This window comes from Apus apus, chromosome 3 (assembly GCF_020740795.1).
Source record: "Apus apus isolate bApuApu2 chromosome 3, bApuApu2.pri.cur, whole genome shotgun sequence".
In the NCBI taxonomy this organism is placed as follows: domain Eukaryota; kingdom Metazoa; phylum Chordata; class Aves; order Apodiformes; family Apodidae; genus Apus; species Apus apus.
The window spans coordinates 62,191,993-62,256,232 of record NC_067284.1 but is presented as its reverse complement, the minus strand read 5'-3'; the positions used below and the strand labels follow the sequence as shown (position 1 = coordinate 62,256,232).

General features: G+C 44.9%; 1 protein-coding gene across 2 annotated transcripts; it reads right to left on the bottom strand.

Annotated features, from left to right (window-relative positions):
- Positions 1-4,538: 4,538 nt before the first annotated feature.
- PARP1 (poly(ADP-ribose) polymerase 1) lies at positions 4,539-55,789 on the bottom strand. Of its 2 annotated transcripts, none has more exons than XM_051614252.1 (23): positions 55,635-55,789; positions 51,833-51,995; positions 49,896-50,014; positions 48,412-48,626; positions 31,629-31,725; positions 29,978-30,094; positions 28,906-29,082; positions 28,316-28,457; positions 26,594-26,734; positions 25,611-25,853; positions 24,559-24,627; positions 23,667-23,799; positions 22,006-22,201; positions 21,683-21,811; positions 12,767-12,850; positions 11,824-11,946; positions 11,280-11,408; positions 10,433-10,531; positions 9,781-9,933; positions 9,356-9,483; positions 8,004-8,065; positions 6,801-6,915; positions 4,539-5,346 (listed from the first exon to the last, which is right to left on the bottom strand). In XM_051614252.1, the coding sequence occupies exons 1-23, from the start codon at positions 55,752-55,754 to the stop codon at positions 5,265-5,267; spliced, it is 3,036 nt and encodes a 1,011-aa protein (XP_051470212.1). In that variant the 5' UTR covers positions 55,755-55,789; the 3' UTR covers positions 4,539-5,264. The 2 variants fall into 2 exon arrangements, with proteins under 2 accessions (XP_051470212.1, XP_051470213.1); XM_051614253.1 differs by lacking the exon at positions 55,635-55,789 and adding an exon at positions 55,378-55,518.
- Positions 55,790-64,240: the final 8,451 nt, after the last annotated feature.

The window sequence follows — 64,240 nt, the reverse complement described above, 5'->3', positions numbered from 1 at the left end:
TGAAAATATAAATTGAAGTTCAAAATAAGTTAACAGTACAGTCAAGGCTAAGTCAGTGTCCTATCTTCAACGCATTGTCAACAGCACCACGATGTTATGCAAAATGGATGCTACGCCCATTTGCATCTCTTCAAAAGCATCTAGGTGAAGCCAAGGATTCTCCAGCAGGCTGAAAGGGGCAGGATATAGGTCATGTTATTAAACATTTAAAAAAATCGGTGCTGCCCTTGTGCTTAAGAGGAAAAAAAGTTTTTAAGAGAATAAATAAATTGTATAAAATACTTCAGAAATTCCCCCAGGGCTTCTATGTTCACCGTACCACAGTTAAAAAAGAAAAAAAGTAAAAAGGCAATGTCTAGTATCCATTTCCACCCCTTTTTTCAGGTAATTTTGAAAGGCTGTTAGAACAGCCTTCCTTCCACTTAGCCCCCGGAGGGCCTAAGACACTTCAGCGAGTTTCCCTACGGCACCACATAAAACAAAGCAACTACAGTAGATAGATGCAAAGCAGTATAGATATAACACTAAATAAACTAATAACAAAAAGCAGCAAAATAGTAATCTGTGCTATTTCAAAGACAAAAAAACCACATATTAAACCCTGTACAGTGTTCTCCTTTAATAAAACACCTCTGCCACTCAAAAGGCCTGACATATACCAGACCCTTCCAGGCTTGGGTAAACAATAATGCATTAATGACACTAACGCTTTTGTTGTATTTCAGCTAGGCTCCCCTTGTTCCAAGGGTTGTATGCTAATGCCCAGCTAAGAGTAGTAACACTAAGACTTCCACAGCTGACAGAAGACACTGATCACCATCGAGATTTTTATTGCTGTGCCTTGTAAACCTTGCCATCAGGTCTGGCTGTACTGAAAGGAGAGGTTGCCCAGTACCACCCTGATGCTAGAGCATTCACCCAGGCAAGGGATATTCAGGGGAAAGAAAGGAAAGTTTTCAACAACACAATCACATTTTGCGAACAGTCCTCAGGAGCCTCAATTTTTAGAAGGGAAAGGGGAGAACAAAAAGGAAAACAAAAATCCCAATGCCTTTCAGGGTTTCTTTCTACACTGTGATAAAACTAGAAAACATGAAAAAGCCAAGAGTGATTTCACCCTGCTCCCAAATCCTCCTGCAGATCATCTTAAAAATTACTACTAGGTCAGAAGGTAGAATTCAGTGCCCAACAGCATGACCCTGGGGTATTTCTTAATTTCCTTCCAGCAACTGCATTTGGAAAACATTTAGCAGAAGCTATTGCCATTCACTGTGCTGAAAGGGTAATCAACACTGTATTGTAAGGATTCCTGTTATAAGAGACCTACATCTTGGCCTTTTATGAATGCTGCAGTGTATCTGTATTCTGTTCTTTTATTTCTCCCATGCATGCTGTTTCCAAGTCACACAAATGCCAGCCCGTTTGACAAAGCCACAGCCACTGCCATCTGACAGTATGCAACAAACACACGTTTTCAGTGTGTCTTTTCACCTTTCTGGCAAATTTGCAGTTTGCAGTTGGGTGACATGGAAATGACACCACTATTCTGACAGACAGGCACGGTGACCGAGAACATCCACACTCATCGCTAAGAACCTGCTATTAGGTTCTGCTGACTCACCTGCCTTGCACAGAGGGAGGGAGATCTTTAAACTGGCATCACTCATGCCAGTCACTTCCCCAGAGGGTCATGTTAGGCAACTGCTCCTGGAGGTGGTGCACTGGAATGCTGCACTTCTGCACTCCCATTTCTCCTTAATTACTGCAGACGATATTACGACATGGATTACACCACCTACTAATTAATGCATTCAGAGTCTTGTCAGCACAGTGCAGGGACAGCCCCAGGGATAGGAGACAGCTAGGGTGTCATTTTCTCACCTCCTTTAGGCAGACACTGGTAGTAGGAAGAAAGCACAGACAGCTGGCAGAAGAATGTGCTCTTCAGTCACTGAAGCATGTTCTTGTGAAGTCTGAGTCCTGCTGCATTAATCATGTTATTAAATTAGAATGCGTAACAAGGGGGCAGATGAAGCAGTAGTTTCCTCTTTCAGTTCCTGGGATGCCACACTGACTTCTTGCCTTCAGACTGTACTTGTGTATCTCACTTTCTGTGCCCATACACTACCTTCACACTGGGAAGAATGAAAACCAGCAAGTCACCTTGGCTGGGATCTACATCTGCATTTCTTCTCATAGGTGCCACCGTATCCCCAAAATTATAATTTCTGGAGGAGCAGCCTTGCATTTATTTGAAAGTAAAAGGACATACAAGCTCTTTGTCAAATGCACAGTCTACAACAGTGGAAACTTAATTTTCTATGGGCATAAAAGAAGGAGTGAGAGTATAATGGACTAAGTTACGGGCCTCACCACACATATAAAAGCAATTGAAGCAAAATACTAAGTGGGATATAAATTAGCCACAAAAACACTTCAGCAGAAAATTACATCCCCAGAACTCACAGAGTGAGGTCTGGAACAGTCTTCCAGAGAGAAAGCTGAAGCAAAGACCTCAGTAGTTAAAAACAATGCATGACTCACTTAAGTAAACTAGTAGAACTTTACGGTATTGAGAAAACTTGATGTGGCCAGAGGTCTTTTAATCTATATTTAGTTGTGCATTTGTTTTGGTTGTTGTTGTTTTATTGGTTGTTGTGGGGTTTGTTGTTGTTTTTTTTGTTTGGTTGGTTGGTTTTGATTTTTTTTAATGTTTTGTGTTTTTTTTTCCCTTTCCTGTGACTAGAAACAGAAGGGAGGAAGCATTTCATTAAAGGCTGTACCTTTACGAATTTAAAGATTGGTTTATGGCTACAGTACCAGGTTAGGTGGCCTGTGCTGTTTTTTTTCCCTCAGCTAATTCTTTCCTGCGTGAACTCGGGCAAGTCACAAGCAATTTACACTGACTGCCAGTCATTGTAAATCTAGCCAACCTAGGCAGGCTTCCTTCAGTTCACCCAGCTCATATAAACTGCATGGACTATCTTAACATTTGCAAGCCATTGTATAACACAGCCTCCAGCCACACAAAATAAACTGATTAAATATTTATAAATTGATGCTTTTGGTAGTTTAACACTTAGATCAGAAGTCATTCCTCAACATTCCTCCTCTGAAAAAAGCAGAGGATGTCATGGGACTTAATGTCTTGACAGCTCGCTCCTTTCAAGTAGTTTTGACAGAAATGGGACTACCTATTCATCCAGCTCTGCTTTGTGCACATGCTCCAAAAGTAATTATTTCAGTGGTTGTCACCATGCTGCTCTTCTCAGCCTGGCCCAGGGAGAGCTGGGTCACAACAGCACCAGTGCTTGCTTTCAGGAGAAATAGGTCCACTTTGTGGTTGGACAAGCAGGCAGCAGAAGCAGCGCCCATATTCACATGAGATTTCATGGCAGGACAGTCACACCAGGATGCTCCTACAGTCCCCAAAGGTCATCTGCTAACTCTTCAGAAAGTCCTGTCCCAACAAGTATTTTACCACTGTCACTTGTGAGGTTAAAGACAGTTTGGGATATACTTGCTTGTGCTGCAATTGTAACTGAGCACTTGATACACATCATAAAGGACTCCTTGCACTGTTGGTTTGGAGCAACAGAGAACTTTGGAGCCACAACTGACACAGGTGACGGAGGGAACATGAAAAGCACCTACCTTTAATTAAAGGTCTAACACTCAACTGTAAGCTGTTTTGTTTGGGTTTTTTTTTGGGGGGAGGGAGGGGATCTACCTCTCAACTAAACTGAACCAGTTTTTGTGTTCATTTTCAGAGAATGACAAGATTGTATTTCAGCAACTAACCACAAGTTTCTGTTGGAAGCAAAACAACGATTAAACTGGTTAAGCTACTGAAGAACTTGAAGGACAAGGGCCACTTTATTCACTTCCTCTCAAAATCCATTAGCACCAAAAATTGTCTTGTGTGGAATTGTCCTCGAGCCATACGACTTACCCAGTCCTTCTTTTCCCAACAGGAACCTAGTTTTCCATGAGTCATTCCTCATCCTCCTCTTCTTCAGGGGTCCTGGAAACAGCTGCACTGTAAGCAATTGCTTTGGCTTCAAATGCATTTTTCAAAAGGGACTGGGACACGACGTTTTAGGAGACAGACCTGCTGTTTCCATGCAGCTTACTGAAGACTGAAGCTGCAACTGTCAGAATGAGACTGAACTGTCCCTTCTTGGGAAGGGAACTGTCATAGCGAAGAATATACTGAATGCACTGCCAATGCAGAGCTGTCCCTGGGGATTAGCCAACTTGCCCCAATAGCTCAGGGAAATCACTAATTTTTGAAGAAAAAGTACCAGTGTTGCTCTATAGTCAAGTACTCCCATATTGCTCAATGACTTACTGACAGTAAACATTACTAAACATTGAAATTATTAGTTTATATTGATGTTTCAAGACAGAGAATTCAAAACTACTCACAGAGTAGCAACAGATCTCACTCCAGGTCATGATGGGTGAAGCTTGAGCCAAAACTCAACAGCTTTGTTAGGACTTAAGTCTACAACAACCAACTTACATCACACTGAAGGTAGATATTTAAAGGAGGTTTATTTGGGCTAATACTAAATTCAAACAGCCACAAGTTCATTTTCTATGTTTACCACAACAGCTGTTGACAGATGAAGTCCCAGTGAAAAGTCCAAATTTTAATTTCACCATGACTTACTGAAAAGTGACTACAGATTTCAATATCTGGCATTTGATCTTCAGAGAGAGATATCATGTATAAGAACATTCTACCAAATACATTTAAAATCATGACTCGAAACCAAACAACTTGGAAGTTTTGAAACATAAAGCTGTATGAAACTAGCTTTTATTTTTTACCTCAAAATAAATGCACATTTATCATTTATTCAAATGAAAACTGAAAAAGGGAATCTTAACATCCTCAAAACATCCTCAAGTTCTTTCTCCTGCTACTCCTCAACTCTGTTTAGCTAAAAACACAAGCTTGATTTTTTTTCTCCTTTGTTTGTTTGACAGTTTGGTCAATTAAAAGAAACATTTTTAAGCCCCAAAATTAGAAGTGGTATAAAACAAACCCAGGTACTCATTCTCATCAGAATTATGTTCATGTGCTGCCACACATTTATATAACGCTTTCACTAAGTGTCATGCTAAATAGGATTTAGTAACCTCTTCTGCAGTTCAGTTCTTGATATCTTGGTAAGAGAAGTCAATGTGTAAGTATGTCAGAAGTCAACGCTATAGTGTAACTAAGGTATAACTCTAATAGGGCTTCTAATTACTATTCACCAGAGTGATGTCTTATAGTTGAATTTCAGTTTCAGCAGGTACTTCAGATTTACCTGAGCAACATCATACACAATATACCTGAGGAGCACATTAAGGAATAATTACAGTTGTTGATATTAATAACACAGAGAAAACAAACCACAGTCAAACTTCACCTTTGAACTTCAGTTACCATACAGATGCAACTAAGCAGTTCTAACAGCTCAAACTACAAATTTGACTTTTCTTTGAATCTGTTTTATACAATAGTTAGAAACAAGCAACTAACAGTCATATGGAGAATTAGTGATGCTGCAGCAGGAATCCTGAGTGACAGGCAGGTGAACTGACTTAGGTAGGGAGCTATAGCTCTTGAAGATTAATTTTTGTCAGCCAGAGTCATAACACACAACATCTCTCTCGCTATCTGCACTGGGGAGTGACAGAGCCTAGATGAGATCTGCAGTAACAGACCTGGCATCTACAATTGTAACTGTAGCTCTACTGCTATGTTCTAGCACAAAGTCATTAATGTCCTCTTAATTTCCCACTAAAAAACCCCAAACTGAATTGCAGAGAAGACCTCTACAATGGTTGGCAGTGCTTGCACATTCTATGACTGCACTGCATCATTTTTTCATAAGACAGTCCCAGCTCACCTATTTGTTTCTCAATGCTTTAGTCCTCAAACTTACCTTAATTTTAGGTGAAAAGCATCCCCATTAAACACAGTATAAAACAAAATGAATGCACATCATGTTACCTCAATTAGCTGTTATTAACTGTATTATATTTTATCATCTAACCGAGACAGATGCTATACTTAAGAAAACTCAAGATACAAATAGTGTTAGCATGAATTCTGTTGCCAACACTGCTTGTAAGAGGAAAACAGCTTATCAAGACAAAAGAGTTTCTGTACAGCCCACAGTCTGTATTAATGGATTGCTTGCTTCACCAGCAGTGAAGAGATTGATCTGGGACCTTAGACATCACTTATTCTTATGACCTCTTGCCAATGTTGAATATACATTCATTTGGGGCACTTCTGCCTAAAAAGAGGCTTAACAGCTCTATCACTGATAGGCATCTGAGGTTTACCTCAATACTTGCAAAGGGTCTGGGGAACAAAAAGGAAGCTCTGTGAGGAGAGACTCCAAGCCACAGTCCTGGCCCACCATGGTACTATGAGGAAGAAACCAGACTGGAGTGATGTGAAACCACAAGCTGCATTCCCCTCCCCCTCTCCTGGCACATCTCTGGGCAAGACACTGCTGGGCAGTGTCCCCTGGCCACTCTAATGCCTTTAGGTATTGAATCCTGTTGGGGCAACAGCTATTTGCTATATGTATTGCTTCCCTTTTGCAGAATGACAATTTAAGTGTGAGAACTGTAAAATCTTGGAGGAGAGACTCCAAATTGTGAGTACTCCAAAGCAGATCTAAAAGAAACAAAACACAGTGTTCCAAATATCCTGCCTGATGTTAGCAAGGTCCTGCTTAACTCAGCAACATTCAAGCACAGCATGCAGCCAACATCACAGCAAAGGATACTCATTATACAGAAGACAGGTATCACTAATTCCTGTTGAGATCCCATTTCCTAAAGGAACCTCTACACCACCAAGGGTGGTAGTAGCAGTGGGATCAGGTGCAGTCTTGCCCAAGCCTAGAAAGAGAAAAAAAATTAACTACAAATCTATAAGGCAAACACAGACTTTGCAAATAAAGAAAATTACTCAGTGAGCCAAATATTACTTCACATCTATTTTCAAATGCTGAAGAAGTGCAAAAGTATCTTTAGATGAACAAACAGGATTTACTCCATTTATTCAATTCAGCATCACCATGCCTATGGTACTTGTACTCTGCTACATTACAAGAATTTTAGACTTGTGTCTGTTAATTGTCTAATCTGTATGATACCAGTGAAACCAGACCAGACTTCTAGCTCTCACATGCTAGGTTCACTGATGAAAACATGCACATTGCAGCATTTTCAAAGAAGTATAACAAGCCAATTCTTATTCTCTTTAAACTGTTCAATGCAAACCTGATTTAACATCCATAATAGTGGGAGTAGTATGTATTGAAAAAGATGCGAAATCACATTTAATTCTATTTTATGCAACTGATATTTATTTTAAGGCTCTCAAAATGATCAGTTTAAGAAAAGGCACTTGTTACTGAATGCTACTGTTCTCCACTCTCCCATCCTGCTAAAGGAGACAGTCATGATTACTATTTCTTTTGCTTAAATTAGAGAGGTAAGTCTTTTCTCTCATCTTATTCAGTGCAATACTACTGATACTTTTTACAGATAGAAGTGTAATGAGAGTTCTACCTGAACTTTTATTCTCCAGTTTTCCCTTCTCTCCAACATCTAAAGCACTTTGAAAGCTGAATCATTATTCTTCTGATTTAGCATCCTCTCATCTACTAAAATATATAGCATTGTTATGATGAAATGGTGTAAGAAGTTGGAGAATACATCTTATATTTTCTCTTGTGTACTATCAATGACAGTTTCCTCCTGAACTTCAGGCAACACGTTAACTTCAGTCTCACCATTCCAAGTGTACTAATTCTCACCTTAAAACACTATATACACATATACAAATGTAACGATAGGGCAACATTAAGCAACCTCTTAAAGAAAATACAACAGGGAAACTCTAAGTTCTCTTTGCTAAGCAGAGTTCATAGAGTGTGTGTGCCATTGATAACAGATTACCAATGACAACTAATAATGCTTACCTTTCACACTGTGTTTTCCCTTGGGCAATTTTGTTATGTGAGAAGCATTCTTTAGCTCATACCTGGACAGCACAAAGAACACACAATAGCATTTTACATTCATCTTAATCTATCTCAGTGATTTTTTTTTCTCCAGGCTTCACTTTATGGTGAGTTAATTTAGAGTCTACTCTTCTGGAACTCAACAGCCTTCCTTCTTTGTCTCAGTTACTAATTTTAAGGAATATTGTGTCCAGTTCTGGAGGAGACTGAGGGGCAACCTCATTAATGTTTACAAATATGTAAAGGGTGACTGTCAGGAGGATGGAGCCAGGCTCTTCTCAGTGATGTCCAATGATAGGACAAGGGGCGATGGGTGCAAGCCAGAGCACAGGAGGTTCCACATAAGCATGAGGAAAGCTTTTTTCACTGTGAGGGTGACAGAACACTGGAACAGGCTGCCCAGAGACGCTGTTGGGTATCCCTTCTCTGGAGACATTCAAAACCTGCCTGGACACATTCCTGTGTAACCTGCTCTAGGGGATCCTGCTCTGGCAGGGGGGTTGGACTAGATGATATTTCAGATACCTTCCAACCCCTAACTTTCAGTGATTCTATTATCGTGCCTCTGTACTCGGCATTGGTGAGGCCACACCTCAAATACTGTGACCAGTTTTGGGCACCTCATTACAAGAAAGACATGGTGGTGCTGGAGCATGTCCAAAGAAGGGCAACAAAGCTGGTGAAGGGCCTTGAGAACAAATCTTATGAAGAGTGGCTTAGGGAACAGGGGATGTTTAGTCTGAAGAAAAGGAGGCTGAGAGGAGACCTCACTTCTCTCTACAACTACCTGAAAGGATGTTGTAAAGAGGTAGGCCCTGGTCTCTCCTCACAAGTAACTGGTGATAGAACAAGAGGAAATGGTGTCAAGCTGCACCAGGGGACGTTTAGACTAGGCATTAGGAAGTACTTTTTCACTGAAAGGGTTGTCAGACATTGAAACATGCTGCCCAGGGAGATGGTTGAGTCACTGTCCCTGGATGTGTTTAAAAGTCATCTAGATGTGGTGCTTGGGAGTACGGCTTAGTGCTGGGCTTGGTAGGGTTAATGGTTGGACTTGATGATCTTGAAGGTCTTTTCCAACCTAAGTGATTCTATGATATTGGCATTTAGTACAAGATTCTAGACCTGCAACACCAATTTTTTTTTTTTTTCCAACACTAAGTAGATGACATTTTAAGAAAAGATAAATATTGTTTCTAAAGAAATACAAAGTGCTCTTTCTTCACACTGAAAGGGCTTACAATTTTAACATCACCTTCCACCATGATATATTAAGCACATTCGGGAAATAGTCTTTGTAAATTACTTACATATTTCCAAGGGCAACTTCTCCCAGTAGTATTAAGCCTATGGGATCGGCTTGAGATGTGTGACAGTAGTTGGCACTCTTGGATACCATGTCTGCAAAATAGATGCCTTTCCCAAACATGTAGCCTGTCTGCAAGCAGGGAAAAAAATAAATAAAAAAAGAAAATTAAAAATAATAATAATAATTTTGAAAGACTGGGACAATAACACAAAGGCAGCACTTAATCTACCTGGCCAGGCTCTCCAGAGAGCAAAGCTCTTGTGGACACCAGTCAGTAAACCCCTCTGGACACACAAATTGCCTGCATGCTGAGAGATAATGCTGAGCCCTCCCCACATGTGAATTCTCCTACTTAGGTTGTCTCTGACTGTGGCCATCTCTGGGTACAGGGATGGAGACAGCTGGAGGAGCATGTGTTTAACATACCACAGGAGCTTCGGGGGGAGCTATCCGGAGACCCTGCGAGAGGATCCCAGCGAAGTTGGTGGTGCGGGAACCGTGCCACAGCAGCTGGCGGTTGTGAAGCTGCTTAAAGGGCTTGTAACGCTGGCTTTCTCCTTCACGCTCAATCCTGAAGATCTTTAATTCGAAAAGGGATAGGAGAAAAAAGAACAACCAAGAAAATAATTACCTTTATAGGGAAATAAAAATAATCCGGTCTGGAATGTACACTAATCTGCCAGAAAACTGATCTAGTATTTGCAGTGTGCTATGTCACGCTAGCAAATAAGAGGCAGCACTGATCACACAATACTTGTGTATACCTCTCCACCTTCCCTTTTCCATTTTCATGAGACGCCAGTTTTCTGAAAAATCATTCAATAAACTCAGGTTTAGTTTTAGAAGATGATTACACCTCCACATCCTTTTTGAGATCAGTTAAATTAAAATAGAAACATAGCCGAAAGACATCTCAGTAAGCTTAAACTCATCTCTGCTTAGGCTTTTGCTATACTACTAAAGCAATTGGTCTATCAAACCCTCCCTCCAACAAAGGAAAATAGGTAAGCTACTCAAAAATAAAAGGAAACTGTGAATGAGTAAATTGACTTAGAAGCCCCAGTATTGCCCAGCTTACATCCACAACTTTGAGATCATATGCATTGTGAGTAGCAGCATGAGTATTTTTCACATATTGTTTAATAATCTTGGCTTCTTCTGAATCTTTGTCAACAACCTGCAAAGAAGTGAACAAGAGGTTTTGTCAGCATACCAATAGCAGGCTTCTTCTAACATGGTGACATCTACCACATGCTTGCAACGCTCCAGTTAAAGCCTCCTTTGTCATTCATGTGGAAACTTAATCCCAGCTAAAGATGATGTACAAGTATATAGACAGCGCTCAGTCACAGAATATCTGAGAGGGGAAGGCACCTCTGGAAACTGAGATTTCTAACTCCCCTGCTCAAAGCACAGTCAGCTGGAAGAGGATGACAAGGGCTAAGTCCAGTTAGGCTTTCAACACCTCCAAGGCTGGAGCCTTCACAGCCTCTCTGGGCAATGTTTTCCAGTGTTTGACCACCCTCACAAACAAAAATCCTAACCCAAACACAATCAATCATATAAACTTAATTTTCTTTAAATACTATTTCCTGTATTTCAATTTGTGGTGCTCATTGCCTCTAGTCACTGGATGCTAACAAAAAGAGTCTGTCTCTGTCTTATCTACTCCCTTCCTTCATCAAGTATTCATAAACATTGATAAGATATCCCTTAAGCTCCCTTTACTCCAGGGTAAAAAGCCCCATTTCTTCCAGCATCTCCTCATACAACACATGCTCCAGTCCCTTAACTATCTCAGTGGTCCTTCATTGAACTCATGCCAAAACATGTGTCCACCTACAGTTTAAGTGATTTGTTATACTCCAAATGAACAGGACATCAATTTGTATTCACAGTCACTAATTTCCTTTTATTTCCTTTACCTTAATATCAGTTCGAAGTTTTTCATAGTTTATGTCAATTGGGTCTTTATCTCCATCCTCATTTCCACCTCTGAGAAGGCTGTAAGCAACCTCAATATCAAGCAAGTTGTCCAACATCTGCACTTTAGCCTGAAGAATTTAAACAGGTCATTTTACTTGTGCCTTTGACATGTTCAGAATAACTCTGAAATACTCCAAATTATAAAAGTGTATGTGAATCACTGGCCATACACTGCCATCTAACAGCACTGTCTTTTTTTTTTTTTAATTTATACTTAAATTTACTAAAATACACACACATACATATATATAAATAGACCATAATATATAACATCTATACCTTCTAACACCTTTTGTATGTATATATACGTGTGTATATATATATGCACATAAACAAACAAAACTATATTCTGAAGAAAAAACAGTTTAACCTCATGAAAGCATAAGGTTAAATGAAGTCATAAAACCTCATATATATTCTTTGTGTTAGAAGTCTGGTATCAGACCTGTTGCCTGCAAGCAAGATACTGCTTCCAGTCAATACCTGAATGTATTCCAAATTGTTTAGAAGAGGTGGTTTCTTCATCCCAAAGTCATGAGGAATCAGAGTATAAAACCGGTTGGAGAGGTCCAAGATCTGCGATTCTGAACCACTGTCTGAAACTGCCTAAACAGACAACAAGCACCAGAGAAAATTGCTGAGAAAGATTAAGCAACAGACACACACATCTCATGTGTACAATAGCACACAAGATACTGGAGGACTAATACATAGGAGCACCAATAAAAATAGTGTTCATGCTGAAATTCACAGAACTAAAAAGGGCAATTCTATTAAATTGTTTTGCATGTAGTAAGTCACAATATTTGCACAGAAATACACAGTTTTTGTATGAGAAAAATCTAATGGGGATTACGTTTCTGGAAGGCAAAATAAAAGCTTCTGGACGTAGAAGGGGTGCATGCTCTTGGAAAAGTTCTGGTCTGCTCTAACAATTGCAGTAACAGTTCCCATATTTATGCTTTGCCAGGGAGCTCATGACAAAAAATGGGGTATGCTGGTACACTTTTGCAAGCTGTTCAGGCAATACCACAAAGTGATTCTTGGAATGGTCCAGGTCATTCTGTGTAAATACAGTAATGTTATCAAGTCAGACACTTTCCTGTGACAATTTAACCTTTATTCTCATCCTCAAACAAACTTATCTGGGGTGGAGACAACAGCTCACTACTAGATCAAGACACTGGCATAATTTGCTCGGCTGCCATTTATGTCAGGCTCAGCCTGACATTAGTGCTACAAAAGTGTGAAAGTAGTGCCCAAACTGGTACAACAGTGAAGGGAAGTAACTAGCTACCCATGGAAGCCACATCCTTTCCTCCATCGTGAGAGAGCACAGATCTTTACACACATGGCTCTCCACTACACCCCACCCCAGAACAACTTCTGAATTCCCCTCTTGCTCCAACATCCCTTTCATGCTCACCTGCTGAACCTCACTAAGGATTGAGTATGCGCTCTGGATTTGTCGCTTGCTCAGTTTTCCCAATGGCATCTTCTGTAGGTCAATCTGATAAAGATTTAAAAAAATGGAAACAGGATTTCACTGCATTGAAACCACTCCAATATTCCTTATAAAGGTTCTAGGGAACAAATCTCTCTATTCTGGTAGGACTGACCACTTGAAGAATGGAAACATTTCAGACTTGGTATTAATCTCTGTGGATCAAAGAATGATGTCAGAAGGACAGTACATACTACTGAGAAAACATTATATATAAACAAAGGAGTAATGCAACAGAAAGTTAAGCATGCACGCTAAGGCAACACAAAAATAGGGTACTAAGTATTTGGCTAGAAGTTTAATATTGACCTGGTGTAAGATGCATTCTTCAATCACTTCAGTACCCATACATTTCAGGCTGGCAAAGAACCAAACTGAATAAAATTACTAATACATCATAAAATTATCTGTGTCTCTTAGGTGCAACCTAGTCACCTTCATCCAACTTTGCCCTATAACTATCAAGAGTCAAAACCAAAGAGATTTTAAGATGCTTTGTATTTGTCAACAAAAAATGAAATAAAAAAGCAACTAAGTTAAAAGCAATGTTGTCCTGGTTTGAGCCAGGATGAAGCCAATTTTCTTTTCAGTTATTTTTTTATTCATTCAGTGAGCTCTTTTTTAACCAGCAGCAAGTTTTCCAGCTAGTGGACTGATAACACTGGAATGCTTATTTTACTGCTGAGACGCCAAGGTCACTTTGCTCTGTGGCCTCAGATGCTAGAGGAGGAACCATCCCATAGGGAGGAGTGGACTAGATGGAAAGCAAAATTGATCCAAGTATTCCATTTCCTATATCTATGTAAACTCAGTGTAAGGTCAGGGACCATGCAAGTCAAGCCCCTTCCTGCTTCTTCTTCCCTTGTCTTCCATCCATGGCCAGCATCTGGGGAGGACTCCATCTATCCATGACCGTTGATCCTTAGGCCCATGCATTCCTGACCCTCACAACTCTCCCCTCAGCTCCTGCCTGCTCTGCCGCTCTCTCCAGCAGCTCCGGGACATTTCAGGACCTCTCACAGCTCAGGAGATGCCACAGGAGTTGCTGGGGGTAGGAGGAGGCCATAGGCTTTTGCACATTCCTGAACATACTTGTATATAATTGTACATATTTTCTTTTATCATTAGGATTTAATTAAAGCTGTCCAGTTTAGTTTTCAATCCGGAAAGTTTCTCTCTCCTTTATTCTCTCTCTCCTTCCCTACCTGGGTGGGAGAGGGAAAGGATCAAGAGCATTGCTGTCGCTGGATCAACTGCAGATCCTGAGTGAAACTGTGACAATAACTTATTGGCGCATAATGTGGGGCTTGATCTTAAGCCCAGGCTATAAATTCTCACTAATTGGTGAATGTTTAAAATTCCATCTCTGATGGGAGGAATCCCTCAGATAGCCAAGGACAATGCTTCTGCTGAATATGTTGATGGGTTGGAAACACAACGGACACTTTCTACAATGCTTCTGCTGGACTGTTTTCCCAGTATGCTGTCATACATGCGGCGTGCAGCCAGGATAATACTGCTCTGTGTAGCTGTTCTTGTTATTGTTTTTTGGTTTATTGACAGGACTATAGCCATAATCAACCATGTAATAACCTATCTAGTGATTACAGGGGTTTCGATACTGATCTGTATGGTGACACTGTATGTGTACAGTACAAATCCTCATGTGAACAGAAAGGTCTATGTTGGTAATGGCAGTAGCAGGTTCAGTTTTACCTCTCCATTTTCTCTCAGGCTGAATCTCCCAGCTCTTGATCTAAATAACATTGTTTCAGTAGGGATGCTTCTGCTGAATGTTTGTAATGTACTGTGGACTCGTAGAGCAAGATGTTGTTCCACTCACTGCACAAGTGGAGGCAAGGCTGCTGCCACCACTGCTACTGCTGCAAAGACCAAGTTAATCCTGTGACCAAGAGCAAAGCAAAGAAACAGCCACCTGAAAGCACACGTTAAATAGTAGAGGACTCCTTTTTAAAAGCGATGTTAAAAGAACTAACTGAAGGAGCAGACTCTTCTAAAACCGATAACAGAGCAGGCCCTTCTCAAGCAGACAGAAAAGCAGGCCACTCTCAAGCAGATGACAATGACGATCTTGTCCAACCTTTCTCTCTCAAGGAACTGCACCTCATCAGAAGGGACATTACCTGCAATGAAGGTGTGAGCTGCTGCTTTGTTGGCTGCACTGATGCTTTGATAGTGGGGCTGATACCTATGATGTGGACGAAAGAGAAGCCAAGCAATTGGGATCCCTGGCCAGAGATGCTGGCATTGATAGAGCAATTGGTAGTAAGACAGGAAATACCACCCCATAGAATTGACTTCTCTCAGCTGTAAGAGATACGGCCATAAGGGTGACAGTGACTGGCACTGAAGCAGAACACCCACTCTTGAGAGAGCCATCATGTACTTGAGAGAATAATTAGCTGTGTGAGAGGTGATCTGTGACAACCATAGGATTACAAATCCTGATGATGTTCTGTGCAACACATTCATGTTCTGGAGGTTTGCGCAGGCTGTACCACCAGCACATGTCCATATATTCTCCTTCATGGGGTGCACCGACTACAAAAGACCAACTGTGCATGAAATGGCTTTGAAAGCACAACAGTATGGAGACATGATCTCTGATCCCCACCAGTTCCACACCTCAGCCATTGAAAAGAATGACTGACAGAAGGAGTAAGATGCTGAACAGATGGGAAGGTAAATCTCAGTATCTCCCTAGAGACAACTGGTCTCGTGTTGCAGCCATTAAGAGAAGATGTCCTGCTCCGAGACAGCAGCAAGAGACAGGACCCACTTTGACACAACGTGTGGTAGTGGTTGTGTAATTACTTTAAAGAGGACACAAGAACCTGGAGCAATAAACCCACTGCTGTTCTCCACATACGTGTACAAGAGCTGCTAAAGAGAACAAATGCAGGAGATGGTTCTTCCAGTGACTGGTCCTTCAACCATGATGGTGCTTCAACCTCAAATGTTCAACGTTAGAGGTGTCCTGCCTCCAGCCAGGGGGAGGAGAGGGACAATTGAGTTTACTGGACTGTGTGGATTCGGTGGCCTGGCACATTAGGACCGCAAAAGTATAAAGCCTTGGTGGACACTGGTGCACAGTGCACTCTAATGCCATCCAGTCATAAAGGTACAGACTCTGTCACTATTTCTGGAGTGACAGGAGGATCTGAAGAACTGACTGTTGTGGAGGCTGATGTGAGCCTCACTGGTAAAGAGTGGCAAATGCACCCTGTAGTGACTGGCCCAGTCACTGCATCCTTGGCATAGACTATCTCAAAAAAGGATATTTCCATGACCTGAAAGGGTAGTGGTGGGCCTTTGGTATAGCAGCTTTAGAGACTGAGGACACTGAACAGCTGCATACTTTGCCTGGCCTTTCAGATGACCCATCTTTAGTGCGGTTGCTGAAGGTCAAAGATCAGCAGGTGCCAACTGCCATTTCAATGGTGCATAGATGACAGTATCACAACAACAGAGACTCTGTGATCCCTATTCATAAGCTGATCTGGCAGCTGGAGAGCCAAAGAGTGATGAGCAGGACTCACTCAACAGTCCTATTTAGCCAGTGCGAAAGCCTGGTGGTGAGTGGAGGCTGACAGTGGACTATGGTGGCATGAGTGAGATTACATCACCACTCAGCGCTGCTGTGCCGGACACGCTAGAACTTCCCTACAAGCTGGAGTCAAAAGCAGCCAGGTGGTATGCCACTATTGACATTGCTCATGCATTTTTCTCTATTCCTCTAGCATCAGAGTGCAGGCCACAGTTTGCTTTCACTTGGAGGGGTCCAGGTAAGTCCAGTACACCTGAAATCTACTGGCCCGGGGGTGGAAACACAGCTCAACCATTTGCCATGGACTGATCCATGCTGCACTGGGGAAGGGTGGAGCTCCAGAACACCTGCAGTATATCAACAACATCATTATGTGGGGAGACACACCAGAAGTCTTTAAGAAAGCTAAAAATATAATCCAAATTTTTCTGGATGCTGGCTTTGCTGTGAAAAGAAGCGAGGTCAAGGGACCTACACGAGAGATCCAGTTCCTGGGAATTAGATGGCAAGATGGACGTTGCCAGATTCAAACAAACATGATTAACAAAATAACAGCTATGGCCCCACCAACTAACAAAAAGGACACTCAAACCTTTTTAGGAACTGTTGGTGTCTGGAGAATGCATATTCCTGGTTACAGTCATATTGTGAAACCTCTCTATGAGGTGACTCGAAAGAAGAGTGATTTTAAATGGGGTCCTGACCAACAGAAAGCTTTTGAGGAGATTAAAAAGGAGATTGTTCAGGCAAAGGCCCTTGGACCAGTTCGAACAGGGCTAGACATCAAAAATATGCTCTACACCACAGCCACGTACAACAGTCCTACCTGGAGCCCCTGGCAGAAAGCACCAGATCAAGATCACACTCAAGATCAACTTTTGGGATTCTGGAACTGGAGGTTTCAAGGTCAACTATACATCAACTGAAAAGGAGATAGATACTGGCAGCATATAAAGGAGTTAGAGCCTCTTTGGAAGTGATCAGCACTGAAGCCCAGCTCCTCCTGATGCCTAGATTACCAGTACTGAGCTTCATGTTCCAGAGTTAATACTTCTCCTATCCATCATGCCACTGATGTGACTTGGAGTAAATGGACTGCTTTAATTATCCGGCAAGCTCAAATAGGAAGCCTGAATTGTCCAGGAAATCATAGAAGCAATTAGAAACTGGCCAGAAGGCACACACTTTGGAATGCCACCCCAAGAAGTGGTGAGACAGGCTCAAGAAGCTCCACCATATGATCATCTACCAGAGACTGAGAAACAATTTGCTCTTTTCACTGATGGCTCCAGTCATCTTGTAGGGAACTGCAGGAAGTGGAAAGCTGCCATGAGGAGTCCTACAAGACTAGCTGCACAAGCAGCTGAAGGAGGTGAATCGAGTCAATCTGCACAGGTAAAAGCCATCCAGCTGGCTTTAGACATCACCAAGTGAGAGGGGTGGCTGAGACTCTATCTCTACACTGACTCATAGATGGCAGCAAATGCCTTGTGGGGTTGGCTAAAGCAGTGGCAGCAGAACAACTGGCAGCAAAAAGGTATACCTATTTGGGTTGCCGAGCTGTGGAAAGACTTTGCAGCTCAGACAGAGAAACTGGTTGTGAAAGTGTGTCATGTAGATGCACACGTGCCTCTGAGTCAAGGCACTGAGGAACATCGACACAACCAGGTGTTCCAAATAGACTCGGACTGGGAACATAAGGGTGAGCATTTTTTAGATGATGGGCCCATGACACTTCAGGTCATCAGGGCAGAGATGCAATATACAGATGGGTTCATGACTGAGCGGTGGACTTAACCACGGATGCTATTGCACAGGTTATCCATGACTGCAATTAAGCAGGCTAAACTGTTGAAACCTTTGCAGTTTGAGGGGGGTGGTCAAAGTACAGGTATGGAGAGGCCTGGCAAATTGACTGTATCACACTGCCTCAGACCCACCAGGGTAAGCGCTATGTGCTTACAATAGTGGAAACAAGTACAGGATGGTTGGAAACATCCTGTGCCTCATGCCACAGCCCGGAATACTATCCTGGGCCATGAGAAGCAAATCTTGTGGAAACATGCTACTCCAGAAGGAATTGAAAAATGTCTTGGTTATCTGCATTTACCCACTGATATTAAGTTATATGTTGCTTTTTTTTTGTGTATTGATGGATCTTGGGAGAGTTTTGGATATACATTAAATCTTTGCATAGTTAAGGACCATCTGAACACAAAAAAGTTCAACAAAATTCAAAATTCAACTCTGGACTCTTGACAGTACTCACTGTACACGCTGCAGGTCAAACTAACTTGTACTTAACTTGATGGGTTTAAGATCCAGTTCAAGGACTGAAGATCCTATAAAGGATGTATGGATACGTTCCACATTATTTATTCACCATGGATCTAGTAGACCCAACTTTATATAAATCTTCTCTGCAAGCTGAACTCTGAAGGCTCTTCAAAGCTACAGACTGGTGTGAAAGCCCTGAAGTGATTTTGTATGGAGATATCTATTCTATACTGGGCTTACAAGTACTTTCACCTTTAGCTGCAGCTACATCTATACAAGGCCAGATACTAAGGAAATTCAAGGTGGGCTGCAAGAGAGAAGACAGACTTCAAAGCTGATCATGTCTTTGGGATGTGAGAGTCACAAAGCCAAGATTAATAACCTAGTGAAAAACAACTTGTAATGGATTTGTAGCTCCCAAACTTTTGGGGCCAAAACTTTCTTTTTGAGTACCACCCATTACCTAATTATTAACAGAAAAATCATGAAGGGCGTGTACAAGTAAAATGGGCCATTTAACTTGGATGTGCAGAATAGCTGTGCACACCTATACCAACTGTACAACACTATACTTCCAATACCTGAAAGAGGCCTGCAGGAAGTCTGGAGTGGGACTTTTTACAAGGGCATGGAGTGATGACGAGGGGGAAGGGTTTCAAACTGGAAAAGGGTAGACTGAGATTAGATATTAGGAAGACATATTTCCTGTGGTGGGGTGAGACACTGGAAAAGGTTGCCCAGGGAAGTTGTGGATGCTCCATCCCTGGAAGTGATCAAGGCCAGGCTGGATGGAGCTTCGAGCAACCTGGTCTAGTGGGAGGTGACCTTGCCCATGCAGGGGGGTTGGAACTAGATGATCCTTAAGGTCCCTTCCAACCCAAACCATTCTATGATACTAACTGCAAGTTACATAAACCTATAAACTAGCACATATAAGCACTAACACATAAACACTAACACCTATAAACTAACACATCCTCAACAATGTGACTGAATAATGTATTTCTTACAGAGCCCACAAACAGCCAAAAGGGCTAGATTTTGTGTCTCCTGTGAGTCATGGGAGCTGAGCAGAGCCCTGCAGAGCTAATATAAAGCTAAACTGCATCCAAAGCTTTATCACTGGAGGCATCAAAAAAGCACAGCAGCCAAAGGGCTGGGTCTAAAACAACAGCACTGCAATTACTGCCAGATGCACTGACATGAACACTTAGCTCCACATCACACATGTGTGCACCAACATCATCATGAAGGCAGGGGAGATGTTTGCTTTCCACCCAGGCAAGGGAGGATCTAGCATTAGAGTAGACTTGGCCCTCTAACTAGCCTTTCATGTAAGGCAATGACATAGATAATTGTAATAAACCCCTATATGCTTTGTGAGCTAAATCTCTTGAAAGCTAAGTTAGAAGCAGGAAGAGAAATACTCAGGTAAATCTGTGTCATGTAATGGAAAGACTAAGAATTTGCTACAGCTGTGGCTGAGCAAGACTGCCTGGATGGTATGAAGTACTTGAGATCAGATTGATTATAGGAACCAAGCAGCCATTTTCAGAGGAAGCACAGAAACCACTAACTAGGAAAAACATTATTTCCTCTAATGGAAAACAGCTGTTCAGCTGCAACAATATAAGAAGATAAATCTACTAGGAAGACAAGGCCCATCTGGACTCCCAGGTCTCCTACAGCTCTTGCAGCTGGTGTGAATTAACAGTTTCAGCAGAGTTCTGCTAAGCCAGAAGACACTAGATGATGATCAATTCAGAGTCTTTAGCCAGTTAAAGACCTACTGATATTTTAGAAGACTTTGATGTAAAGAACCAGTGAAGATATGGGATAACACAATTACCCCAAGGTACTAAAAAATGTTGGGCAAGCCACCTGAAAGCTTTTAGATAAGCTGCATGAAATGGTGCAAAGCATGTTCTGAAAAGTAGATGCAAAAATACGGATACACAGTGCAAACAACAGCCGCTTAAATGTGAAGACTTAGAGCAGGATAACTAAGCTGGCTGAAGAAAATAAAAACTTATTATTTTGAATTAACCTAGTTGAATAGCTGCAGTAAAACAAACTGCAGGATCTCTGAACACTAGTAAAAATGTTTCTAGGCAAGAAGAGGGAGATGATACCACCAGACCACTCTCTGAAGGCTTGTTGGAAGAATGGATTAATAAATATGGAGGAAAGAAGAATGGTTGAAAGTATGGCATCATTAGAACAAATGAGAAATTATAGAATCATAGAATTGTTTTGGTTGGAAATGACCTTTAGGATCATCAAGTCCAACCATTAACCCAGCACACTGCCAAGTCCACCACTAAACTCCATCCTAAAGCACCACATCTACACATCTTGTAAATACCTCCAGGGATGGTGACTCCAACTCTTCACTGGGCTGCCTATTCCAGTGCCTGACAACCCCTTTGGTGAAGAAATAAAACAAAACAAAAATCTCAAGTTTGGCCCCGTTCAGAAGAGGACCTGGACTTTGTCAAGGCACGTAATTAGGGCATGTACCAACTGGCAGCATTTCTCAAGTCTGAGAAATGCCTAAATTAATGGTAGTGCTGCCCCCTTTCCACACCACTCACAAAAACAAAGTACCTACAATTAACACATTGGCTGTGCTAGTACTTTAAGAACATTCAGCAAACAGTGGCCACGACACATGTATCACTAGGAGAAAAAAACCAAACTGATTACTGATCCCAGGACGAGTGGATGACTTTCTCATAGGCTTAAGTTGAAGATGCAGATACAGACATTCCTCACCAAACAAAGAATGCACCTGTGCTTTAAAAACTGCATGCATCACAACTAAGTTACTACTTCCAGTGCTTGGCAAATTCTTGTCAGACTCCTGCCCTTATTTTAAGGCCGATCTAAAGTCCACAGTGACTTCTGGGAAATGCATCGTAAGTAGCTGTGTAAGTACGATGTAAGGAGAGAAAGGAGGGTTAGAAGCGAGAAACGTGAATATATGCTGTCACCTCAAATTCCACCATCGCCTTCTTCATGCTCTCCACATCAAAGATCATCTTAATAAGGTCTTGAATTGGCTTAGCAAGTTTTGACTTGGTCCCAGCACCCACTGTCAGTTTTCTGACAGCTTCTTCATCCTGGGAGGCATAAAACAGTACCAGAATTAGCAAAATCACAAAAGCTAAAAGTAATGGGCTGGCTGCCACAGTAACAACTCTGCAGCTCTCTTTCTGTAGCACAGAGAAGATGGAGCAGCTGCACCTGCACTTCAGAACAGCCAGAGAAAGGCAGCTGAGCAATGCTCCACCTGGTACAGGGATATTTCAGTTACCTGTCCATAATCTATTTCCAACGGGTAGAATTTTTTTGGGTATTTAGTGAAGTTCTTTGAATGCCAAGAATTGCCAGTTTTCTCTTCATACAAATTCAGGAAGTGTTCAACCGCATCTTCTTTTGATGGCATCTGCTCCAGCTTGTTACTCCCAATTACAGTGCCCACACGACCCCAAGATCTGAACACCCAGTATCTAAGAGAAGTGAAACATGAGAAAAGAACAGACAAAAGATAGTCTGGCTCTAGATCTCAATCCCAATAAAACTGAAACTGCAGCAACCATGCAACTGCATGCAAATCAGCCATTTGCACACCATTAATTTCACAGAAGACATTCCCTATCAGTCACCGCAGGAGAGCAACAGAAGATCCACCACAGAGAGCACATATCCCAGAACTGGCATGAAAAAATGCCGAGTTAACCCAGCAGACCTACAGCCCTGAGGATAAATGTGTGAACAGCAGGAAAAGGAAGGCTAATACAAATCTTGAGACTATTGGGATCATATATTTGGAAAATAAACATAATGCATCTTTAAGCCTCAAGTCCTAGTTCAGATTTTTAGAGAAACCAGAAGTAACTCAGGTATTTGTCTGTATTACTGACACCACCTTAGGTGAGCTTTTGTAGTATTTACGGGAATAAATCAATGAAACTTTCCAACATGTCAGCCACAAAATGTGGGCACTGAGATCTCTCCGTGTACTGAATCACAGATCCAGATACAAACCCCACATTAAAGCTTATTCTGAACATAGTGAAGTGTGATAAATCCAGAGCTGGACCAGGGTCATTGCTGAAAGCCATCGGCTCCCTTGGATTTCTGTGCTTCCCTTATGTGCTTGTAGGGGGGCAGCTTAATTTTAATGCAGCCTCTGAATTTCTTCATCTATTCACTAATGCAACCACTGGACAGCTCTGTCGTGCCTCCCATGAGACTGGAAAGCTAAACATGTGATTTTTCCCCTGATCACTTCAGTGCATTTTTTCAAGCCACAGGGCACACAATTCAGAACTACACTGTTGTAGAATAGCCAGAATCTGGCTTTGTTTTCCAATGTCACCGCTCAGCAATTAGAAGACAAGAATAAGCTGGAGAATATGGGAAAAATTTCCAGCATCGCTGACTGTATGTGTAAGGTCTTGATGTTAGAACAGAAGAACCTTCACCAAATTCTGCTTCTGTATTTTCAAGGACAGCCATCAGTCACAGTCCACTGTGGCCCTCCTGTTAGCCAATAAACCCAGTCCTAAAGACACCAACTGTATATACCTCACTCATCCCAGGATACAGGCATGAACACTAACAGCTGCAATTCCACAAACTTAACTCCCAACTTAGGTTTCGTAAACATCACAAAGAAATGCCTTCATGCAGAGCAGAGATCTCACCATGGGTGGTTTGTGGTGTGGTTGTTTTGTAGTTTTTGAGGTTTTGGGGATTTTTTGGGGGGGATTGCTTTGGTTTTGTTTCATTTTTTAAAATTTGTTTTTGTTTTTAAATATACATATCTATCCATATATAAGGATAGGAGATACCTATCCGTATCTCCTCAAAAAGACATTTTACTCATACTTAGCTATTACAGATGGCAAAAATCCAGTATTTATCGGGAAAAAAGTGAATAAAAGTATGTCTAGGGAAAATTAAACTCACCTGTTCTCTCTGTCACCTTCTAGCAGCTGCAGCTTATAATAGGAATTTGTTCCTTTCACAATATCTACTAGGCCCAGGGTTGCACTGAAAATTTTCCCACCTTTTTCAAAGACATGAGCAGAATCCTCCAAACCTAGGGAGAAGAAACAAATTAGATGAGAGAGAAGGTTAGCATTTTAGTTCTCCTTCCTGCATTTCCATTCACCCAAATGTTTAATGAAGTAGTGAGACTCTTAACACAAGCATCACAAAAACCAGTGACCACATGCTCATTCAGTACTACTTGTTGCATGTTTTCTTTTTAACAAATTGTAAGCACGCACCTTTAGATACACTGGAGTGAACATCAATTCTAACTAGAGAAAAAAAATGTCACTTTTGGTAAAGAACCATCTCAAATCTGTTATTTAACACTGTGTGACTGAGTAAATGAATTCTCAAGGGAGATACAGCTCTACAGATGACATGATAGCAAATGGACTGATGAACCAAAGGCTGGCCTTGGATGTGGTATGAATTCTCCTAACTACATTCATGCACCATAGGTTTGGAATGTAGCAGCAGATGTCCTCTGAAGAGTCCGGTGGCAGATGCTCATGCCTAACCTGTGGTTTCTGCTAACTGGGCCTTTATCCACCTCACTGACAGATGCTCCTGAAGCTGAACAAGCTGCACACCTTAGTTGAAGTGGTCCTTCTGAAAGTTACACTCGAAAACCCTGGAATATCCAGCTTTTAATGTCAATCAATATCCTTCCCTTGACAGTAAGAAAAAAGTGATCTAAAAATTTATTTTCCTTTTATGGAATCCTTGTATTTCCTCAGAAAAACATTTTGCTAAAAATCACATCCTGAAGACTGTGTGTGCAGATGCAGCCATTGTTATCACTCACCAGAATCAGGATCAACTGCTGCTCCACCCTTAACTGTTAGCTTCATTTTCTTTTCAGATTTGCTAGGTCCTGCAGCGAAAGAGAGTTCATTTTTTTTCCTAGGCAAGCAACACAGTCCGACTTGAATTAACATTTGACTTCTCAATTTGCATAACCCAAGGAGACTTCAAATCAGATTCCCAGTATATGAACACAATGACTTTAATGGCTTTTTCTACCTGGCTTTAGCTGCCAATTCACAGCCCCCACCTGCCAGATTAAATAAGAAAAAAAATATACCTCCCCAGATTCTATTTATCTCCTTCCTTCTGGTCCCAAAGCATGGGACATATTATTTTTTCACTTGTACAGCAGATAAAATTCACATTTGTGGTTAAGTGGGATTTAAAAAACTCACAAGGCATAGGCAGTGTTCAGGTCCCCTGGCGCCCCTAGTTCTGTGAGAGTTTGGCAATAACATACACAACTGTATGGCAGAAACCTACACTTGGAAGACATGCAGAAGAATGAGTTCTGAAGATAGGTGAGCAGATCTGATGGCTTTGTTCACTGTCCAGTATTAATAATGAAAGCTCTCTATGGCACTGGTGAGGAATGCCAGTGCTCTTGGACATTTTTCCTCCTCAATTACAAAAGTGTTATGCTCTAAACCAAGTAGAACAAAGACCCATTGCTGTGGACTCCAGTACTTTCCCATTTGCTAACATCCCTTGGAGTGTCTGTCATATGCACCTCCTTGAAGATGTAATACTGACACAAACTGGCAAAGAAGCTGAGGTGTTATAAGAGTCTGGAATGATGTTAGGGAGCTGGGGCACATGCAGCACAGAGGACCTCTGAAACATTACTGAACTAGGGGAAGTGAAAGCCAGCTCAAGAGGCAAATTCACGTTTGCTTAAGGTTAATCTTACCCTCCTGTCTCATTATTTAAATTTATCACGAGAAAAGGGCATATTGTGAGGAAAGGGCAAGGACAGACTATAGCCAGGTTTGCTTTGTGTTTGCACAGCACTGAACAGGCCTGCAGAGAAACAACTGCTTTCTTCTTCACCTTGTTCTTCTTTGATCTTCCCAGCACTCTTCATACTTGACGGCTTGCTGCACTTTCCATCCACGGCCATTTCTTCATGCTCCATTTTAACCTTTGCACCCCAAGGTGAAAGCACATGTAGAGAGACAAGCTCCTCAAAGTCCTTGCTGGAGGACTTCACATCCTGAAGAAACTCCTCTGAGACCACACGGACTTTGGCTTCCTTCACTTCTTCCATCTTCTTGTTCATTTTCTCCACATCCTCTACAGAAGCAGGGTGGGAAACAAAGAAAAAGCATCAGTGAGATTTCAGACTTTAGTCCCTCCCTCTGGTCATGATTCAGGACTCTGTAACACTCTGTGGAAACACAATTCCACATTTTGGATTCACCTTGCTCTTTGGAGAGCAAAATCCTGAACAGCTCAAAGCTGCAGTTGGACTAGAGCAGGACCACTCATGTTTCATCTGGCTAGTCCAGCTCTCCCCTTCCTGGAGCTGGGCTGGGCCTGCACAGTCCCTCTTGGACCTCCTGGCACGTGGGAGCAGATCTCCCCACCTGAGCAGCCAGTTTGCACCTTGACTCCAAAACAGAACAAGAGCAGACCCCAAGCTGCCAGCTGAGAAAACAATTGCCCACAGGCACCTAAAGTCAGTTCTGTGGCTCCTCCAAGGCAAAGATGGACACAGCACCCAGCAGCTTTCATCCCAAGAGGTGTGGCTCATGCACCACCATGGTCTGCACTGTGACCCGAGCTCCAGCTGCTGCAGAACTGGCAGAGCCTTACAGCACAACCTACAGGGTTAATGGTTAACTTGCTAGGTAAGTAAAACTTAAACAGTATCCATCTGTCTTTACTTTTCCAAGCACATTAAGGCCATGTGCACACACAAAACACTCCCCCTAATCCAAACACTGATCCCCAGAGAGCCCCGAGGACAGGTGCAGTCTGTAATCTGCTCAACTGTTACCAGTGCTGCCAGTAACCAAGGCATGGCTGCTCACTCTGTGTGCTGATGCACAGGGTGGCCTTGTTAGCTGTTGTTGTTGTCTTGCCTCCCAGCTCCTCCACAAAGCTCTTCACCTCCTCCTTGTTCTTTGACAGTTTTCCAAGAATGAGGATCTTCATGTTGGTCAGTGGTTTTTCTAAGGGTTTGGAAATAACACAGCATTTTAGCAGCAGGCACAGAGCCCCCTGGCAAATAATAAGCCACAAAGGAAAAGCATCCCCCACACTCAGGACAATCAGCCCAGTTGACAGGGAGAAAAGGGTCCAAGCAGGTCTGACCTGCACCAAGCCAAGTGGGAGGAAGCTCCCCTTCACCTATGAAAGGCAACAAAGCTCAGCACCTACCAACAAATAAAAGGGACAGAAGACAGGGAAGATGGAGATGTAGGTTTATTACTTGCCTGCTCACCCCCCCCTTTTTTTTTTTTAAATGAAAAATCAGTCTGCTTCAGCACTACAAGAGACTGTACTCTGCTTCCCTCTTCTTCTGATGCCTGGACATCATGGGAAAAACTCAGTGTAATATGAAACCTGCCTCTTCAACTGAAAATCTGTTTTTGAGGGGCTGGAGAAAGAACATGGTCTCTCAAACAACTCTGGTTCCTACACTACAGTACCTTGGATCCTATACTGTACACAGTTGTACCATGCAAACCCCATAACAAGTCAGGAACAAATGGGTAACCATCAGAGGCTCCATCACATTGTGTCAACACTGCAATGGAGGTGGATTCAGGAGATGGCCAGTGTCTTAAGAGCATATTTACACTCCTAAAAATAAATGCTATTAACTTTATTGAGCAGTTGAGAGGTTTGTTTCGTCTTCTCTCACAACTCAGGTAAGTTTGGTTGCTAGCAAACAAAATAACTTGGCTTTAATTTTGGTCAGTGCTTTGAGTTTCCTTTCAGGGCACAATGAAGCTGGAATCAACTTGCCAGTCAGAACCAAGACATCAGTTGCTTTGTCTTCATTGGTGAAATCACATGATCTAGCTAAAACTAGCTGTGCAGAATTACTCCCACCCTTTTCACCAAGTAACAATAAATCCCTGCTCCCAAAACTATGGCCAGGGTTAAAAGGTTGAATGAGAAAGAAGTGAGCAAAGCTTATTGGATAGGCTGATAAGCAAAGCATACGACTAATTCCAACAGCCTAAAGGGAATTTCTGGACTCCAACCTTTTGCCATTTGGGCTGAAGACAGCATATCTATTTTGCATAAGGGGAGTCAGTGATTGGTAAAGCCAAATCCCAATGGAAGATCTCAAAACCAAACCAAGTAACTCTTGCCCTTAAAACCTAACACAAGGTGGAATACCTGGTATTATGGAGGTCCTTGAATGTTCCCACGAAACCAAGCAAGAAGGCATTTCACATCAGATCTCCCCTGGGACGCGCTGTGCAACACCTTCCTTAAAGTTTCTGATTCATTGCAAACACATAATTTCCTCACCATCAACAAATACCTAAAACTATTTTTTACAGAACAACCAGGACCTCAAGTCCATGTCCCCAGGCAACTTACCATATCAGGGTCTACCTGTGCCAAGAAAGATTAAGCATATGAGACTCTCCTATGCTATTTTTTTAACAGGAGAGCTCTGCCTGCTTGGAGGCAGAAGAACAGCATGCCTGCTCGGAGTGGCATATTTGTCTGGCTGGGAATGGCATCACACACCATCCTGAACTCCGTCAATCCATGTCCAGCCAGCCGCTCACCTCTGGGTGTGGACACAGTCTCTGCCAAAGGAGTGGATGCGGAGGGAGGAGGCACAGTGTTTGCAGTTGCAGCATCTGGAGGGAATACCCTGTCCTGCTTCTTGCACTTAAATTTCTTCAGGTAAGGAAATTCCCGAAACTCCTGTGAGATAGAAGCATAAGTAGAGCTTAAAAACAACCAATACTATTATAAGATTTAAAGGCTAAATTCAGCACTGGCCAGATGCCAGCATTTAGCCCAGGTCTTGGAAAGGATTTCCGAGACATTAGTACTAAGGTAGGCAAATGCCCACTTTACTGACTGGGAAGACAGCTAGAAGTGGGTAAATGATAGGTTTCAAATGAAATCAGCAACATCTCTTTCAATGTAGTGTTACTGGGAAAAAATACAATTTAGTTATGCAGTAGCTGCCTACCCCTGTAGGGATACAATTGTGACAAGACCTCCCTACTGCCACAACCACTCAGCACTGTGACGCACACTGCTCTCTGGCATCCACCACTGGCTGCTGCTTATTCAAGTTCCTTACAAGAGGTAACGTAGCATAAGAAATGTGCTTCAGATAAGAAAATTTGCAGTTAACACCCACCTTTGGGATGATCCAGTCTTTCCTGTTGGGAGTCTGTGTTTTAGCAACACACTTAGTCCAGGCAGTGATATCCCCTGAACAGTAATATGCATCACTCTTGAACACAAACTGCCCCTTACACTCCTCGCAGGGAAGCAGAGCTCCAAAGGCCATTCCATCTGCTACTCGGTCCAAAATCTAAAGCAACAAAGAATACAACACAGGTCACAGCAGAAGGAGGCTGGAAGCCCATGAACTACATTAACTGTTAGGCTGCTGGCATGCAGATGTAGATGTTTCCAGCACTTGCCATGCATACATTGAAAATAAACAAAGACTCTTACCAGCCCTGATTGGTTTATGAGGCCTTAAAGACATGACACAAAGTTTTCCCAGCCACACCCCATCTGCTCACAGATTCTCCTACCCGGATTCAGCATTCAGCAGAGCACCAGACTGGGCAGCCGTGCCAGAACAGACACAGAAGAGACAAGCTATTGCATCTCAGCATGTTAATCGGAAGGTGGGAGTATCAGCTCAGACAAATCCCAGTTTTCCTGCCTAGAGAGTGGTTCTTGATGTTTTTTTTCCAGACACTTCCCATATTCCATCCCACACTCCTTAATGTCTTAAAAAAGACAAATACTTAGTGATGTGTGGCTCTGAAAGACAGAGGACTTTCACAAGCTACACAGAAGTATTTTTAGAAAGTATACTAGGAAAGAATCTGTGCAGTTTTTTATTCATTTTGTATAATCTAATACTTGAGGAAGGCAATGTGAAGTGGCATAACTAACCTACTCTTGAATAGCAACAAAAAAACTCCATGGAGCAGTTTGGGCATAAGCAGAATAAAGTCCCATCACTGAAACCAAATTCAGCATCACAAACCACCACATAGCCCTCCACAAGCAAGCGTAACAGCAGCATCATCAGAATCCTGAGAGAAAAGGACATTGCACTGAAATTATTTCTGGAGTGTTATGTTAGGAACATGCTTCAGACTTGTGGACCTTTCAGCAGTATTGGTTTGGGTCAGCTTCACCACGTCAAAGACCCAGGACACATGCAAAGCAACTGCAGACCAACTCACAGCATTCTCCCCTGAAGGAACTTCTTGCTTGTTGGCAATCAGCAGCTCTTTCAGGTCATTAGTGGAGCAGACCTTCCTCAGCTCATCCTTGATGCCCCAGATCAGCTCTGTCTGCTCCTGTTGACAAAACCCAGAAGCTTAGCCACTTGCAATGAACTGCTTTTTAAGAACACTACTGAAACTGCAGCATGTGGACAAGGTTTTAGCAAGCCCATGGTATCTTAAATGCAGACTGTGAGATGAAGAGCACGAAGAACCAGTAGCTTTACCAAAAAAAGTCACACATTTTACCCAAAAACCTAAAAGAGCTATGTAAAGATTTCATTATGAATACATGAGCCCACTGTGGCTCCAGGAAATGCTCCCTATGGGATTCTGTATAAACCAAGGCTGCCCCATCTCGTACTTGTGCAGAAAGGCCACAGATTAACCTTTGCAGAATTATCCTACACAAGAAGGTACAAGCAGTACTAACAAGAGAGCTAGGCTTTAGGTAGAGTGGAACCTGTATTTCCACCATACTTATACGCTTACCAAGCTCTCAACAGCATAGCTGACACTGACTACAGCAGGGATGTGGCTGCATTTGAGCTTTGCATTTATGCAATAATCAGAAATGCTTATCAGCACTATTATTTTAAGCCACCTAAGCATAAGAATTTCTACCAGATCAGTCATCTGCAGCAGTGTGGAGGAATGTGCACATTCTTTTGAGCCTTTCTACAAAAGGTGAAAGGGTTGGACAGCAAAAAGCATCATTTCTGAATGTTATTCGTTAGCTCCAGTAAAAAATGCAGTCTACCCTGGAAGAAGTGGTTGACTGGTTTAATTTTCAATGTTGATGATCATGCTTGTTGAACTGCTGTTTAAAAAAAAAAAAAGCGAACCCAAAGTTAACTCTGATCCACAAATTGCCTTGATCTGTCCTAAACATCTGCACTGCAGCAGCAAAACCTTTATAATGTCCTTATAATTTATAATTTCACTGGAAATTAAGGTATGGCTACACAATAAAGAAGAAAACTTTTGTTCAAAGGCAGACACACCTTTTTTCTACACCTCCATTGAGACTTCCGCAAAACTAGCCTGTTCATTCTTCTCTTGAAAAGTACCTATTTCAAACTTCCAATAAATACAAAATTCCTGATGCTCTATTAGGAACTTTTCCCATGATATTCTAGAAAGGTAAAGGTAGGAATCTGTGATCTATCCCACTTTATACCCAGGAACTGAACACAGCTCCCCAGATAAGATTTTTCATTAATCTAGTTCTGCACTCTACCTCTGTTTAATTTTTACAATGAGCTATTTATTGCTTTACAAGCTCCTCTTCAACAGTGCTCAGGTTCAGAGCTTCAGCCACCACAGCCAAATTATACAGGAAGAATCACAGAATCGGCTTCCCTGAGAGAAAAGGCATTTAACCTAATATATTTAAATGAAACGATCCTAGAGAACTACCTTCTTGTCTTTCAGGAGAAAGCTGCAGGGTGAACTGTCCTGTTGCAGGACATGAGGACCAGATGTGGCTCAACTCTGCTTTGTCTGGGCACAACGTATAGCCCCTCCTGAGGTGCCACAGCTCTTCAGTTAGTGCCTGCCACTGCACACTTCTAACAAAGATTTTAGGATGTAATCAGCTAAAACTCACCTTCAGCTGTTTTTCCTGCTTTGATTCTTTCTCTTTTTCTTTTTTCTGTTTCTTTTTCACAGTCACATTTCCATCTACCTCTTCTCCTTTTCTCTTTCTAATAGAGAAAAAAACAAAACAAAACACACCCACACACATGGAAGGAAGTTATTTAAATGCCTGTCCAGCAGTTACCAGAGCTCAGTTTACAGACTGCCGATATCTGCAGAGGCTTGAATATCCTCTGTTTTGACAGGTGAACTCATTTTTCAAATTCCTGGATTGCAGACAGATATTTGGCTTTACAACATGAGCTGCCTCAAGCAGGCCATGTACACTTAAGAGCCTTTCCAGAAGGTAATGGTATGGTCTGGCAGAAGAGAACATGAAATACTGCCATGCTTTCAGGCATATCAATCTAATCCTGTATGAGTTACATCTAAGGGATACCTAAGAATCACTGAATGTAAGCATATCTCACCAAATCTGAGGAGGTGTGGCAATGCAAGTTAGAAGACTAGTCTTTCAGCTGAATCAACCGCTTGATTTTTCAGCTCAGAGAGTCCATATGGAAACAAAGGACAGCAAACACGGTAACTTAACACACTGGGAAACTAGATATTTCACAGCTAGTTTCTCTTCAGATTGGAATTAGGTCAGGTCTCTGAAATCAGGCAGGAGGAAGTTTCTACATGCAAACTGCTCCCAGGCTGACAGTGGTTCTGTGATGCACTACTGTGCAGTTGTGTGTGAGGAAGTTTACTGTTACTAGCTGGGGCCTTAGAACTGCACAGAGAAAAGTCACAGTAAATGCTTCTCAAGAAAGACTGGAAAGAAGAGGAAGCCAAATCAAAACTGGGGTATTTTGGCAGACTTCAAAATGAGAAGAGATCTCAGAGGAAGATCATTTATGTTTCCAGTTATGTCATCCCCTTGGCCTGCCTGGCTTCAAAATACATCAATATTAATAAATCAAATCAGTGTGTGCTCTTCTCGTGAGGAAATTAAGGGAAATTCTGCCGCACTTGACGCAGCATGTACCAGCAACTTCAGGCAGAGCATGAACACAGCCTGGATCTTGCACTTCATTCTGACAGAGCTGCTATAATTTTGAAACATCAGCCAGGTTTCTTTTTAAGAAAGCATCTGTCTTAACTTTATAAGCTATGGCTGATGGTTAAGCTATAAAGTTGACATTCCCAATTGCTCTCCTACTTACAGTTTTAAACACTTCACTTTCTAGTACTTTGCTACTGTTAACCTGTCATAACCCTGTATGACAGCTTATTAGCTCTAAAGGAGCAGGAGGATGTCAGAAGGTACTCTTCTCCCAAAGACTCAAGCATAGGTAGGGGTTGGAAGGGATCTCTGGAGATCACAGAGTCCAAACCCTCCACCAGAGCAGGACCACCACAGAATCTAGGGCAGGTCACACACAAACGCATCCAGATGGGTCTTGAAAGTCTCAAGAGAAGGAGACTCCACAACCTCTCTGGGCAGCCTGTTCCCGAGTTCCATAACGCTTACAGTAAAGATTTTCCTCATCTTGAGGTGGAACTTCCTATAGTCTTGTTTGCATCCACTGCCCCTTGTCCTATCACAGGGCATGACTGAAGAGATTGGCCCCTCCTTCTTGACACCCACCCTTCAGGTATTTATATACATTAATAAGATCTCCTCTCAGTCTTCTTCAGACTAAACAGCCCCAGGTCTCTCAGCCTTTCCTAGTAAGGCAGGTGTTCCAGTCCCTTAATCATCCTCCATTGGACTCTCTTAAGTAGATCCCTGTCCCTCTTGAACTGGGAAGCCCAGAACTGGACACAATACTCCAGATGTGGTCTCACTAGGGCAGAGTAGAGGGGAAGGACGACCTCCTTCAACCTGCGGGACACATTCTTCTTAACGAACCCAGGATACCCCTGGCCTTTTTGGCCATAAGGACACATTGTTGTCCCACGGAGAACTTGTGTACCAGGACTCCAAGGTCCTTCTCCATGGAGCTGCTTTCTAGCAGGTCAGCTCCTAACCTGTATTGGTACATGTTGTTGTTCCATGTGGAACCAGGTGGAGGACTCTACACTTGTTCTTGTTGAACCTCATTAGGTTCCCTTTGCCCAGCTCTCCACTCTGTCCAAATCTCACTGAATGGCCCCACACCCACAACAGTTTCGCCCACATTTGTGTGTTCCTTAATTCTTACCCAAAAGCTTTCAACACGGAATTGCAGAATTGTCACAGTTGGAAGGGATCTCTAGAGATCATCTAGTCCAACTGCCCTGCTAAAGCAGAGTTCCCTAGAGAACATTACTCAGGACTGTGTCCAGGTGGGTCTTGAATACCTCCATAGGAGATTCTACAACCTCTCTGGGCAGCCTGTCCCAGTGTTCTCTCACCCTCACTATAAAAGTTTCTTCTCATATTTAAATGGAACTTCCTATGTTCCAGCCTGTGCCCCTTGCCCCTCATCCTGTTACTGGGAACTACTTGAAAACAGTCTGGCTCCATCCTCCTTGCACCCACCATTAGATACTTACAGGCATTAATAAGGTCTCCCCTCAGCCTTCTCTTCTCCATGCTAAAGAGTCCCATCTCTCTCAGCCTTGCCTCGTGAGGGAGATGCTCCACTCCCCAAGTCATCCTTGTTGCCCTCCGCTGGACTCTCTGTAGTAGTTCCCTTTCTCTCTCGAACAGGGGAGCCCAGAACTGGACACAGTATTCCAGGTGTGGCCTCACCAGGGCAGAGGAGAGGGGGAGAATGACCCTCTCGACCTACTGGCCACACTCTTCCTTATGCACCCCAGCATTCCATTGGCCCTCTTGGTGGCAAGGGCACATTGCTGGTTCATAGATAATTTACTATCTGCCAACACTTCCAGAACCTTCTCCTCTGAACTCCTTTCCAGCAGGTCCACCCCTAACCTATATTGGTGCATGGGGTTCTTCCTCCTCAGGTGCAGGATCCTACACCTGCCCTTGTTGAACCTCTTTAGGCTCTTCTCTGTCCAGCTCTCCAGCCTGTCCAGGTCATGCTGGATGGCAGCACAGCCCTCTGGAGTGTCAGCCATCCCTCACATTTTGGTATCATCAGCAAACTTGCTGAGGATACACTTTGTCCCCTTGTCCAGGTGGCTGATGAATATGTTGAACAAGACCTGACTGAGTATTGACCCCTGGAGGACACCACTGGTTACAGACCTCCAACTCAACCCTGCTCCATTGATCACAACCCTCTGAGTTCTGTCACACAGCCAGCTTTCAATCCACCTCACTGTCCAATCAACTAGCCCACACTCCCTCAGCTTCCTAATGAGTGTTATGGGAGACAGTATCACGTTCTTTCCAGTTGCTCTTGCACATAAAGAGCGACACCACTGCCTCACCTTGTTGGTCTATCATTCCTTAAGAGAACATAGTTGTCCATTACAACATTCCGGTCATAGGAAATGTCCCACCATGTCTCAGTAATTGCAATTATATCATAGCCCTATGACCTCACATAGATCTCCAACTCTTCCTGCTTGTTCCCCATACTGCATACATTGTTGTATAAGCATTTCAGAGAGGGAGATGAGCACTTAGTTTTCACTCTTGAAGGGTGGCAGGCCTTCTGATTCTCAAAAATGCTAGCACACTGCCCCACAAATGCTGGGCTACTACACCCAGAAGCCTCATTGGCACGTCCAGTTACATACCCCTCCCCCTTCAAACATAGTTCAAAGACCTGTCAATCAGCCCCTCAATCTCTCGCACAAAGGCCCTCTTCCCCCTTTGAGAAATATGTTTTCCATGAGGTGCCAGCAAGCCTCATACTGTATAGCCATGCTGTTGTCAAAAAAGCCAAAATTGTTGTCTTGACACAAGCTTAACAGACTGTATTCATCAGTTCATTCCAGTGTCATTGCCTGCAACTGGAAGAAGGGCTGAAACAATAACCTGTGCCCCAGAATCCCTCACCATCCATCCCAATGCTCTAAAGTCTCTTTTGATTGATCTAAACTGCAAGTCTCAGCTTGCTCTCCACCAACATGGAAGATCAATAGTGCGTAATAGTCCAAGTGCCATAGTAAACTAGGAAGTTTCCTAGTAATGTCCTTAACCTGGGCTCTGGGGAGACAGCAGACTTCTCTGTTAGGAGGGTCTACCCAGCGGACCCTGTTCCCCTCAGAGGGGAGTCACCTACAACTATAACCCCTCTTCTCTTCCTTGTGGATGTTGTAATGCAGATGGTAGGTCTTTCCAACTGTGGACATACCTCTGGTGTTGGCTGTCCCTGATTGTGGACATGCCTCCTCTGGTGTAGGCTGCCCAATGTCCACATCTTCACTTGGCTGTTTTTTCTCAACCAGAGCCTCGTTTATGTTTCTTAGTGGCACCTGGGGTGGTGAGGTGGGCAAGGAAGGAGTTAATCTGTTGCCACAACCAAGAACTTGCTTCCAATTCCCTCCCCTCATCCAGGCTACTGCTTCTGGTCTGGCACAGGCAATATACAGGAGCCCCCTGACCCTGCACGCTTTCTGATGGGTTCTCCCATTTTTGTTTCAAAGAGGGAAGAGCCTGGTTCCACCAGTCTAGCCCCTTTTCAGCTTCCCTGATGCTCCTTAGCCTTTCAAGTTCTCCTTGCACCTCTGCCACTCAGCAGAGGAGATCATCCACCTGCTCACAGCACACGCAGCAGTTGTCTTAACTGCCACTTGCTGCCAGCGAAAGGCTCTGACACTCCCTGCAGCCTGTGACCTGCACAGCTGCATGTTTCCATGGGTTCTCTGTCTGGGTTCCCATATCCACCCTGACTGGTGCTAAGTGCATGACCTTTTGGGTAGAGAACACAGTAGGTGTCTTTCCAAGAGGGTGACAACTACCAATAGGGCTCACCTGTCAAGCAGGCAGAGCTGATGTTCCTCCCCTTGTGCTCACCCACGTGCCTTGCATGCCTCACTCCTCTGCGACAGCTGCTTTTAAATTTGCCATGGTTCCCCCAGCACACCCCAGCCACGTCAGCCTCTCAGCTCTCTCGTGAGAGCTGCCAAGATTCCTGACTCTTTCGGGTCTCATGGGCTCTCCTTTGGGCTTCCCTGACTCTGGGAACCCTCCTGTCCATCTCAATCTAGTATAATTTTTAAAGGCACAGTACTTACTGCTGCCTCTCTCCTCACAGTCAAGTTCTAGTAACTGTCTTGGCCCAACAATTGTGTCAGGTTCTCATCTTATTTGCAGTGGCCACCATTAGCCCATTATTAGCACCTCTAACCAAACCAGGATTCAGAGCACTTGACAAGTCTTTAAGGGGCTGGATTTGCCAAAGAGTTCATCTTTCAGCTGTCCCCTTACAAGGTCCCAGCAGTTGAGCTGGGGCTATGCCATAAGGCACCTTGCCTCACAAGGGACCACAGCTGCACTGTGCTACCATCAATTGCTTGTGTTTCTCAAAAAAACCCAAACCCCTCCATATTGTTTTTGAAATCAGGCAAGCAGGAGCCAGCCTAGCAGGGCTGGATACAGCACGCACAGTACTGTGCCTTCACAAGTCCCCAGACCTAAGCAATTCCAATGTTCTCCCTGGCTGCAGCTCCTGCAAGGGGCAAGACCAGAGCATCCACTGACCTCTGCCACGAGGATGACTTCTCTAAGTTTTAACGGAGTCACAGGAACAGAACACAACCTGGGAAAAACATATCAGCTTGAGTACAAAGTGCTCTGCTGCGCCTTCCCAAGCCAGAGGACTTAATAATGTAAGAATGGACAGATTCCCAAGCGCTGTGACTCTGCAGAGCCTCTCCCTCAACAGGCTGACAGCCAGGCTGTCTCCAGCAAGCCAGCACTCATTCCTATCCTGTAAATTGTTTCCCAGTCTCCAAAAGGAGAAAAGCCAAGCACACCAACCGCTGGAAAGTGACTACTCTGCCAAAAGACCCTGTGACCCAGAGGAAGCATCAAAATTCCAGCAGGGTCTCACACTTTTGGCAGTTTCTTTTCAAGAGTCAAAAAGACAGAAGGTTGCTGACCCTGACAGAGTATCACTGTACCTGTTCCAGCCACATGAACAAACTGCAGAGCAGGAGGGATCATCCCAATTGCAGAGAGGCATAAAGCTGTCAGTCAGTCCCTTCTCTTTTGTCCCTGCCCAAGGCTTAGAGCAAACTCTAATCCTCACTTTATATATCCTGGAAAAGCAATTGGCAAAGCCAAACCCATCTGGCATCTTCCAAAACTAGCAAACTTTTTAGAACAATTGACACACACATGAATTATATCTTCCATCCTTGGGACCAAGCACTGTGTGTTGCTATCAGCAGTTCAATGCTACTGTGTGCACCCTTTCTCCTGTTGGGGAAGGGACAGTCTTCCCACATTCAACAGGTATGGTCCAACAGCTTGTTCAGAAGGACTGGTACTTACCAGCCACTGCAAAACACTTCTCACCTTCATGGAAGATACACAACTACAAGATGTATTCAAATTTCTGTGAAGATAAAGAGGTGAACTGTCCCACTCTAGCCTAGCCCTTCTTCACTGTCTACTGTTTTTCATGTTCCTCTGTCTACAATGAAAATGAAGGGTGGAAAGGACAGTTCTGACCAACCCTGGACAAAGCAAACAGCTGACACAGGGAGGAACAAGAACTCCCCATTTCTCCTCCTCCCAGTAAATCACCACCAGATCACTGCTGACCTGAGTACCTACCCTTACCCTCTGCTTCAGTCAACATCTGCAGTTAATCTGGTGCTGCATGACACCTCCAGAATGACACTTTGCTCCTGTCCTGGCCAGTTACAGCTCGGAACAGGAGGGCAAAACACGTCAGAGTCAAAGGGAGCTCACAAGTTGCTGCCGCATTTCCAACATCAGTACAAGAGCACTCTTTCCACAGAGATGCTGCTGGCATGGATACCAGATCCTCTTTCCCCAGAACTGCAAAGTGCTGGTGCTGAGCATGACAGTTCAGTGGAAGGTCAGCATGTCTCATCCAGAGCTAACTGAGGAAAGAAGCCAGGATCCTTGCAGGAAACCTTCCCATACTTGCCCTTCAGAGGGAAGGGATTTTCCAACCTATTCCTGGTAGCCCTGCTCAGCACTTCATTTCTCTCATCTGCAATAGGCACTTCACACTAACATCCTTACAGAAAAGGGCTGACAGGACAGTTTCAAAGTCTGAGCTCCTCCTTGGTGTACAGGCTAGTCATGCAGAAGCAACACATGAATTTGGATGCATCATGTCTGAATTGCAGAGACTTCTGATTCCAGATATAATTTGGACACAGAGCAATTAGAAATGTTTTTAAAGATGCCGTAGCATAATTTCATAGAATCATAAAATCATAGAATGGTTTGGGTTGGAAGGGACCTAAAAGATCATCCAGTTCCAACCCCCCTGCATGGGCAGGGACGCCTCCCACTAGATCAGGTTGGTCAAAGCCCCATCCAACCTGGCCTTGAGCACCTCCAGGGAGGGGGCATCCACAACCTCCCTGGGCAACCTGTTCCAGCATCTCACCACCCTCACAGGAAAGAACTTTTTCCTAATGTCCAACCTGAATCTCCCCTCTAAGCTTCAGACCATTGCCCCTTGTCCTCTCACTACACATCTGTGTAAAAAGCCCTATCCCAACTTTCTTGTAGGCCCCCTTCAGACATTGCAAAGTTGCTATAAGGTCATCACAGAGCCTTCTCTTCTCTAGGCTGAACAATCCCAACTTCCTCAGCCTGTCTTCATAGGGGAGGTGCTCCAACCCTCTTGATCATCTTCGTGGCTCTCCTCTGGACATGCTTGAGGAGTTCTATGTCCTTCTTATGTTGGGGACTCCAGAATTTGACACAGTACTCCAGGTGGAGTCTCACCGGAGCAGAGCAGATGGGGAGAATCACCTCTCTCGATCAGCTGTCTATGGTTCTTTTGATGCAGCTCTGGACACAGTTGGCTTTCCGGGCTGCAAGTGTACACTGACGGCTTATGTTAAACTTCTAGTCCACCACTACCCCCAAATCCTTCTCATCTGGGCCGTCTGCAATCCTTACTCCTCCCAACCCGTATTCGTGCATGGGATTGCCTTGACCCAGGTGCAGAACCTTACACTTGGCCTTGTTGAACTTCATGCAGTTTGCACAAGCCCACTTCTCGAGCTTGTCAAGGTCCCTCTGGATGGCATCCCTTCCCTCCAGTGTGTTGACTTCATCACATAGTTTGGTGTCATCAGCAAACTTGCTGAGGGTGCACTCAATTCCACTGTCCATGTCGCCAACAAAGATGTTAAATAAAACTGGTCCAAGTACTGACCCTTGAGGAACACCACTTGTCACACTTCTCCATTTGGACATTGAGCCGCTGATCACGTTGGGTGTGACCAGTCAGCCAGTTCCTTATCCAGTGAGTGGTCCATCCATCAAATCCATATTGTTCCAGTTTTGAGACCAGAATGTAATGTGGGACAGTGTCGAAGGCTTTGGACAGGTCCAGGTAGATGACATCTGTTGCTCTGCCTTTGCCCATTAAGGCTGTGACCCTATCGTAAAAGGCCACCAAATTAGTCAGGCAGGACTTGCCCCTAGTGAAGCTGTGTTGGGTGTCACCAATCACCCCTTTGTTGTTCTCGTGCCTTAGCAGGGTCTTCAGGAGGATCTGCTCTGAGATCTTGCCAGGCACAGAGGTGAGACTGACTGGCCTGTAGTTCTCTGGGTCTTCTTTTTTTCCTTTCTTTAAAGTGGGGGTTATGCTTCCCCCTTTCAAGACAGCAGGAACTTCACCAGACTGCCATGACTTTCTTAAATATGATAGACAGTGGCTTTGCAACTTCATCCACCAGTTCTTTCAGGAGCTGCACGTGAATCCCATCAGGTCCCATTGACTTGTTCACCTTTACGTTCTTTAGGTGGTCTCGAACCTCCTCTTCATCCACAGTGGGGGGATGCACGGCCCATCTAGGGCTTTGTCCTATTCTATCAAGCTATCTGTCCTATCTGCTATCAAGCAGACCCTTGAAGACATCAAAGTCTGCCCTTTTAAAATCAAGTGTTCTCAGCTTACTTTGTACTTTTCTCATTGCCCTAAGGATCTTGAATTCTACAGTGTCATGGTCCCGCAGCCTAGTCTCCCATTAAGTTTCACATCACTCACTCTCTTGGTAAGAACAAGGTTCAGCAAAACTCCTTTTCTGGCTGGTTCCTCTACCATTTGGAGGAGGAAGTTGTCATTAATGCACTCAAGGAACTTTTCTGGAGTGCTGGTGCTTTGCTGTGTTGTCTCTCCAGCAGGTGTTGGGGTGATCAAAGTTCCCCATGAGGACCGTGGCTTGCGAGTGTGAAGAAGTTCCTATCTGTCTGAAGAGGGCCTCATCCACTTGGTCATCCTGGTTGGGTGGCCTGTAGCAGATCCCCACTATGGTATCTCCTGCCCCTGACTTCCCTTAATCGTGACCCAGAGGGTCCACGGACTCCCGCTGGTCATTGATGTAGAGGGCAACATCCCTTCCTCTTTTGCCATCCCTGTCCTTCCTAAAAAGTTTATACCCAGTTATCTGCATGCTCCAGTCACAGGAGCCATCCCACCATGTCTCAGTGATCCCAATAACATCATAGCCCTGCAGGCATGCAAACGTGTGCAGCTCCACTTGTTTATTCCCCATGCTTTGTGCATTAGCATAGTGGCATTTGAGATGTGTCCCCTTTGAAGCAGTCTCACATGTTTCCCTGTTGGCCCATGATTCTTTTCCAGGCCCAGGGCATCTGTTAGTAGCTTTGTCCTTACCATGGTGAGCATTGAATGAGCTGAGGATCCCCTCCCCCGGCATCCCTAGTTTAAAGCCCTCCTAACTAAATTGGCCAGCCTCTGGCCAAAGGCTCTTTCCCCTTTCTCTGACAGGTAGATCCCATGAGCCCCCCAGCAGACCAGGTTTAGCAAAAAGAGCTTTATGGTCTAGGTAGCCAAAGCCCTGACTATGGCCCTACTCCCTCAACCATTCATTCACTTTTCCAACTCTGTCAGCCCTTTCCTGCCCTTTTCTTTTGACTGGAAGGAGTGATGAGAACACCACTTGTGCTCCCAAGCCCTTCACTGCTGCTCCCAGCACTCTGTAATCCTTCTGTTTTCATGTTACTCTGAACAGTATAATTGGTACCCACATGAAATAGTAAGAGAGCATAGTAATCAGCAGAATGTACAAGTTTTGGTAATCTTTCAGTAATGTCCCTAATCTGAGCCCCCAATAAGCTGCAAACCTCTCTACTAAGCAAGTCAGGTCTGCAAATGGGTCCCTCAGTGCCCCTGAGAACAGTGTCTCCCACTACTATTACCCATCACTGTTTCTTATGGGCACTGGTTGTTTTGTGGTAAGCTGAGTGGACTTTTCTGCGAGATGCAGTAATTTCTGTCATTAATTTCTGTCATTTGATTGAATGCACAAGATGGATTATCAGAGGTAACTGCATTGCATTCAATCTTCTGGGGTGTTTTTCTTCTGGCTTTTTGAGAACTGTTGCTTCTTAGCAGAAAATAATCAAGTAGGGAGCACATTACACTTCTCCACCCATTTTGTTTATTTACACTCTCAGTCAGTTTGTTTGACAGATAACTATTTTTCCAATTGACCCTTAATGCCTGTGGCTCAAGCACACAGCCCAAACAGCAGGAAAGGTAGTGGAGCGTAAGAGCCAGCCAGCACCTTCACAGTTGAGGGGTTTGTTCATGCAGTGCTTAGAAAGCAGGAAAAATGAGATGTCCTACTGCTTTTCTGGCATGAGGTCCTGGTTTACATTATGCTACATCACTAGTCTAAACTTTTTTCCGCTGTAATTCTCATCTTTTATTTACACAGTGACTTGGCAAACTACTCTTGTGGCCTATCTTTACAAATTCTTCATATTTTGCATAATATCCCAGAAGTGGCCCAGAAAAGCATAGTCAGGGCAGAGAAGAGAAACACTTATAAAGTCAAATCTCTAGAGCTTTGCTGAAGACGTGGGAGAAAACTACAAATAACCCTATTAAACTCACACGCTGTTCTAGGACAAAGTTCAGCACATACCTCGGCACAACAAGCAAAGGACTACTTGAAAAGCTGCAAGTGCACTAAAAGACTTCTTCTACTTCCACCTGGCACAGCAACTGGCAGCAGCAGCGGTGACAGTGCCAATGGGGGTAAGCTCAGGGGCTCAGTGTGAGACCCTGCTGTATAGGGGGCTTCCCAAGATCAGGGCACCTCACGCAGCTAGCAGAACGTGGCAAAAACCCAGAAGTTTCCATTAGCTTGCCCAGCCAACCAGGCGCAGCAGGGGGCGTGTTCAGAGCAACCACGGGAGATTTAAACAGCTCTAAGGAACGTGGCAAACAGGAGCAAGCAAACAGGGATGAGGCACAGCAGTTTGCTCGAGGCAGGTGGCCAGGAGCAAGGGCTCCTTCCTGACCATCAGGGCATTAATAGTGGCAACAAGTGCTACCAATGTACTTGTGTAACCTTCTGGAGGTATGGTAGTTACACACCAAAGAGCTCAACCCCTGTAGCTGCTGGGGTTACTGGTCCAGCTATGGTGGAGACCTGCAGTCAGACTAACTGGTAGATATAGCTCTTCAGGTTACCAGTTGCCAGGAGTGTCTGGTGCCTCTCAGCGAGGCTTGGACTGACAACCAGTCCTTCTGTAAAAGCCATGTGGTTGTTGAAGAGCTATGCTGCCAGGAGAAGATAGAGGAAGAAGCGAACAGGCTACGTAGCATTCAAGCAAATGAGCAAGAGATTGACAGATTATTTTCATAGATGTTTCAATCTCAAGACTCTCAGGAGTCTTGATCTTCCACCCCAATGGAGAAGCAGGTGGACCCAGAACCAAGCAGGTTACCTTGTCAAGAGTCTGCCAATGGCAAGGGCTGGAAGAGGGTCACTAAACGTAGAAGGAGGAAGGTTCCTCTTGCCTCTGAAAATCCAACAAGCAGGTCTAGCATCTCCTGTAACAGGTATGAGGTCCCAGAACTAAAGGGCAGACTAATGATAATGAGCAAGAAGGTCCTTATGAGTTAGTAGGGCCTTCCAAAACCAAAACTAAACCAACTGTAGCCCACATTGTGACCTCCTCTGCTAAGAGGAAAAGAAGGGTAGTCGCAATAGGAGACTCCCTTCTGAAGGGAACAGAGGGCCTGACATACAGACTGGACAAACCTCACAGGGAAGTCTGCTGTCTCCCAGGGGCTCAGGTAAGGGACATTACTGGTAAACTCCCTACTCTACTAAAGGCCCTCAGATTACGACCCATTACTTGTTATTCAAGCAGGTAACAATGAAATAATAAAGAGAAGTCTGAGGGCAGTTAAAAGTTATTTTAAGGCCTTGGGATGTTTGCTTGAAGGATCTGGAGCTCAGGTTGTGATCTCCTTGATCATCCCGCTAACAAGGGATGATATTCATAAGAGTAGACAAATACATCTGGTCAATGCATGGCTCCAAGAGTGGTGTAAGCAGAAAAAATTTGGATTCTTTGATCATGGATCACCTACTCAACACCTGGGATGCTAAAATGGGACAGTATCCACCTTTCTCAGAGGGGAAAAAGAGTTCCAGCACAGGAGATAGTGGAGCTTGTTGACAGAGCTTTAAACTAGTTGGAATGGGGTAGGGGAGAAAACCAGGGTTGCCCACAGTAAGCAATGGGATGGTGTGGCAAAACTTGAGGAACCAAGCGCAAATGGGATCCCTCATTCTGCTTTGCAAGATGTTGGCCACCATGTACCACACCTGAAGTGTTGCTACACTGGTGCGGGCAGCAAGATGAACACACAAGACGAGCTTGAAGCCTTGACCCAGTCCCAGAGATTTGACATTACTGGCCTCAGTGAAACCTGGTGGAATGAATCCTGTGATTGAAGCGCGCTGTTGGATGGGTACAGACTATTCTTATGAGACAGGCAGGGCAGAAGAGGCAGGGGAGTGGCTTTGTATGTAATGGAAGGTCTAGAGTGTATGGAGCTCGTAGTTGTTAATGGCACAGTTGAGAGTCTTTGGGTGAGAATCAAGGGACAAACAAATAATGCGGATGTCATTGTGGGAATATACTATAGATCTCCTGGCCAGGATGAGGATGACCTATTATTTGAGGAACTAAGAGATGCTTCCAAGTCAACCACCCTTGTCCTTATGGGGGACTTCAACTTGCAGAAATCAACTGGGAGCAACATACAGCTAGCACAACCCAGCCCAGATTTCTAAGCCACCCGGATGACAATTTTATGGACCCGGTCATAAGGAAAGCAACTCGAAAGAATGCTCTCCTTGATCTGTTGCTTGTCAACAGAGAGGATCTTGTGAGTCAAGTGGAGATTGGAGGTTGTGTCAGCCACAGTGACAATGAGGTGATTGAGTTTAAAATCTCTTGAGCTGACAAGAGGAAAACTGCCAGTAAAACTTCAACACTAGACATGAGGAAAGCAGACTTCAGATTGCTCAGGGAGCTTCTGAGTCAAGTCCCCTGGGAAAATATTTTTGCAGGTGCTGAGGTTCATGAGTGCTGGTCACTCTTTAAACATCACCTACTAAGGGCACAGCAGCAGGCAATCCCAAAATGTGGGAAGTTGAGCAGACAAGGCAAAAGACCAGCTTGGGTCAACAGGAACCTGCTCTTGCAGATTAGGCAAAAAAGGAAGGTGCATGCCCAGTAGAAGGTAGGTTAGGTGACATGGGAAGAATACGGAGGTGCTGCTAACCACTGTAAGGAGAAAATTCGAGAGGCCAAAGCTCAACGGGAGCTGAAACTGGCCAGAACTGTGGGGGGCAATAAAAAGAGTTTTTTCAAATATATTAATGGCAAAAGGCAGCGCAGGAACAACATGGGTCCTTTCTAGGATAAGGATGGTCACCTCACTAACAGGGATATAGACGAAGCAGAGGTATTTAATGCCTTCTTTGCCTCTTATCTTCAACATTGATGATGGAACAAGGGGGCCTCAATGCCCAGAACCGGAGAACTGCAACAAGGATCAACTCCTAGCTGACCCTGAACTTGTGCAGGATTTGCTGCTATAGTTAGATCCCTACAAGACCATGGGGCCCTTTGGGATCCATCCAAGAATCCTCAAAGTGCTGGCTGATGTCAATGCTAGGCCTCTCTCAATGATTTTTGGGAGGTCCTGGGAATCCAGAGAGATCCCAGTTGACTGGAAGCTGGCTAATATTGTTCCAATATTCAAGGAGGGCAAGAAGGAGGACCCTGGAAACTACATGGCGGGTAGTTAGTCAGTCTAACTTTCAGTGCCTGGTAAAATTATGGAAAAGAGTATTTTGTGAGGTATTGAAGAACACCTGGAGGACAACAAAGTCACTGGTCACAGCCAGCATGGTTTCATGAGGGGAAAGTTCTGCTTGTCAAAATTCATTTCTTTTTATGACAATGGAACCCATCTAGTTGATCAAGGGAAGCCAGTGGATGTAATATTTCTGGACTTCCATGAGGCTTTTGATACTGTCTCTACAATATCCTCTCAGACAAAATGCCTAGCATACAGCTGGACAACTGTGATATATGATGGGTGAGCAACTGGCTCACAGGTTCAGCACAAAGAGTGACAGTGAATGGGGTAACATCAGGCTGGTGACTGGTCACTAGTGGGGTCCTGCAGGGCTCCATCCTAGGCCCAGTCCTCTTCAACGTCTTCATCAATGACTTGGATGCAGGAGTCAAAGGAATTCTAAGTAAGTTTGCTGAAGATGCAAAACTGGGAGGAGCTGTTGACTCCCTCAAGAGCAGGCAGACCCTGCAGAGAGACCTTAACAAGTTAGAGAGACAGGCAGTCACCAACCACAATTTTAACAATGCCAAGTGCCGGATTCTGCACCTGGGACAGGGCTACCCTGGTGGTCAGTACAGACTAGGGAATGAGTGGCTGGACACCAGCGTGGTGGAGAAGTACCTGGGAATCCTGTTTGATGGCAAATTGAATATGAGCTAGCAGGGTGCCCTGGTAGCCTGGAGGGCCAACCATGTCCTGGGGTGCATCAAGCAGAGCGTTGTCAGCCAGTTGAGGGAGGTGATTGTCCCACTCTGCTCTGCACTGGTGTGGTCTCACCTTGAGCACTGTGTGCAGTTTTGGGCACCACAACTCTAAAAGGACATCAAGCTATTGGAGAGTGTCTAAAGGAGAGCCACGAGGATGGTGAAGGGTCTGGAAGGGATGACTTATGAGGAGCAGCTGAGGTCACTTAAGATTATTCAGCTTGAGAAGAGGTGGCTGAGGGGTGATCTCATTGCAGTCTACAGCTTCCTCGAGAGGGGAAGAGATGGGGCAGGTACTGATCTCTTCACTCCTGTGACCAATGACTGGACTTAGGGAAATGGCAGGAAGCTGAATCAGGGGAGGTTTAGGTTGGATATCAGGAAAAGGTTTTTCACCCTGAGGATGGTTGAGCACTGGAACAAGCTCCCCAGTGAAGTGGTCACAGCACCAAGCCTGGCTGAATTCACAAAGCATTTGGATGATGCTCTCAGGCACATGGTGTGATTCTTGGGGTGCCCTACACAGACAGGAGTTGTACTCGATAATCCTGATGAATACCTTCCAACTCAGCATATTCTATTATTCTATTTACAACCTGCAGCACTCAGAGAGGTAAAATGCCCACATGAAGAAATGTCAGGCTGTCAGCTTGTCCCAGCCTTCTGTGGTTCAGCTGAGTGAGGTGAACAGCAGAGGACATGACAGGACTCCAGTCAGAGCCCCTACTCCCGCTGCACTGCAGGACCCTCCCCACAGCACTCACACCACTGTGGAATGCTTTTGGAGCTTCTGCTTGCCAAACAAGTATAAAGTGTGGAACTTGCAGCCTCTTAACAACACATAGATCAGTTTATGCACACTCTGCTCTGTTACCTATGGCCAAGGATGACATCCATGTATGCACAAGGCCCTGAACAGTATGGGACATCAACCAGCCACATGTCTGGAAGACCAATGCTGACAAAGACTGCACGGATTTGACATGGCTATTGCATCTCAGAAACCAACATAAGTCTCACTGGACAGCTTCATGGTGAATCCTTGCAAAGGTAAAGCTCAATTCAGTCTACAAGGTAAATGGAGAATCCAAATGATTTACAACAAGTTCTTTCCTATTTGTAGGACCCAGAACCACCTTATGTTCCTTCTTCCATGAGGACAATGCACCACCGGCTTTTGTTATGAAGTATGACTCTATGTGAAGTCACTTAAAAAACAAGTAACAAAAGCCTTCATTAACAAAGAAAGATTGACCAAAGCCAGCAAGTCACCTGGACAAGCTTCTCTGTCAGTACGAGCTCTGTCATGAATCTCCACTAAAAATTTCAATGCAATGAAGTTTCAGACATACCATAAAAGACTTAGCAAACAAAAGCATCCAACTGTAAGCACTATGTAGCCACTAAACACAATTATCCAATTCAGTGCCTGCCACAGATCAGCAGCTCATAGATGAAAGATGTCAAATCAATTATCTAACAAGTGGCTAGAGCGGAGAAACCATCACTGATAACAGCATCACACAAGGAGGTGTAGAGCCCAGTATCCATTTGGAATAATCATGCATTATTTTATGGTTGAAAGCCCTACATTAGCCCTCCAAATCACAGCTGCATTTCCTCAAGGCAGTCACAGCAGCAAGTGGACTGCACGCTCCCAGGAATGGGGAATTTATCTGTTGTCATCAGCCTGAGGTCACAGGAAGAACAAATCCTCCTACAGCCAATATTATTTTAACAAAGACAAAAATGTCAGAAAGTATGTATGTATGTCATGGATGTATCTGAAGGCAAGCAATGGCTCCTCTAGACAGTGCAATTTCTTACATTGCCCACATACCCTTCAGTCTTGGTAGCCGGGAGCTGCTTCTTCAGAGTTTCTTTATCTTCAGCTTTCAAGATGCTGAAGCCCAGGAGCTGGGTGGCCCCGTACGCTGGGAGGAAACCCAGCTCCGCCCGACGGCTCACAAAGCAGTGCGGGTGGTACCAGTTATCTATCATTCCCAGCTGTGGCTTTTCAGGATGCACCATCTTCTTGGAAATCCGGATCTGGCCCTGAGGTAGATTAAAACGATACAAGAGCAATTGTTAGCAGGACCTTAAGATCACCAGGTTCCAATTTCCCTGCTATGAGCAGGGACACCTCACACTAGACCAGGCTGCACAAAGCCTCATCCAGTCTGGCCTTAAACACCTTGAGGGACAGGACATCAACAGCCTCCCTAGGCAATCTATTCCACCAGCTTACTACCACAGTGGTGTTGGGTTGATGGTTGGACTTGGTGATCTTGGAGATCTTTTCCAATCTAAACTATTCTATAAGTCTATGATTCTATTCTACCAACACGATGCTTCCTAAACACCTGTAAAATAGCAAAAGTTCTTTATGAAAGCCTGTAACTTTTGTTCAAGCCCTTTCACTACAGTTCCTCTGCTTTCTTCAATACTCTTTCTAGACCAAAATAATAGAGCTTTTTAGGTAGTTTCCTGTTCAAAACCCACTTAAACTGGGTAATCCTGTAGTCTTTACTCCAACTTCTAGTAAGCTTGAAGAACCAAAACTCACATGACCAAACCCTGTGCAGGCAACTCTAAAAAATAACTTTATGTCCCTACCACTCATGCATCAGTGCTAATATGATCTCACCCCGCCTTACTCCAAATTAATTTTCAGATGCCCAACAACTAGCTGTCTTAGATGCTTTTATACTGCAATACATCATGGAAATGTCTACACAGCAGTCACCAATGTTTCTGCAGATACAAGTATACCAGCCCAGGTGTTTGGCCCTTGCTAACTTTATCCAGCTGGCATGTCTAGTCATATAAAACAGAAGTTCACAACTTCATTTTGCCAACTGTCTTTAGAAGCCAAACACCAAGATATGGTCAAGGCTGCATTCTTAACTAGCTGTATTGCTGTTTTTGTCTGCTTTCATGGAGTTAATATTAATACAGTACACATGCAAACAGAGCTGGTCTGGCTGAGCAGAAGGAAGAGGTCAACACCTTTGCAGTGCTGCAAAAAGCAGGAAAAGCTGCAGCGAGTGGTGGCTCTCTTGCCACAGAAATGCTGCTGAGCAGCGTTCTAACATGCTCTAAGACCCACGTGAAAGGAAGCATTAGCAGGTTTGAAGCCCAGGCTATAATACCTGAAAGATGCCTTTACTGTCAGCTGTCCCAGACACAGCTGCCCCTCAGACACAGAAATGCAGCTCTGCAAGTGCCTTCCATATGCAGGACAGACAGGAAGCAATTATAAAAGTTACTGTTCAAACTGAAAATGGTGGGAGAAGAGATAGAGAACTAGGAAAAACTTTTTACCTTTTCTATTTTCTGCTCACAGCCTTTGCAAGTACTTCTGTTAGATTTCGCATATTCTGCAGCAAAGTCATTTAGAACCTTCTCGGCCTTGCCACCTCCTTCCTGTTCCCCTCCTTTTCCTGAAGAACAAAGCAAATACTTAGTTTGGCTTTAAAAGTCTGTGTTGGTTAGGTTTGGTAGTGGGGGAAGGGCCCTAGGAGTGGCTCTGGTAAGAAGCTGAGAAGAAGCTCCCCCTGCTCCAAAACCAGCCAAGGAGCCATTAGAGGGATAATACATGTGCCTCAGCAATTGACATAAGAAAGAACTGAGCTAAGACCTGAGGAGAGGGAACAGTTAAGAAAGAACTGAGCTGGGGAGGCAGAGCAGTGCTGGTGATCGGTGAGGAAGAAGGGGAAGAAGGTGCCCAAGCAGAAGTCTCCATGACGAGATGGCAGCTGTCCCCCTGCACTCATGGAGGAACACGATGGAACATTCCCTGAAGGTGCCAGAAGGGATGAACTTGGCCAGTGGACTTGGATTTTGTGGCCAGTGGATTTGCTACCAGTGGACTCTGATTATGCAGTTTTGGAAGACGCTGGTGACAGGGAAGGTGATTGTTCCTGAAGCAGACCGTGACTCTGTGGGTGGCCCACGATGGAGCAGCTTGCTGGACTTAGAAAGGAGAGGTTCATGGAGGGCTCTCTCCCATGGGAGGGACCCCATGGGGAAGCAGGGGAGGACTGTAAGGAATCCTTCTGAGAAGGAAGGAGGAGTAGGAACCACCCGCCTGTGAACTGACTCTAAACGCCATTCGCTGTCTTCCTGTGCCACTGGGGGGAAGGAAGGAAAGAAATCAGGAACAAAGTAATTTGAGGTGGGGGTAATGTATGCAAGCACTGCTCTTTGTGTTGTTTGTGTCCTGTGTGCATTGGATTAGTATGAAATTAATTTTTTTTTCGCCAAGTTGAGTCTGTTTTTTTAATGGCACCTTAATTGATGAAGAACTCTCCTTGTCCTTGTCTTGACCCACATGCTTCTAGTAGGCCTTTGTTCTCCCCATCCCACAGCGTGTGTGTTTGGGGGAAGCTGAGTGAGTGGCCACGTGGCTGTTTGTTGTGTTAGGCCCAAACCACGACCCAAATAAGTCATTATCTTATTTTCTGTCTCAGATTGTTAGCAGCCTGGATTAATAAACCTGTGTTCCAGCCACTAATCTGTCAAGGAATTGAATACAGAGCAAGACAAGCATTCCACACTCAAAAGCACTTTTGAAACAGAAAGAGTTCTTTAAACAGTCAAGTAGCAATTGTACAGGATTGCTTATTTCAAATTTTTTAAATACTTTCAAAGGTGCAGAGAGCTGACCCTTTTTAATTCTTTCCTGAAAGCAGCGTAAAATGAAACCTTATTGAAACTGACTGTAACAGGAGTCAGAAATAGCTCTACTTCAAAGCAGAGCTCTTCCCAACTACCAGTTTCCTTTTGGTTTTTGTATTACTACATTTCAACATGCACATATCAATCTAAAACTGCCCTGCATCCTTGGTTTACACAAGATGCAGTGATATTAGTATGGTTTGTACTCAAGACTCTTTTCACTTGCTCCCCTGACTCACTAGTTCATGGTGTAACAATTTCAGAGAGCTGCCATAACCATACAGTGGTGGGACGGCACCATTAAAACAAAATACTACAACAGCACTTGTTATTATGAAAGAAATAAAAACAAAATATACCGATCATGGTAAAAAGAAATATTTGGCAATACACCAGTCAACTGCCTTGGCTTTCTCCCTCGTTGATTTAACCTGCTGGATCATATCGCCTGATCCTGGAGCATGGAGATGCAATAACAATTCTTCTTACATCACTTGCTAAAGGGACACGATGAGCTCAAGCTTAAGATGAGGGAGCACAGTTCCAGCAGAACATCCAAACACCATGAGATCTCTGCTTACCTCCTCCAGGACCACCAGTTTCAATGGCTTTCTTGATTTTCTCCTGATCTTCCCATCGGAGCTCAGGAAAGCCATCAATATCTGCATGTGACACGATCCGAGCACGCTTCCAGAAGCAGCTGTAGTGGTGCCAGTGGGGTACTTTGCCATCAAACATGGGTGACTAGGAAAAAAGCACATTAGGCTAAGATGAAGCACCTCCAAGAGAATCAAGGGGAAAAATAAACAATATAAAAAGGATTACCTGGGTAAACACAAGTGACTTTTTTTTTTTTTTTTAAGAGATGGATACTATTTAGGACAAAGTTTAAAAAGAGAATCTAATGTAACAGAGAAGCTGCTGGAGAGCTCTCAAAGGAGACAGACATGGAAGGAGCATTTATCTAGATTAACCAGTTCATCACCCTGCTGCTTAGCCCATCTGCTTCACTCAAAATAAAAAGGTCACAGCTTCAGCATGGCTATACCAATCCTGAGCAGCCAAGGAGAAGTTTCTTCCCTAGGAGACTCAGACCATCTGCAGGCTTGAGCAAAGCAAAACAGAGGTTGTGCAAAAAGACGAGTAACAGCACGTGGCTCATCTGCTACATTTTCCTTGAAGACCACTGCAGCACAAGAAGCTGCTGGTCTTGCACTGCAGGACCTCCAAGTGCAACACAGAATCCCACTTCTCAAGCAATTTGTCCATGTACCAGAGAGCCCACTGCCAGACACAAGACAGGAGGAACAGCTCCAAGGACTGTGGCCCTAAGAAATTCCCAAGGGAGAGGCAAAATTTAAGGAAAACACCAGAGCTTAACAAAGTCCTGCACCAGGACAGAAGCATCACCCAAGTCCTCCCCGAAGTGCAGTGCCAGAGTGCCCTGCCTTGCACCAGCCTCCTCATGGAAGTGCTCCACTTGCTTCTGATTCAGACACATTAAATACCAACCTGGCATTGTTCTGGTTACCCATCAGACAAAAGAACCATACAGTGGTTTGGCTCCAAGTAATGCACACAAACAACTACTGTACTAATAACACTTAGCATTGTATAACTATTACTGCTGATGATGTAGAATTAACAGCCTAGAAAATTATTTTACATATCACTCACCAACAGGAGATCTCCAAGCTGAAAACAACAACAGAGAGTTTGGTACATGAGCAGGAAGAAGGAGGAAAGGGCTTTGAATACCACAATGTGGGACTAGGAGAACTGGGAGCCCCAGTTACAGCTATATTACAACTATCACCCAAGACTGTATTAGGACACTTTTATTTCCAGCTGATCTCTTCCCACAAGCCAGGATTCAGACTACCCAGTTAATCTCACAGCACCACAGCGACACAGCAGCGACCCTGGGGTTGCTCTCAAAGCGTCTGGAAGTCACAAGCAGTTCTGGCACTGAAAATCTGTCACTCCTGAGCTCTGTTTTCCTGGATAACTCCTCACGGTTTTGTCCCTAAAACAAAGGCTGTGAGGGCACAAGGCACTGGGGTCCATCAAAGGGGGCAGAGTCGGCTCAGTCTTTCTGACAACCATGCAAGCAGTGAGTGGATCTCCTCCACTATGTGAAACTGTGCACCTAGAGCATGAATTCTCTGTGTGGGAAATGAAACCTCTAGGCAAGCTAGACCTTGTTTACACAATTTCTCTTAGCTCACCTATCTCTAGACCATAGCTCCCCAAACAAACTATGGAGAAAGGAGAGACCGATTTGCTTTCATATTGCACATGCTGATAACAGAAACCACTCAGTTCCAGGTGGAAGCAAAAGCCGAAGATGTGCTGGTTCTGCAGGGCCTTGGTGCCAGCCCTGTGCCAAACATCGAGCACCCCACTGTGATTCAGAGCTCTTCACTTGAAAAAACAAAACTGTGATTACTGGAGAAATGGCACCCAAGTAACAACTTGGTCTGGGCCTCCCTTTAATTTCTTCTGCACAATTTGCAAAAGACCTTGGTGCACTTAAGTCAGTGCAGAGGCTGCTCTGCACAGGACGTCCCACAGAGGAAACAAGAAGCCCAGGTACTCTGGTGAAATTTGGGCCCTTGCCAGGGGGATGCTCAGCAGCAGGGCGTGAAAAAAAGTGCTGGCACAAAAACTGGCAGTGGGGAGAAGTAGCCCTTTGCTGAAGACATCAAGCAAACTGAAGCAGTTGTGAGGGGGAAAAAAAAAAATAAATGTACAGTGGTTGGTTGGACCAGTAGTTCTGGGGAGACGGCTGGCTAAAAGGCAGTGTCTCTGTGAGGGATACCACAATACCAGCTGTCCCCCTCCACCTGCTCCCAGGAGATCACTCAATAAAGCTAACCCCACAAAACCAAACACACTCCCTGAACTATGGCACACTGTGGTCCCCATGCTGAGGAAGGCCAGCCCGTTTAGCCTCAGCTCAAACTGCTGGGGAAGTGCAAGTCAGGAAGGGAGAACAAATGTGAGGGAAGCAGAGAAGCAGCAGCCAGAGCACTGGAGAGTGGAGGGGAGCAGACACCTCAAGTGAGGGCAGCAGGAGAAACAAAAGAAAACGGCAGCAGGAACAAGTGTGAACAAACACTACAGCTTGGCACCAACATCCTTCCCAGGGGATGGAGGTTCTGGGGAACAAAAGCAGCAGGTCAGAGGCTGTAGGTATTTCCCCTCCGGAAAACCAGCTCCTGCCTCCAAGCCAGGGAGCCCTGCTCACCCTGCCCTGCAGCCTGGCACATCCTTCAGGAGAGCCTAGGCAAGAAGGGACAGGGCCCTTCCTTGCCCCTCTATCTCCAAGTGCAGCCTCTCCCAGGGGCACAAGAGACTCTCGGCCGCACAGCGTGATACCTTCTCCAAAGATTGTTCCTCAAAGCGGCTGGGAGCCAAGGCGGGACTTTGCTCCCATCCGCATCCCACGTCCTTGTTCACCCTCCATAAACACACACACGTGCGCTGCTTCTCTTCCATCAGAGCGTCCACGTGCTCCACCTGAACGCTGCAGCTACCTGTTCATATCCCTAGCAAAGGCAGGCCCAGGCCCGCGGCCTGGGAAAACGCAGCTTTGCCCGTCCCCAGCTCCCGGGAGAGGGGTCTTTGCCTCCCTTGCAGGGCTCGATCCCCTCCCCATCCTCAGCCAACACCAGGGCAGGTGCGTGCGCAAGCCCCGGCCCTCCCACACCAGACCGGACCCACCCTTTCATTTCCAAAGGAAGCCAAGCGAGCCTCTTCCCCGAAAGACAAATCATTTGAGGACAAGGCCCTCGGCAATCACGCTGCTAATCGCAGCTCAGCGCTCTGCGCCCACAAGGCCTCGGCCGGCGCGGTGACCCCGCGGAATCGCTGCTGCCCAGGGGAAGCGGAGGGGGAAGCACGGGACCGCTCGCCAGCTCGTAACGAGTTTCGGGTCTCCGGTTTTCTGCCTCGTATGCAAAACACGCAGGAAGCGCAGGTCCCCCCCACCCTACGCGAAACGACCCGAGGGAGAGACGCTGCGCTGGGCGCGGAAAGGCCGCGCCGCCGGGCTCGCCGCCCTCCCGCTGCCTCCGTCTCCCTTCTGCCAACAAAGAGCCTCTGTGAGCGTTCCGGGGCCGACCTCTCCGCGCCGGCAACTCTCTGCGAAGGCGCTTAGCGCCGTGTCACCCGCAGGAGCCGTCGCAGCCCCGGAGAGCGGCCTGCCCCGGGCGGGGGGGGCTGCGAGCGAAGGCGCCGCTAAGAGGAGGCTGTGCCCGCCCCCGCGGCGGCGGCGGGGCCCGGCCCGGCCGAACAGCTCCGGCCTGCAGCGGCGAGCGCAGGGCGCGCAGCCCCGACCCGCAGAGCCGAGCAGTCATCCCGCCCCCCGCCACGCGGTACCTGCACCATGAGGGCCAGGCGCAGCGAGTCCTTGGCGATGCTCTCGCCGCACTTCTTGCAGGACGCGCGGCCGCTCTTGGCGTACTCCGCCCGGTACAGCTTCTCCGCGGGCTCCGCCATCGCCGCCGCCCCGCGCCGCCCGCCCGCGCGCCCGCCCGCCGCCGCCGCCGCCTTCCTTCCGCCCGCGGCAGGGCTAGCCGAGCGCCGAGCGCCTACTCCCGCCTCAGCGTCGATGCTGCATCTGCCACTCTGGCATCCGTTCGTCGTGCCTGGTTGGACCCTGGACGTAGCGGTTCGCTGGGGCGGGGCGGGGCACGTGGCGGCGGGGCGGGCTGGGGTCTCGGCGGCCCCGGAGGGCGCGGGCTGCGCTCCCGCCGCGCCGGCCTCGCCCGGCCTTCCGGGCCGGCTCCCTTTCCCCAGAACAGCTCTCCCGAGAGGCTGGCTCGGCAAGAGACGCGGGGCGCAGAGCGGCAGCCGGCTGCTCCGGTGCTCGCCCCGCGCCCCGTCACCCGCGCCCTGGGGCTGAGCTCTGCGGGCCCGAGAGCGGGTCTCGTGCAGCTGCCAGCCCCGCGGGGGGGCGGGGAGGGGCCGCCGCCAGCACCGGGCGCAGCCCCGGCGGGCTCTCGCCCTCCCCGGCGCGCGGGGCTCCGGCAGGTGCCGCCGGGGGTCCCACATCGTCGCCGTGAGGAAGGGCAGCAGCGCCCACCGCGCCCGGAGGATGCAGGCGGGTCCCGGGGAGCCCGTGCGGGACACCAGCCACCCGGCTGCCTCTGGGTGACGAAACCGTCTGGCCCCCGGGGATAGCAGTACTGGCGCTGAGGAGAGCAATAAAGAGCTCTTCGATGAGTTAAATCTTGGCTTTTTCTCTTTTACAGGAGGCAATACCCTCTAGTATCAGCAGAGGGTGTGGTTCTGTAGCTTCACTGAAGAAGATGAAACCACTGAAGTTTCTCCAAACGCTTGTCATTACCTTACTAGGGGTTCTGGAATTACATAAAGCAGGATGTTCAGTCGTGGGTGGGTTTCAGACACCTCTCAGGTACCAGCTGGAGTTGCAAACTGCCATCTCAGCAAGCCTCTATGGCCTGAGATACCAATGCACCTCCAGTCTGGTAGCTTCCATTTCCCAAGTTGTCATATGCTTGCTATGAGTGTACGCAGCATTTTGCCTTCACAGTGACCCTTCTGACAGCCTATGGACTAGAGCTGTGCAGGCATGAAAGGAGAGTTCTGGTATGGATGTACCCTGAGTACATCACTACAGATTTGGATGAGGAAAATTAAAAACAACGTCTGCAAAGCAGTAGATGGTGCTGCACACACTCACAGCCAGGTGCTGATGCTCAACACAGTGGAGTCTGTGCTTTTTCTAATTACACTTCTCAGAAGTTCTTAAACCAGACACCAGTGGTGGAGAGGCAGGTCAGCAGTGAATTTAGTCTCACGCTGGAGAAAAGTGAAAGACCCAGGAGAGCTCACCCAGATGATCTGACCAGGAGCTGGAGGTTGTTTCTCCCCATGTGTCTGCCAGCGTCTGCTCTGCACTCACCCATTTCAACAAACCTACTGCCACCTTGCTCCATCCCAGGTTTTCTAAGAGAAAAATCTAATTACACACAAATAAGCGTTGACTCACTGGAGTTCTCCTGTGTCAGGTCAATGGTCTCTTTAACTCTGATCCTTCCTCTCCCAGTGACTGTCTGCCAGGAGCTGACATAAGAAAGGCCAAACAAGCAATGCTTGTTTCCAAATATTTCCCAGCCTCCTGTGATTTGTGGCTCAGGGATTTTCTGCATGCCATCATCCTGGGGAGAATTTTACTTCCAACAATGTATCCAGTTCCTCTGAAAATACTCCTTTGTTTACATGGTATTTATTTATAGGGATTGAGCAAAATAGAAATGGCTTCTTGTTAGTGTTTCCTCCAGCTGGGGTCATTTTCACTTCTAAGGAAAGGCAGCTCTGTCTAAATACCAAGGTTCTGCTCCACAGCCTTCAGCTTAGAGGCCAGTTGGGGATCTGTAAGATTTCATGAAGCAGTCTACAGAACCATACACAAACATTCACAGGCATGCAAGCATGAAAACAAGCAAGGAAAGTGACAGCAACAATTGGCTGTTTGAAGTTCAGTCTACTTTTTTTTTGCTGGTGAATGCAAACCACTAAATTAATACTATACAGAATAGGACTTAGTGGATTTTCTTTTTTTTAAAAGGACTACCTGTTTCTTCTGTATAAATGAGCTCAACACAGTGCTTGAAAGGATCTAGCTCAAAGCCCTGAGTGCTTTATCTTTTCAACCTTACTTTGAGAAAACATACAGGAGTTTGTATGGTTATAAGCAGAGTAAATCTTGCTTTGAAACAGGAATGTCTACACAAAATAATTACATTGTTACAATTCTTTGCAATACAGTTTCCTCTGTAGGCAAACTGTCGTCCTGACTTGTGATGTTAGAAGTTGCCAAATCATGTTAATCCCTTTCATAAATCTCTTCATCTCAGCGAACCTGCCTCGCTCTGCATCTTTGTGTCACCTGTCACTCTTTCCAGGGCTCATGCAGGGTTCTCACTAATGCAAACAGTTCCGAGGATGCTGTTTTTTTACAAAACAGTGCTTCTGGTGGCAGCTGTGGGAAGTGGCATCTGCAAGGCAAATTTCCTAGGGACCACAGGATTTAGTAAATCCTGTATTTCAAGAGCCCTGGTATTTGGCGGCTGGGTTTTACCAGAGGCTGCAGCAGGAACGGGCAGTTACAGAGGGTTAAAAAAATAATGATCCCATGCAGGCTGTCTACAACCCTTTCTAAGAATATTCCCATCTCAGATTGCTGACTTTTGTGATCTCTCTGGGTGACAAGTGCTGCACAGACATGTAAAACCAATGGTTTGTGTTTCCTCTCTATTACCATAGCAGAAATCATTGCTTACAGCACCAAAATCCTTAGAAATAAGTTTTGTTTATCTCCGAATACTGACAAACCAGGACATACTGAGATGCCAAACTGGCTGCTGGTGCTTACAACATGGTCTTGCCAGGAAAAAACATGTTTTGAGTATCTCATGATGTGCAACTCAACGCCAAAGCATTCAGGTACTTGGCTTGTGACTTCAGGACACCAAAGAGAGTAGCCTTTTTCTTTCTGGGCCATTTTGCATTAGATTCCTCTGAGTGCCAGAGGCCAAACTCCGGGTACCAGGAATGGTATGTGAGCACTAAATCTTCCAGAATGTGTTGCCTTGTGGTCCGTTTCTGACACATGCTGGAGATGCCTTCCTACAAGATTTCTACCCCACTAAGCATCTCATAAATGAGGAGGAAAATGTTGGATGTATTCAGTGAATGTTATTGCTGGTGGTAGCCTGTAGGTGAGTCAGAAACTTTCTTGCTCAAGTCTGGGTTTGTTGCTGGGTGACACTATGTTATCTGGTCTTTGATATTGGACAGCTTGAGAGTTTTTTAATGAAAATCCATTCAGTGCTGAATTATCCTGTCTATATTAATGATCCACTTCTTTCATGCTGCTGCATGTAATCAGTACAGCTGGTGTGACCCTGTTTGCATTTAGGCAGTAGGCTACAGGCAACAATGGCCATGGCCCAGCTGTGCCTTCCTTGCCTGTGCAAGTGATCATCCCATTGACAACAGTGAGACTATGCCAATGGGAAAGGAATGCAAGATCATGCACACCTGGTCTAACTGAGTGTCATATTGTTTTTTCTTTCTACTGAATAAATCAGAAGGCTTATCATGTCTGGACCCTGATAAAATTTTTTTAATAGCTTAATAACCTCCCATGGCTCCTCTCTCCTGTATGATAATTAACATACGCAACTTCTTATGCTGAATTTAGAGTGTTCCTGCGGGGCAGAGGTGAAGTCTTGGTGCCCAAAGCTGATTTTCTTCTCCACCCTACTGAGCAAGTTTGCATTGCATACCAGCACAGAGCTCTCTTGGAATGAGCTCTGCTGGTTCCTCTGTTCTTCAGAAAGCTTCCTTAAATAAACCTGTTTTTTCAGCTTTCCAAATGCCTGGGAAAATAGATACGTGAAGAGACAAGGAACGAGGGGGTGACAGAAGAGAAGCAGCATTTCAGACTGATGGGGAGCTTAACTCATTAAATTCAGTGGTAACATCACAGGGATGTGACCTATACATCCTGATTCTGGAGAAGATCCTAGTCTGAAGTCAGCAGTAGACAGTTAAGAGCAGCTGCAATGCTTGCCACAGTTAGTATACGGGTGCTTGCCAGGTTCTGAGGTTATTCACCCTGAAAATATCCCTGTATAGGAAGGACTGTGCCATTATCCCTGTTTTATAGTCCCCATCTGGCAACTGAGACACAAATGACTATTGATGAAATCAGAGAGTGGGGAGTTAAAAAAGGGTGAAAGCAAATTTGTTCTCATGGCAGGTTAATTGAACCACAGAGTCTATAGGCATCTAAAGGCAGATGTTGTGGCGAACTAGTGCTGAAAGAAATTATTTAGAGTTCTCCCTAATCGCAAATGTTAAAAAGGACATAAACCGTTGAGCTTTGGAGATAAAGCCTGTACCTAATTAGTGATGGTCATGTGGAGACATAACACAGGGAAGAGATGATGCTTAGTCTCACTGTGGGGCCTTACTTTGAAGTGCTCAGTCCAGTAAGTCGGAGGTGGATGAGCACTTGCTGAATGGGCAGGTGTGGTCCCATCTTGATTTCTGTTACCTGCCAACAAGAATAAGAAATCACATCCAAGCAAAAAGCAGATCACACAAAAGCAGGTCTCCCAAATCTTGGGCTAATCCCACAGCCTTTTGGTCAGCCTTGGGCACAGGTCATGAAAAGTTATGACAAACTCCTGCTTGGGCTACCTTCTTAATTTTTTGTGTGGGTGCTGCCCAGAAGCCCCCACCTGACTTCCCAAGCACCATCTTTCCCCACATCTGGTGCAGAGCGGCTGTCAAGCATCCTGCCTGCGTGGATGCCACTTGTGAAAACCTTTGCTGCCAAGGGAATGAAGTACTAGCTCCAACACGTTCAAGTGTTGGACATTTGAGGAGAGAGAGTTGGAAGGTTCATGCTGTGAGATCTGTATGGGCAGAGTAGCCAATGACAGTCTCAGTAGTATTGTGCTAATGGGCTACAGAAGAAAATGACATTTCGAGTCTCTCATGTATGCTCTGTGGTAGATTGAGGCTGCACAGATCTATAGGTCCCTTCCACATATAGCACCCGCCACTGAAACAAATCCACCTTTGAAATGGCGATTTCTTACAGCATCCCACGTTCTCTTAAAAAGCAGTGAAACTGCCCATGGGATTGAAACATGTTCTGACAAGTTACTGACCCAGCTAGTCCCTATAATTTATCTAAAATCTAAATCACATCTGATTTTGATGGGCACAAACAGTTGAGACCTTGCTTTCCCAGCCCAGCTGAATGAAGACTTTGCTTTGCTTGTACCCACACTGCCTCTTTTTTTCAGGCAAAGTTCAAACATCCAGTTGTTCCTGTGCTCTGCTGTTCTGCCCAGGTGAGCAGCAGGATGTTTTTACTGGCCTTTGAGCACCCATTATGCGACCCATTCCAGTAATTCATTAAGTGCAAAAAACAAGAGTGACAGTGGAGGCTACCCGACCCCATAATTCATCTGCTTTGCCTCTTGATGAGGTTTCCTGTTACACTGGACAGACCTGTCCTCATTGCTTTCATCACAGGCTCACTCTCATTCTCAGTTGCCTTCAGATACAAATGTGCCCGGACCCAGAAACTTTGTATGCTCTTTTACCTCAGTTGCCAAATATCTGCAAGATGTTTCCTCTCTGTAGGACCCAGGTTTAGCTAAGAGCTTAGAAGCTCATTTAGAAGAGCTAAATATTTCTGCCTGGGTCATAACTTGTTAAAAGCCAGTCTAGCTCCTCTGTAATTAGGTGGTTTCAAAAAACTGTGAACAATTTGTATAAAAAAAGGAGCACTGACTATTTAGCTAATCAAGTTCGCTTTCTAAAGTCTTTCTGAGCTCTGACTATTACAGTCACTCAAGTTCATATCAATAAATACCTCCAAGTATAGATTTTGTCTTGACAGTCTTTAAATTGTATATTCCTGATATGGAATCTTACTCTTTGTGACTAGTAACTGTTAGACTAATAACTGTTGCTTAAAAGATAATTGGTTTCTTTGTCCTAATAAAAATGAGCTTTTTTAAGGTCATCTAATGTATTCACAAATCTGCAAACTATTCAGCTACTAACTTAGGTGCCTTGCATTAATTCAGGGTTCTAATTCTAGAGATCCTGTTTGCACAATTTACTCAGTAGTGATGGCACAGAGAGGGAAGGCTGGGATCAGAACCCATGAGTCCTGGTGACTGCTCTCCTTGTCTTGGAGAACAGTGTCAACACTGAGTACCCATGTTCCAGTGTTGCTCTAATTAGAGCAAACCAGGTACAATCCGATTAACTTTGCACAGTGTTTGTTAGATACACTATTCATAAAGCACACCAGAGAGCTAAATCATACAGGAGGGGATAATACATAGCATAAATTAAAGAAAACAATGATGAAAGTGACTGCTTGATAAATATATTGATCCAGCCAAAGGCAACATGTCAGAAGAAGATGTTAGTTTTCAGTAAAGCTGCAACAATCTCTCCAGCTACTGAGTGAACTTTGCAGAGGATTAGCAACCCTGAGAACTGAAATCCTCTCTTCAGTTGGAGAAAAACTATTTGAGGGCCGTACAAGGCAAATTCTGCCCCCAACACAGCTTATTCCTGGGTACACTGACCTCTTACGAGGAGTAGGAGGGGGGACCAATCCACCTCTTTGCCCAGGTTGTGGGTAGCCAGAGCCAGCTGTGCCAGTGGTGCTGAGAAGTGGTCTCATCCCTTCTGCAAGTGAGCTGAGGCTAGCTGCCCACTTTATGAGGTTCAGCACGTGTTCAGCTGCTGGTACCTAATTCTGGATACAATCAACTTTCCATTTCCTATGGGGAGCTTGCATGGCCCTGACTTCACACAAAACGGCTGGCTATGGCTCAGTGCTGCGAAGGGTGATGCAGAAGACAGGCAGCTCTTGCCTGTTTTGACGTGCTGGCAGTGGCTGCTCCTGCTGCAAAGAAACCAGCTTTGGCACTTCACAAAGTAGAAGGCTACAAGTTTGCTCACCAGGTCTTGTTTACAGGTGCTTTGCCCTATTCCTGCTTCTGCTCTGTCTGAATAAGGGAGTTATTCCTGCCTGCTGCAGAGCCAGCTTTGGCAGAGGCCTCGTTGCTATTCTCAGCCTCCTCAGGTCATGTCCCCTCTGCTGTGTCAGCCTGATCCCATGGTCTACAGTTACATTTCACAAAGTGCTTTTGGAAAATATGGTCCTCCCTTACAGTGTCTCTTTAACAGCATCAGCCAGATGCATGGACCAGTGCTGAGGACAGTAATCCTGTTTCACTAAATAACCAATAAATCAGTGACCTCTGGGAGAGATCTTGGAGTCCTGTAGACTTCCTTGTTGCGGGGTTACATGTGTAGTTGCTAATTTGTTGGCAAGTGACCAAAACCAGTAGGGAATATGTAGCAAGGAACTTGTGTTCTCTAGCTAAGGGAAAGCATATGGAAATCAGTTATCTAGGGCATGAAACACTCATGGTTCTCCCAAAGGAAAATACTGTTTAGCACAATCATTCTGCGACTAGTCTTAATTAGTCATCATGTGTCATATTTCTATTCACATTCCAGGAATCAAAATAGACCAGTATATGACAGCGGATGTTTCTCAGGACAAAGGTAAATATATATATATATATATAATATATATAATATATAACATATAATATATATAAAAATATATATATGTATAAATATATATGTGTGTATATATATGTGTATATATATATATCTATCAGCACTTTGGTTTACACCAGATTTCATATGGCATAGCTAACATACTGCATCTCTGGTTTGGCCACCTGACACCTTGGAGGTCAGAGCATCCTTGTTGAAGAATGGCTTGAGCAGCAGGGCCATGGGCCCTTGCTATCTCCTCGAGAGGCCTTAAGAGTGTAACACAAATAGCAGCTGTACAAGCACTCTCTTTTTTAGCCTAACACAAGTATAAACAATCTCTCTGCTAGCTTAAACTAATTCAAGGACAAGGTAGAGAAGTAGAATAATAGAAAACAAGGAAGAACCCTGGAACTCAGATGTGTGTTACTATCCAGTAAAATCACTGCAAGTAGTTGCCGTCCAGGGAAATCACTACAAGTAGTTACTATCCAATGAATTCACTACATGTAGGTTTGGAAAAGCGTATAAAAGTAACACTGTGTATTCAATAAATCGAAGCTTGCTTTATCAATCACATTGATTCTGGACTGCTTGCTTCCCTCGCCACTGGCACATCCTGGCCAGGAAGAACTCCCGTATGAAGCAGCCACACACAGCTACTGCTACCTGCACAACATGGATGAGAAAACCAAGCCCAGATTTGCTCTGCAGAAGAAGTCTCAGCTCAGTTGTGTTGATCACAGCCAGTCTACAGATTCTGGCACACAGGTGCAGAGAACTCACATGAGGGCAGTTGATGGTGATGCCAATGCCATTTCTACATATCAGCAGTTCTCCCG

Excerpts from the sequence above, each read along its gene's own strand:
- PARP1 (XM_051614252.1), bottom strand. The coding sequence starts at position 55,754 with ATGGCGGAGCCCGCGGAGAAGCTGTACCGGGCGGAGTACGCCAAGAGC. Across the intron at positions 26,735-28,315 it reads GACTGTGTCCACACCCAGAG|AAAAACCACTGACCAACATG; the intron begins GTGAGCGGCTGG and ends CCAAACCCTTAG. Across the intron at positions 22,202-23,666 it reads GAAGGTGACAGAGAGAACAG|ATACTGGGTGTTCAGATCTT; the intron begins GTGAGTTTAATT and ends CACTTCTCTTAG.